General features: G+C 41.1%; 1 protein-coding gene across 1 annotated transcript; it reads left to right on the top strand.

Annotated features, from left to right (window-relative positions):
• Nucleotides 1-19,625: 19,625 nt before the first annotated feature.
• On the top strand, nucleotides 19,626-54,527 carry LOC104470545 (dipeptidyl aminopeptidase-like protein 6; the record flags this gene model as incomplete). Its single annotated transcript, XM_010085507.1, has 4 exons — nucleotides 19,626-19,740; nucleotides 27,510-27,608; nucleotides 50,737-50,831; nucleotides 54,453-54,527. Coding segments are annotated over 4 exons (384 nt in total), but the record flags the coding sequence as incomplete, so codon positions are not given.
• Between the last annotated feature and the right edge of the window lie 3,215 nt (nucleotides 54,528-57,742).

Raw genomic sequence — 57,742 nt, 5'->3', positions numbered from 1 at the left:
TTTCCCTACCCCCTAAGATATCCCTAAAAGCAAAAAAGCAGGGAAAGTAAAGATTAAAATAGCCTGACTAATTTTTATTTGATTGTAATTTAAAATTGTTGTTGCACTGCTATGTTGGATGTCTGCCATTTCCAGAAAGATTAGGTAGCTCTTCAATTTAAAAAAAAAATAAAGGCAAAAAAAACCCAACTCTGATACAGGTATGAAGAGACTGGAAACCTGGATTATTTCCTGAATCTGCCATTGACCTTTTTTACCCATTTTTATTCTGCTTCTCTAAATGTCTGGGGCATGCTCAGCCTGTGTGTAGTGCAGGGCAGAAACCACTAACTTGGGATGTATGGTGCAGAGCTGGGCTGTGTAAATACTCACCAGTTAACAGCGTCGCTTTGTTAGTGAAGGGCTGTGCCTGAGCTAATAAAAGACCCAGAGCTTCTGCCTCCTGAGCTGCTCCAAAAAGTCAGGGTGTTACTTGGCCTCTTGTAGAATGAAGCACACTTGTATGGAAGGGGAATATTTTTTACTCCTTTTATTTAATGTTTGCACCATAATAAGTCACTGAAAACTGGAGTTAAATTTTAACTTCATGCACAAATGAGAAAATAAGCTAGAATGCAGATAATATTTTACAGGAATATGACACAGTATATTGAGTTTCTTTAATCCTGAAATTCACTGGAGTAGCAGTGAGGCTTTGTTCTTAGCTTAGATCTGTTTATCTAAAACTTTTTTTTTTTTTTTGTGAAGCCTAATTGAATTTTACAAACAGGATTAGATCTTTAAACTCTGAAGCATAGCTGGGAATGATTATGGAAGCCCAAACTGAAGCAGTTCTCTGTTATTCGCAGTGACAGCATGGCAAGCTGCTTTCTAAGGCCGTCATGTGCAAACAGCTGCTATCTTAGCATGGATCTGCCTTGTGACTTTATGAGTTTCCCAGCAATTTGGAAATGTGGTGGGTTTTCACCTGAAAGAGTAACTTTGGGGCACAGAGCCTGGTTTCTGTGTGTGAACACACGCTGCTGAGCCAGGGAGGGCTGCGCATCGCTCGCTGCGGGAGGTTGTGCCACCTGCGTGGGTGCTGGTGCTGCTCTCACTGCTACTAACTTCTGCGTCCGTGCAGTAGCTCGCTGCCTGTTTCAAAGGAGATATCCATCACATCTAAGCAATAATCTTATTTTAGCCAGTAAACATATGGTGAACAGAGTTGCTTTTTACTGGGGCCGGAGTACTGCAATTTCAGGTGTGAATCTTCTGCAGGGTATTGTCTTGAGGCAGGATGCTGTAGAATAAGATAGTTTCTGGAAATATATCCTAATTCACATGAATTTGATTCATATTAACAAATTAAATCTCTGACATGGTGTCAGTATGTAGAGGTAGAGGGAGACTCTGAGAACACTTTCTTATGGACAGGGTTGGGAGAAGCACCTTAATTTCAGGGAACGTCATCGGTTTTGGCTGCTGGCTGTCTTGGAGGAACACTAATGATGTTAAAACATTTCAGGTTGCTGACAGTTATTTGCTTAACAGAGGCTTTAGGGTCAACACTGCTTCTTTTAATTAGGCTCTTTTCATGTAATGTTAGGACAATTTCTAGTACAGGGAGGTCATAGTTTTGATGGGAACTTTTAGCATCCACTGTCAAGACTGGTGAGAATTTGAAAATCTGGCTATTAACAGAATGACAACCACCATTGGTAAATTCTCTTTTATTTGTTGTGGATATGTGAGTATGTATATTGCTTGCATTTCACCTTCCCTATGCAATGCCAACCTAAACTTTGTTATCTTCTTTAGAAGCGGCAGCATTTCTTTTGGTAATTGACAATTTATCCAATCATCCCATTGCCTCACTGGCAGTCTGGCTGAATCTAGAGGAGTCTATAAATTAATGATTAGTCTGAGGAGGAGTTGTATCTGAATGGAGTAAGGAAGTGGTGTTAGTATATAAAATCTTATTTTTGAATAGTTGGGGTCATTACGTTTTGTTCCCCATATGTTTGTTGGGTATTGTGGGAATGCTTCTAGTTTTGCACTTAAATCAGGGCATTTTTCAAATCATTTGGTGTGTGCTGGGCTTTCCTTTTTAGCTTGATCTGAAAACATTTCTCAAAGACAAGCAAGGACCTGTCTGGTTATCTCAGAGACTGTATCTCTGATAGTTGCTTTGATGAGTAAGTAACCACCTGTCTTGGAGTAGCTAGAGTTCATGTAGGGAGAAGGACAATTTAGAGCTACAAACCTAAATGAAGCTAATGGTTTTATTGTGCGACATGTTGTAGCATTGTCCAGAAGAGCCTTGTTAGTTAAACTGAATGAGCTGCCTGTTGAAATGCTTAAACCTCTTGGAGAACTCCCTGTTGAGACAGAGGAAACAGTAGAGGATATTGTCCCCCCTGAATAAGAATACATCTAAGAAGGCTGTAGGTATGTGAAACTATAGGTATATAACATGGTTTTGAAATAAGAAAAATATGGTGTGAAACATGATGAAAAAGGCAGTCAGGAGGCAGATGAAGTATGAGATCTATATTTCAGGTTTAATTTTTAATCACTTTCAAGCCCATTAGAGAATTGAAAATAGAGTATTATCAATTGATACCAAAGTATTTTTTCCAAAAATGTTAATGTCTTTATTATAAAGTAGCATCTGCTATTGCATTGGAAGTTATTAGATTGTATGTGCATGAAGTAATACCCATAGAGGAAGTTAGATGAATAACCCATAATAAATCATATACCACAAGGGTATGCAGTTAGGATCAAGATTAATTATGGGCAGATTTGTAAGTCATTTTATCATAGATAGCAATGTTGAGGTTTAATTTTTCTCTAGAAACTGATGAATTCTGATATAGCTGTTTAACTATTTATAAGCACCCTTGAGATGCAGGCTAAAGCACGACAAGAAAACATATCGTTGTTTCGTTGGTTTGCCTTGTATAATGGAGTGGTTCAATCTACAGTGTCAATCATACTGAAGTTTCTGTTTTCTGACTCAACTTTGCAAACACCACTTTGTGTTTTGTCTTCCAAGATGTGTGGTAACAGGCTGTTCTTATTTCTGCACTCCTGATAATCTTCTCTTGTAATGGTTACATTATGGCATCATTTTTATCTAATTTATTAAAATTATTAAAAAGCAGAAAAACACATGATATATTCTGCCATGTTGATGAAGTTTTATGATAGGTTTAATATGTTGTGTCAAATATAATTTATATTCTTGAGTCATTAGCATGTGAAACACCATAATATTTAATTCCCTTTCCTGGTTAAGGGCCAGATCCACTTAGAGGCAGACACCCATGAACTGGGCTCAGATCCCCACACCCTGTACACAGAGGGCTGGGTGCCGTGGGGAGGTGATGCAGGAGTTTCTGCACAGGGCAGGCATCCTCCCCCCAGGCAAAGAATTACCCCTGTTGTAGATACCTACGTTGTATCTAGGGTCTTCCTCTGCAGAACAAGTGTTTACTTTGTTAAGTCATATACCAAAATACCTAAGAAGTGCTTAAGCACTCATATCTGCATGCTATCAAAGTCCATGAGACTTGGGTATAAGTTTAAATGGTTTCCCTAATAGAGTAAGGCACCCTATTAAATGCTTTCCTGAGTTCATCTGCAGCTGAGCAGTCCTATGGGGCATGTGAGGCCAAAGGTAACCATTGCCCTTTTCTGGCAATATTTTCCCTGTGGATGGTGAAGAGCATCTTATTGGAAAGGAGGCAGAAAAGCCATAGTGCAGTATCATGCATTAACCAACAGTGGCATTTCTTAATTGGTATCAAAAGGATTTAATCAAGTGTTAAATACAATCACTGCTTTTAGGAGCTGCTCATAATATACAGTGTTAAATGTATGTTTAGAGGAAGAAATCAACTTTACTCCAAGCATGCTGTGCAGTTACTTAGTAAAACATAGACACCTAAAAAAAACCCAGCTATAATAGAGTCATGTTTTACATTTTTGGAAGTTACCCGTTTTCTGTTCTGTTGCTCAATTTCCCACATTTCCCTTAAAAAAAAAAAAATTGCTTACGGATACACATGGATGACAGTTGCAATTCAGAAGAACTGTACACATTGTCCTGCTACACCACACACCATCCCTCTGAGCTCAGAGCTTAAATGGTGCACAGAGGATGATGAATGCAATCTAGACTAAGGTAAATGTCATCCCTAATGGACATGAGAAGCATTTTTCCGGATACTGATTCCAAGTGCAGCCCCATTATCAGGCAGGCCGAGCATCCCCACCTTTTGCTAATCCTGTGTCCATGGCAGTGTTCTTTGCCGAATCAGACTCCGTGAAAGATGCTCAGGCAGTTTGCCGTGACTGCTACAATCATCCCAGCAGCAGCAGAGGAAAACAGGATTCTTCTTCCCTCTGCAACAAATGCTTTAATAACTGATAATGAAAGTAGCAAGCTGGAACTATATGTGGTATCCATCCATGCAGCGTAACAGGGGCTAATAAAATACATGGAGATTGCATCTACCTGTGCAGAAGAGCAGATAACGAGTAGCACACCTGATGGGATTCTTCAAGCCGTCCTGTCCTGACAAGGCAGTGAAGAAGCGCTGATTGCCAGCCACGGTGACAGTTGATTAGCAGAAACAGCCAGTTCCTCTTCCTTGAAAGGATGCCCTTACCTCCCCCCTTGCTGCTCCCACCGCAAACGTGCTGCCTGTGGGTACGGATGCAAGACCAGCTGCAGCGCAACCGCACGTGTTGTATCCTCTGGCCACGGCTCCAGAGGAGACATCGCTGGCACCCGACAGCAGAGCGGGGAGGCTGGTTTGCTGCGGGTGAGCAGAAATAAGGGGGGGCTGCAGCCTCGCTCTGTGCCCTGGCCAGCAAACTCCTCATGTGATAGTGCTCACCTTCAAAGACTGCTCCTCTGCCTCAAAACCCTCGTGGGAGATTGGGTTTTTCTGCTCTATGAGAGCAATAAGATTAAGAACCATATTCCCATGGGAATATGGCTGTTAAAGGGTGCTATCTCAAATGAAGAGGTGCTGAGGAAGCAGGGCATCTGTTTTTACAGGTGTTCAGAAGCCTCATCTACAGAGAAACTGAGGGCAGTCAGGCATCTAAATGGTTTTTATCAACCTAGCCCTGGTTTGGGTGTGATTGCCCAAATATCTGGTATAAGTGACCTAGTAAACCCTCCATTTTTCCCACAAATCTCTGTTCCAAGAGTGAGGGTGTCCCGTCTCCTCACACTGTGTAAAGGAAAACTATGGGGAAAACAGCAGCAGCAGAAGCTACAAACCAGCAAGGAGGTAGGAAGACGTGGATGAGTGAGTTAGCATCACTACTCAGTGAGGTCAATAAATTGTCAGTTACTGGATCAACAATGGGATCCATACTGTGGGCTCCCACTGTGCACAGTTAGTCACTTCTACCATGGAGCAGCTGAGGAAAAGGATTAGTTAGTTTGAAAGCAGAAAATGGAACTAGTACAAGCGTGGAAAACTACACAAATAAAACTTTTTCAGCCATTTCTCTCATTTGGGCTTTTCCATGTAGTTTTTCTCTGCAACAGATGCATTTGCTGGTTTAGGAATTTGAATTCTTAATATAAGGCTTAATACAAATGGGAAATGAATTGAGTTGTAATTAAGAGGTATGTAAGGTGTGGATGGAATGGGATATAGGAGGCTCTTGGGAAGTTCATGCTCAGTATGAACCCAAGCACAGGGGTTTTGTAGCCTTGTCTTTTGAGAGTGTCTGTATTCCGAAGTCTTGTTGTCAAAGGATCAGAATTATATCAAGACATCTTTCATTCCCATGGGGGATAAAGGCTTCCTGCCTGGATGGCAAATGTTCTCGTTTCCCATGAAAAGTTATAGGACAAAGGTTAAGTACCTCCTGTAATTTCACCAAGAAATTTGATACAAGCCTCTAGCTGTCTTTGTGCCAGACATTTTTTGTTGTTCTGGAAACTGACTGTATGGTACAGACTGTAACATGGGGGCTTGTTAGGACCTTGGAAGATAGATTGATTGTTTTACACTTCGTGTCTTCAGCCTGCAAAGGGGTTGTGATGTGTGACTGCGCTGAGAGTACCTCCTCATGTGGCACTGGCATCTGGAGTCTTGGCATCGCTGGAATTGTGTTACCAGACCCCAGGGTAAAAAAGTAGAATTGGGCTTATTCCCTGCAAGGGAATTTTTTTGTTAATATATTTTTTACAGAAGCACAACAGAAGCAGACAGATTCCAGCTCTTTGTCCTGTTACCCAGGAGAGTTTTTCTCTCTCTCAGGAGGGGAAAAAATACTGAAATCAGAAATAAATAGTGATGAGCCATTAAACAAAATGGAAATTAAAGTGAAAGTGGGAATGAGATACTGTTGATGTGAATTTTAAGAGTCCTTCACAAAGGGTTATGTAAGAGAATGAACTAGATTCTGTGGGTTTTTTTGTTAAATTCATGCCAAGTAAATTATAAAAAGAACAATCTGAGGTTTGTAGTGGCCCATTAGTTTGCTGTGAGGTTTTCTGAAGATAATATGACTTTTTCATTTTACATTATACGGCTGTGATAGAGATATTTTACAAAGGCAAAATACTATGTACAGAAAGCAATGCTTTTTCTTTTCTATTTCGGGACAGCAAAAAAAGTGTTGGGCACTAAGGCACAGCCTTATGTTTCTTGCTAACAAGGAAAGGTCATAAAACATGTTTTTCCTCCATCCTCCTCCTACTAAAAAGTAAATGAGAGTATGTCTGCTTTGCAGTCCCTGTCACAAGTCCTGGCTTTAAGTTAGCTCGCTGGGGTCCGAAGAGCATGTGGCTGCAAGAGCCTGAAGCTTAGCCCAGGCTGATGGCCCCAGCATTAATCCCATCTTCTCGGGCGGGTATTGCAGCGCTAAACTCCATGTTTCAAATGCAGCACAGCTCAAGGTGTGCTGGTGAGCTACTGGGGACAGAGGGCAGATACATCACACCAGCATCCACAGTGCTCCCATCCACCATCCATCCATGGCAATGGGATGTGCTTTCAAATTTAAGGGTCTCTCTTTCCCCGTGAGCCCAAAGAAGCCCATGGAAAAAGAGAAAGAAAAGAAAAAAAAAAAAGCCCATAACACTAGCTTTTACTTCTGCAGTTTCTCTGCTTCTTTTGAACTTCTGATCAGACATATTTTTCATTAATTATTCACTACACTCATAGTCCCTCACCATATGGGGAGGGGATTCGCTGGAACAATGAACCTCTGCTGCAGTTCACCACTGTTGCTCGCTCCTGCCCAACTGGGAAGGGGCTGCAGCAAGGAACTTGTGTTTCCTCAGAGGAGCCAAGGTCCAGCTCCACCCAGCTTACAAAGGGACAGTTTGGTTCACATTTCAAAGGAGATGAAAACTAATGGGCAAAAAAGGACTGACTTCTCATACCGGGCTAAGTAGGGTTGTGTGTGTAGGGGGTGAACCTCTGCTTTCCTGTGCCAAGAAATGGAAAGAAAAAAGAGGGGGGTGTGTGTGTATATTTATGCATATGTGTTTTTCTGCTGTAGCAACATAATGCAGTGAATGAATTTGTGCAAGTCTGATTGTTTTTGTTTTGTTTTTGATCCTGCCTCCCTCATTCCCCTTGTCCAAGTGAGTGTGATAAAAATGACTGCAGATATTTGAGTACCACAGCTTGCTTGTGTGTTTCTTTGCTTTCAATTTTTAGGTGAAGTGGTTGGCTTTGACATTATGTTTTATCCTGGCAACTGAAGGATTAACGTTTGACATTCCCTTCATTAGTAGTTCAAACCAGCTGTAAAAGGAGGGAATAAATGGTCTGTAGCAGTCCAGTCAGGTGTAAAAGACTATAGTCATATATAATCACATACTCTTGTCATTGTTTACCAACAGGTGAGGAATTTCTGGAGAGAGAGGTAGAAAATTTCATGATACAATGATGGGACAGACAGGGCAGCGTGGGGCATGATCAGCAACGTGGGGGACACTGCAGGAGTGAAACATGCTAAGAGCAGAAGAGCCTTGGCTTCTCTTCCTCAAGGCAGCATTTGACAATGGTTGAAGATTCATCTGTCATCATTAAATAACTGACACTCTTTGCATTGACAATTATCTGCTCTCTATAGAGGGAGGCTTCAGTGATGGACCAGATGAGAGGCTGTTGAATGCACAATGGGAGCAACACAGATATTTATGTCAATGAAGTGGAAGGAAAATAAAGCAGCTGATTTATCTTGAGTAGCTCATAGGACCTGTCTGTCCCTTCATTGTGCTGCTGATCTCTTTTGGCAACCAGCACAGCAGCCAACGTATGAGCACAGATCAGCTGTGTCATATTCTTTCTTCACCTCATTGACGCAGAACATGTCACAAAGTCTTGCTGTCCTCAGCGCCACCTTTCAGTTCCTGAGCTTGCTGACAGCAAATGTCACTTGAGAATAGCACAAGGGCTATGACTGGTGATAGTCTGGGAACCATCGTGTGGAGCTGTGTCACCTTGAGGACATGTTCTTATCGTAACTTTGAGTGTGAATGTCACTGTGCTGCTGGGTGTCATCTTCTGTCCAGGTAAAGAGAATACTCAGTGTATAGCTGTTGTGAGGGGGAGAGGAGTCTGTAGTTTGCAGGTCAGATAATGGGGAATTGAAAGCCTGTGGCAATGCTGTGAGGCTATGAAAACTGCTTTAGCCCTCTTGAAAAAGCAGGATTTCAGCTGAGCTTTGCTTTCCTGACAGTTACATTTAGTGGAAACCTGAAAACTTTGCTTCAGATCTTCTGTACAGATACTATGAGTCCAATAGCTTCATCATTTTTGCCCCTAAATTTCTTCATGTCTTCAGCTGCAGCTAGGCCAATGTAAGGTCTTGCTGAATGGAAAGTCTGGAGTTCAGAAGCCAAACTGTGCTTTTCGTGAGTAAACAGAAGCATGTGTGACTGGGGGTAGAGGGGTCACAATCTGGTGAATGTGAGGAGAGCTGACAAATGAGATTTCAGAACAAAATGACTTTATGTTGCATTACAGAAGATCTTGAGCTTTGCAGACTGGTAATAGAGAGAGTCCTGTTTCTAATTATGATGCAACATTACCTTTCACTGATAATAGCCTTTTTGTAATCAAAGAAGGTAAAAATGAAATGCATGTTGCTGATTTTTTTGTGTGCATCAATAAGCAATACAATCACAACGTAGTTTTAAATTAAATTCTTTTGTTCTCTTTGTTAATTTGAGTTTGGTGGTTTTCCCTGGTGCCAGAGCCTAACTTACAGCAGAGAAAATTCTCTTAAATTGATTTTTTAAAATGCACTCACATACACTACATTAACCTTTTCAGTCCCTTATGGTGTGTGTCAAAGAAAATGATCCTGTAACTCTGCTTACTGGAGAGATGCGTACACAGAGTATATTAATTGGTAGAGTTCCCTTTCTGCTCTGGATGGTTTTTCATGTGGTAAATGAAATCTTGGCTGTGCTAATGCTCATCTCTCTCTTTAAAAATACCAGTGCCCCAGAGCCCATCATTTGCCTTCTCCCATTGTTGCATATCTCGTCACTTCTGAACTCTTATTAGTTATGGAAGAGTTTTATCTTTGAATTTAGACAGGGAGAACAGAGACACCAAGGCCCAGGTCCTCAGGAGTGTTGCTGTGTTTGGCTCCTGGTGAAGCCCCAGGGAATTAGGATCTAAACACCTCTGAGGCCACTGGCCTGCCCGTGGTGCAGGGTGGTGTTTGCAGGACTGCATGAGGAACTTGCTAAAGAAGTCCATACTGGAAGGTTTTTTGCTGCATCACATGAGTTTAAGATGTTTTTAAGTCTTGCAAAGTGAGTGAGATGCACTGAGAGGTGAAGACAGGAGACCTTTTTAGGTGTGTTTAGATCAGGAGTTGATCTGAAGCTCAGCTGAGTACTTTAGGGAAATCCGGAGGTGGCTCTTTCTGCCTGCTGGGTGTGTTAACACCTCTTAATTCCTGAAGCCAAACCCTGCTTCTCAAGAGAACAACAGATTGGTGAGGTGCAGAGAAGAAACTCCTTTTTTGGACACTTGCCTTTTTTCTTCCCATCTCTGGAGTGTTTTTTCATGGGATGCAATGAAACTGCCACACACAAGTCATTGTGTCTGCTTGGATGATTTTTCTCTTTTCAAATCCTACAGCATGTTTAAATCAATATGATAACCCTACATTTAACTTCAGTTTCAAATATAAAAGGGACCTTTCTAACCAGCACCCTCTCACTTTTGACAACAGAAGTGAGAGAGTCACAAAACTGAAGGGAGAATTTTTAGTACAGTGGAAATTTTACAGCTTGAAGACAGGGAAAAGCAGATAGACAAACCAGCACCATGATTCAGGAGAAGAGGTGCTTTTGTCAATGCTGTTAAGATGCTAACTTGAATTGTGCAGGGAGATGAAAAATGATCACGATAATGCAGTGGCTTTCCTGCTGGGTGGCAGTGACCTTCGTGAAATAGATCTTCTGGGAGAAAAAAAAATGCAATTTGCGTGTCAGTCAGTTGTACTTTTTTTTTTTTTTTTTTTTTTTTTTTTTTGAGTGGGATCATGGATGTCTCAGTTTCATTCTGTAATTCACTTACTCAGTCTCAGGATTGTATTGAATTAAGGATATTTCTTTCAAATGAAAAATGAGCAAGAAAAGTGTTATTTTGATAGAAGCAGCCATGATCCTGGGGTGTTGTGCCACAGTTAATACAGCCCAGCATAAGAAAGAAAGTTGGCATCTTGCTTTCCCCAGGAAAAATTAGTTACTGTTTGTTGTTTGTGGTTACTGCCGCCCAGAAAGTTTTGAAAATGAAAATAAACGACTTTGGAAAGCTCTTTGTAATGTGTCGTGAGAACCCTAGTAAAAATAGAAATCAATTAAAAGAGGCCAAGCATAAGACTCATAAACCTTTGGAGACCTTGGAGTCACTTTGCCTGATAGCAGCACTGGGTGCTGAGCCAGCCCGCTGGCATCTCACACCGAAAGCCTGAGTAACCTTCAGAGAGTCGTAATTCTTCAAACTGCAGCTTTCCTAAGCTAGAGCTGGGCAAGACTAGGGGGAATTAAGGCTTTTTTTTTTTTTTTTACTTCATGAGCATCAAATCAGGATATCCATGAAGTGGTTTCTGATTCAAGAATATCTGAGAAAAGCCCAAGTAAATCCCATTAGAGACATTACATGGGTCTCCCAGCTTTTTTGAGGAGAGTCTCAAAGCTGTGGGCTCTGCTCCCTGCCTCTGCATCCAAGCCACGCTCACGAAGTCAGCACAGGTTGCTGCTAAGCCAGAAAAAAAATAGTTAGCGTTATAAAAATGGAAAAAAACCCCCATCCTTTTGCTGTTGTGTCCCTTGCTCCTTACTTCTGTGTAACAGTATGAGCTCAAGCAAACAATTTTCCTTAGAAGTAAGTGCTGGAGAACTGGGGGTGAGTTTGGGGCTGTATCTTAGGTTTAGGATTTGGGATTAAGATGGAGTTTAGGGCTGCATTTGTACAGTGAAGTAACCTGGAGTGGTGCAGGGGACCAAGAAAGGTCAGCAACCTCCTCGTCCCTGCAGTGCCATCCCACGCCATCCTCTGGCCACTCGGTCCATCCATGTCCCTTCCGTCCCCGTAACTCCGGGGCTCCGGGAGCCCATCCTGTCTCTGACCTGGTTTGCCCAACTGCTCCCACGGCCACGGGACCTTCAGGAGCTGTCACCTTGCAGCCCTAACTCCAGCCAGGGACCTCATCTGAAATCAAATCATCCTGTAAGAAGTCATGATGAGAGAAACACATTTTGAACAAAAAGCAACTGAGGTATTTCAGAGAGTAATGGCAGATGGTGGTTGGCATGGTCGGTTGTACTGAGGGTGCTTCTCTCTTTCTGTTGGTTTTGTTTGTTGTTTTTTTTTAATTATTTCTCTATATATTCATGAAGCTTTGCTGTGTGTTAATGAGAGTTGCATATGTCGACCAATGGAGGAGCGACCCTTCTCTAGCCCCCAGCTGCTTTAATTCACACATGAATTCATATAATAATTACTGCATCGCAGAAGTGTTTGCAAGTAACCTGGCAAGGTAATTTTTGCTTTCTTAGCACGCAGTGCAATTTCTGCATTCTCAGTTTGATGGACACCTCAGGAGAGTGCAAAATGAAATTGATAAACCCGTTTTCTTCCCCCCTGCTGTGCACACCTTTTTCATATTCCTCTTCCCACTGTCTCTGTAGGACGGCGACCTCAAAACTCAGTTGTCTTCTTGGCTGTTTCTCACATTGTTCCCAAACAAATTATTTAGGAATTTAATTTTGTTCAGCTCGTGTTTTCCTTCCTGTACCATTTAGAAACAAATTATTTACAAACTAGATTACAGAAAAAAAATACCTAGGAGTTAGTAAAATATAATAGTAAACAGAATTTCTAATGCTGTCTTTCTGCCCAGGGAGATTAAACACCTCACGACTTCCCTTATCACAAATTCTTCCTTGGTGTTCAGAGTAATAAATTGAATGATTTTTTTTTTTTTCTGAAATACAGTTTCACTAAAAATTGTAATTGCCTTTTTACAAATGTAAGCAGAATGGCATTTTGTTGGGATTAGGGGAGATGACAAAGCTGAGAGGTGGTTTCTCCAGGCTCTCAAATCTTGCAGAGAAACTTATTTTCCCATTTCCTGAGATCATAATTCTTCATGAAATAGAGTAGAGAAATGTCATCCTGGCATGTCTTGGCAACACCACCTTTTGCAGATGCTTTCTGCATGGGTGTGAGCCCTTTCAAGTCATGTGTGTGTGTTGTGGCTCAGTTTGGAGGGATACAGGCTGTCAGAGAATTCTCATGGAAAAACTGGAGCTAACCAAGTGCTGTGGCATAGAGGGAGATCCTGGGATCTGTGATATAATCTGTGACATTTGGGCTTGGCAAGCCTTTCCATTGATCTGATGATAACACAGCCTCATGGCATAAAATTCTAAGTTTTACTGGTGCCATTGCAGATATTTCACCCGAGGACATGATTTGGTTCTGTTTCAGTGGATGAACGTGTGTGCTTATATCGAGCGCTGAAATAAAATCAAAGAAATGCTGTTGATTTTATGGGCTCTGTCACTATTGGGAATGGATCTTTAATAATGACTTTGAATTACAGTAGCAGCTAACATCCCTGTGAGGATTCGCAGTCCCACTGTGCCAGGTGCTATAAAAACATCCAGGGTACAGCAGATGAATGAACCAAACTGATGGTGGGAAAGTGGAGAAGATTAATAAAATTACATTAAATCAAGACCATCGCAGTTCTTGGCTAAAAGTATCTCTAATCACATATGATGTGTGCCATACACTTGTACAACATTACCATCTCCTTTCTCCTGTCCGTGAGTCAGAAGCTGGCCATGCCCTTGGCTGGAGCCACACTTGGTGCAACAGACCCAGCTGAGCTGGTGTTCACAGCTTGAATATTTTCCACCTTGAGAACAGGCTTCTGGCAGGATTTCAGAGTCCACATTCCCAACTTCTAATTTATTTTGGAAATTCCACATAGCCACTTTGTCTCTAAGTACTAGGAATAATTTGGGAATGCTTCAAATGGCAACACTGTTTATTTATACCTCGTATGGGAATAGGACGGTGTTGCAGTGTGGTTGCTATACTTGGGTGCAAAAGTCAAGTGAAATGCCAGTTCAAAATATAGAGATGCTAAATTAATCTTTTGGTGCTGGTGGGTCTGGAGGGGATCCAAAACTGTTTCATCATAATGCTCGTAGTAAAAATGATGGGAAGTTATTAAATATCCATTTCTGCAATACAGTAGAGCTGGGAATCCTAGAGATTACTGTATTTAGATATTTTTACAGATTTTTTTTTTTTTTAATTTAGAAGTTGCATTGGGTTTTGCTTGTAGCTGACGCAGACTGGCTTTGCTCCAGTGGAGCCAATGATCTGTGTCAGTCAATGCTAGCTGAGGATCTGGTGCCTTCTGCTCTAAAACCGTGGAAGATCCATCATCTGTTAAAGCTAACAGTTAGGTGTAAGATGCAGATGGCATTTTTATCCTATTGACTTTGTAATAGAAACATGTAAGACTGAAAGCTCTATCAAAGCATAAAACATGCGAGGTTTATTTTTACAAAGGATGGAGTGTTACTTTTTCTCGCTGGCTCTCAAACACTCTATTAATGCCCGACCTCAAAGCATTTGCGTTTGTGCATTTTGCAGAAAATTGTGAGAGCAGATGGAGCTGCAGGACCAAAATGTGTGGCTTTAGGGCATTCATAAAAGAGTCTCCCAGAAATGCAGGGCAGGATAGTGGGTTGCATTGTGTGCAGGGTAAAAGATTTTTCTCACAGTGCTAGGGAGTAGACAACAAAGATGCTAACTGTTCCTAAGTCATTGCTCCCTATTAGTACAAACATTTATTATCAACAGAAGATGAAGAAAAACATAACATAGTTGTCTTTCATCACCACAATGGGCAGGATGGTTTTATCCTTCTGAATCTGTCTATTGGGGTTGTGCAGAAAAGTCCACATACATGCCATGCCTCATTTGTAAAAACAGACCAAGTTTTTATTCCTCTCACTCCAAAGCATCACCTTTAGGATCTGAACAACTGGGTTTACTGTAGCCTGAGTCTCAGGCTCTCTGAGTCTCTCTGCAAACCAATTGCTATTCAGCATCACACTGCAGCTGGAGCACAGCTCAGGGTGGTCTGCAGCAGCAGGAGGGAAGGGAGGCAAGTGAGGAGGAGAAGGAAAGGAAAAAAAATAATAATTATAGAAAAAACAAAAAAGTAACTCAGCTTGAATTCAGAGATGAGAAAGATGCAGTTACATGCTTATTATTGTTTACCCTAAGTTCTTTACTTCTTTAGTGATTGAGGTTTCCACTGTGCCAGGCAGGGTACCAAAAAGTGATTCTTGCCCACAAAGAACCTCCATCCTAAATTTAAGGCAGGAGAGCAGCAGCAGATCCAGGCAGGTGGAGGAGTGTGATGAGACAGTAAGGTGGTATCGATCTGCGATATAACCAGTGGCCTCAGCAAACCTCCTGCTGTGACCACTGCAGTGCATCTAGTTTACTGTCGTTATCATTGCAATTAATGTATTTTTTTTGCAATACAAGGTTAATGATCTAACTGTATGGATCATCCACTCTTCATCTCATTTGTTGTACTCTTTAGCAGTTATAATCTGCACCAATTTTGTATTATAAAGAACTAATTAACAGCAAGATTATTTTTCCACTGAATGTCATAGGAGTTTTTGCCAGGGACAACAGCGTTCCCGTACCTTAATTCCTCAGCAAAGTTTTTATTCTGGGCCATGTTCTGAAACTGGTGAGCTGAGACATTGCACTCACAGTGTTATGTCGTCAGGCAAAAGATTTAATTCAGAACAAGGTAGCGTGAGTTGCAGGTAGAATACGTTCTCCATTAACTCTGTGTTGAAAAGCTTGCTAGCGATTTTCATTTCCTGTGTTTATGAGTGTCGTACTTCAGGTTATTTAGAAGCAAATAAAGAAAAGCAAGAAGCAGAGCTTGCAAGAATGGCAGATACAGAAACCGTACAAAACTACTGCTATAAACCTCATCCTGCCATCTCTGAAGCCAATAGAAGAGCTTGCTCCTGCTTTTGTGTCATACTATTAATTTCTTGGGTCTTCTTTTTCTTTTTCTTTTTCTTTTTCTTTTTCTTTTTTTTTCCCCTTTTCTTTCTGATTTATGCTGTTCGTAGCCATAGCCCGGGTGAGCCAGTGTCACCTGCTTCAGCAAGGGCCCTGACGTACAGCATGTGTCTGAAGTGTATGTATTCCAATATTAACCAACTAGGTTTTGTTCTTATTGAGCAAAAGTGGCAACTCTGTATTGAGAAAGACTAAAGGGCCAACCATGACCATCTCTCTATTGATCCTTCAGAGATTTTGGTCCACGATGTATAGCTTTTATTAAATAATATCAATACTTGACAAGTGATGCCTATATTGTCCTCCTTTCATTTAGCAATATAGACATGAGTATTAAAAAAAAAGAATTGTGCTTGATGAGTTTTTGTTTTAAGAAGCTGTTATATTGTTGTAAAATGGCCATGGTGCTGGCAGACTTTTAACAAGTTTCAAATAAACATGCCAGAAATAATTTTGTTGACAGCATCTTGGATTGGAGGACATCCAGCCTTCATCCATAACATGTCAGTACAGTGATTCTTTCACAGGCAGGAAAATATGTCATCACAGATCTGGTTTTTAGAGTCTTAAAATACTGTAGATGTCTGGATTTATGGCTTCAAAGTCAACTTCGCAGGTGGGTAGCATTATTTTTCAATCATAAATGAAGATGAAAGTGATAACATTTACAGTTTTTAATATGCAGCATCAATGAAGTGTGCTTATGTTAAAACCTGCGGTAACATCTGTTTTACTTCCATAATCCAAAAGCAATTAAGGTTTTATGTAAGAGAAAGAAGAGGGTGGAAAAAAACAGCAATGGAAAAAAAAAAAAAAGGAGAAAAACCAGGCTGAAGGGCTTTATCTTTTTGGTGTCCCTGCCCGTGGCAGTGGGGTTGGAACTCAATAATCTTTAAGGTCCTTTCCAATCCAAACCATTCTATGATTCTATGATCTTGCTTGCAGAGGTCATGCGGGCATTGTGTTTGTTCTTCATGAGATGCAGAGAGCAGGTATTATGTTTGCTTTGTTTATTCCCATTTGTGTAATATGCCCAGATTTCAGTATCAGAACCAAAGTGATTTCTTGAGGATTACCAGGCATGGTTCACACGGGGTATCTGCGCGCTGGTTGGTTTACGTCTCTGTTTACATCTGCAAGCTGGGATCTCTCAGGAATGGGCAAGTTACAGCTTTGTGCTGTGCGTTGGAAACAAATGCTTTGAGGTGCCACTTCAAGAACGTTATTTATGTGCTTGAATTTGTACCTGCTTAGGGCTTAATTAAACACTTTCATGGCTTGGGTCCCCAGCACAGAGGCTTTCCTGAGCAATGGGAATGGGCAGCTGATGGCTGCTTGTGGGAGCTCCTGTTGAAGGGGTGGAGGTTTGCTGCCAAGGGCGTGGGGTGTCGTGGACCAGGGGTGAGGCTGTAATCTCTTGTAAGTAAAGCCTGGTCACAGTGACCCAGCAACATCTCTTGGAATGACAGAAATGCAGATAAGAAAGCTCTAAGGCAGCAGTGCTATTGTATGTATGGCACGATGTGTGTGCAGCAGTTTTTACTGTAAGTGATTCCATCGCAAGAGACTTCACGTGACTGAGAAGAACAAAAAACCTGCTTTCCGAACCTGTGCTGAATAGAGCTGTTTACCTTTCTTTGAAATGTCATTTATCTCTTCTTGCTTTTTATCAGAGGAAATTTCCTGATGGAATTTTGCAAACAAGGTGAAAGCATTCCTTTCTGCTTCCTTGCAGTGTATTAAACCCCAAAGTTTTGTTTATTAATAGTGTTCCTCTTCTTGACACACTAGAAATTCCCAGTCTTTTTTGTTGTGATTTTGCTCAAATATTGGTTGGATGACTGAAGAATTAATGATGTGATAATGGATTCAGTGGAAGTATTGATATCCTGAAAGCTTAAGGATGTGTGTGGATTTCTGTCACACTGGGACCCATGAACAGGGGAACCTCACTTAATGCAAGGTTTTATTAAGCTTTTGGATTACATCTGGGTTTGTAGCTCTCTTTGGAGCCTGTGAACTATTTTTTTTTTTTTCAATTTTAAAATTTTGGACTATTCGGAGGGAGAGGATTGTTAGATTATTTTTGGGAATGTGACTGTTGCCATCAGTCCTGTAGTGCTGCCTCTGTCTTACCTCTGTCCTTCAGACACTGTGAGGGCTTGGTTGGATGGAAGCACCGTGGCTTCTCAGCTGCTTCTCCCCAGTTCTGCTGTCATCCCTCTGGGTCTCACTGTGCCCTGCTGTGAAATGAAGAATATTTCTGCCACTTATTAAGAAGTCCTGGATTCTTTTCCTGGCTTTGTTTCTCATTTTGTGTGTGACCCTGGGAAAGACACAGACTCTCTTTTGAGCCTATTTGTATCACCTGAGGAACAGGGACTAACAGTTTCCTAAAAAAAAAGGTGTTAGGAGGCTAAATTAGAACTTGTATTGGTGCTTGGGGTGAAGATGCTATAAAAATGCCAGTATATATATTCTTTCTTTTTGCTTGTTGGCAAAATTGCATTTCTCAAGGCTCCTGACCTACTTTTCCAATTTTTCTCCAGTAAGAATAATAAATTATAAGTTTGTTCCTTGTAATTGTTTTTCATTTCAAATAGAAAGCCAAGTGCAAATGAGGGGAAGGCAAGGAGGGGAGGGGGTGCCAACCTCTAACCCTCTTTGCCAGAAGGAAGAGAACCATCATGTCTTTTCCAGAACTAGAATAAATAACGAAATACAGATACTACTACAGGTGTTTAATGCCTCAAACCTGGCTTTGCATTGCAGATTTGTAGCCCTTGTAACGGATAGATCCCCAAACATATAGGAAGAGAGTCTTAACATTATATTTTTTGTGAAATGGATTCTTGATATGGGAAAAGTTGAAAAATATTTTCCAGCATTTTCCGAGATCAAAACTGTGAGGTTTTCCTGACCTGCCTGTTCAAGTCACTTTGCTGTGTACTAGCAGGTCTGTCTTAGACCTACCATCCCTCATAATGAAGGAAATGAGGCAAAAACTCTAAATTGATGAGATAGACAAGGAGGAGGAGCATCCAGAGTTGTTCTGGCTGTGAGGCCAGATCCCTCAAGTGAGTTCAGCCTTCCAGGAAAGTGGAGTGCACTGATATTTCATACAGTTCATGGGGATGCTTCAGTGCATGCATGAAATCACATTTAATACACAGTGCTGAGGGGAATCCAGCAAAAAGCATAAAAGGGATAAAGTGCAGTAAATATTTAAGATCTTATGAGTGCCAACACAGCACTTCATAAAAACCTCAGTCTCAGGAGCGGGGGTGCTGTATACATCATAGACAGAACATATGGTGCAACCACAATGAAGTCAAAGCTGATCAGTGAATAGTGATAGAGCTTTTTATTCTAAAGTTTTTAGGATGTGATTAAATTTAATGTGTATGCTAGACATTAAGCCTAGGACATCTTCATGTCCTTAGACCTACCAACCTAGGAATGCATGCAAGGTGACCTGAGGACATGTGATGTTTTTCTGGGAAGGCGGAAAAGTTCGCTATGGGGATATCCTTATTGATTTTTACATCCGTACATGCCCATGAGAGTTGTTTATCTTCCTGTATTCCTCTCTGATATCTTATTACAAAAGTCTCTTGAAAGTTACTGTAAAGCTTTTTATTCCCAGACTTAATGAGGGTTGGTAGGAAATGGGGTTTCAATAAGTGAGTTTGGATGAGTACTGGTGTGGGCGGCTGGTGCTTGTATGCAAGGAAGTGATGGGAAATGTAGGTTACACTACTGGGCATCCTATGGGTGCATTGCATTTATTCTTTGCATAATATGGATTCAATTAATACCACAAGGTATTATAATGACATGAATTGTATTAGGCTTACATGTTTCTTCCACCATGGTCACGGGGTGGATGGTGTGGTTCTGTGGACATACTTTGCTGCTTGGATTCTGCTGTTTGTTTCCTTATCTAAGCACTTTCTCTAAATGTTCGCTTTCCTTTGATGTTTCTAGGAGCTGGTGGGGAGTAATCCTCCACAAAGAAACTGGAAAGGAATTGCAATTGCCTTACTTGTTATTCTCGTTATCTGCTCCCTGATTGTCACCTCCGTTATACTCCTGACACCAGGTATTTATAACCTTTAACTCACTTCCATTCTGTTTTTCTTTTGTAATTTTACACTTCCAAGGGTAAAGGGATTGCAATCTGACTGCAAAGTCACCATCAAAGGAATCATCCTTCCTGTTCTTTAACTTGATGTGAGCTGAGTTCAAGGCCGTTACTAGGTAGATTGTTTTAGAGTTTTACATTTCAATTCAAAGCTGAGGGCTGCTGCCTGAAGGTACAAGGGTGAAACTTGGTTGCCTAAACATAGATAGGAAGTGTCATTTTAGATGTGCTGGGATATGAGAGACAGCTACACAGGGCAGTCAGTTAGGACACAGGAACTCCTGAAGTTCATGCCCACTTGGAGCAGCAGCCACCAGTTGGGTGGCATATCTTAGACCATCTAAAATAGATGCCTATGCTAGGAACATAAATCCCATTCTGTTCAGCTATATTGGTTTTTAAATCAGACCATAGTGTTCTGGCTTTACAAAGGAATTTTAAACAACGATGTGCTAGATAGCACTTAATGACAGCAAATAATTAGTAACTTTGCAATAAGGGATTCTCTGTGTTAATCTCCTTACCAAGTTTCAGCAAAGTTCTGTGCACGTAACCTCTGTAAATTACTTTTCTTACAGTAGCTGCTGAGGATGTAGGCTTGAATTTTAATGTGATATCATTATGATTATTGATTATTACATATTTATGCAGCCCTGTAAATTTCCATGACTACTTACAGAGTAGAAATAATGTGCTTTCATGGCTCTGAAAATCTTGTGATCTGAATACGAAAAGACAAACGGATGAGAGACAAGACAGAAAAGATAATTCAGTGTCAGAAAGGATTAGGAGCTACAGAACACCAAAGAAGGCAGAAGGTTGCCTGCAGAGGGACGTAGTGGAGAAGAAAAGGAGCATCTTCTTGGATGAGTACATGCAAGTGATTCTAGGGGACAGCAGGACAGATAGCACAGAGCCGAGGAGAGGAATGAAGACAAGGGAGAAATTAAACCATAGGAAATGGGAGAGCACAGGATGGTGAAGTGGAAAAATGAAATGGAAGTTGTGGGGCAGAAATTTCTAGCTTGTAGCATGTGAACTGACGTACAGTTCAGGACACTTGGGTCATCTTCCCTGACACAATTCTTATTCCACAGTCCTGCTGTATGGTAGACTGGAGACAGTGATAAATCAAGAAATACAGGACTGCACTGGGTTAATCTGAAAATGAGTGAAACAGCATGTTATCCTTTTGTTTATTTATTGTCATGCCACATTCTGTTTATTTCATGCTATACTGAAGTTTTCTATGTAAATGTAAGTAGCACATAGTCATTCCAGAGTAATTAAGTAATTAAATTAATTAAGGTTAAAGATTATTAAAGATCATTTTTTAAATTGCTTTCACTAGGGTTCAGATTTAACACCTTTGGACAGTTCAGTTCATCTGTGAGATGTTTTGAGGCATAGTCTGTGGACTGTGCTCATATCAGGCACCACTTATTTGCCATGATAAATATCGTCCCTCACCCATTAGGTATGGAAATGTCACCATCTATTTTATGAGAGTGCAGTCCAAGACTTTTCAAAAGTGTACATTGAAGCCTAGATACCTAAACCCGTACCTGTGGGCTTCAAGAAGCTGTCAGTTGAAGAGCAGGATTCCATATATAAGGATACATGAGGATGACATGAACATACCTGTACAGCCCTAAATACATTCTAAGTCACAAGTCTTTCCTTTTGTGTGACCACCTGTAATAAGGATTTATTTAATATTTATTTAAATAAGGGTGTCAGAGTTATATCTGGTGAGGACTTGGCAGCTCTGGTTTCGATTCTGGGCTCCACTATAGACCTCATTTAGGGCTTTTCTGAACCCTACTCCCACTTGTCCGTAGAGAAAATTACATGTAAAACCACTAATGACTATTATGACTGCAGTGCTCTTGTACAGGTAGTATGTATGCACACACGTGTATACATTGAAATTATAGTTATTAGTATGTACTTAGCAACAACTCCAAATAGCACCTTGGACAGAGTCTCTGTGCTTAAAATTTAGGAATATGCAAAGCCTATTGTGTGATAAAATTTCCATTCATGTTTTTAGAGATTTCTATTTACCTGATTTGCTGTTAAACTGGGTTTGAGTTGCTTTATTTCCCTGCTGGTGTTTCAGAACTGTGTCCTACATGTAAATCCAACAACTCTGAGCTCAGTACTGCTGCTGTTTTTATCGTGGATCCAGACTGCTTCATGGTGAGACTCTGCCAAGGGTAAAATAGATAGGTTAGGTTGCTGCTGTGGCTTGGCAGCATCTGAGTTTACTCTTCTCTTGGGCCACTGGCCCTGGAGCTTGTTATAAGGACACACTGTGACAGGGGGCTCATTTCACAGGCATTTCCCACCAGCCAGTGCTAAGTGAGACATAGAGGCTGGCTTGACAAACGTAAAAAATATTACATTGCTAATCCTGACTGGGTATAGTATGTCCCAAAAAGGTAGGAGTGGGGAAAATGGAGGAGCCTGTCCAAAAGCAGTAGCAAAGTCTGCATTTACCTGACATAAAATAGTTCACTGGAAGAAGAAATTATTATCCTTTGATAGCCAAACTGAAAATTAAGTGATGGATATTTGAACAAGAAGTGAGGAAAGGACAGGGAAGGGAGGAGGTGAAGCAGTTTTGTGGTTGTTCATAGGGTGGGAAGCTGCTGCCAAGTGGCATCAGAAAAAAACCAACAACTCTTCACTGAAAATATCTTAAGGGGGGATGCAGTCTGGCTTGGACAGAGTACAGCATTTGAGGATGCTTGAATTTTTTTAAGTTTTCCTTCTGATGATAATGCTGGAGGCCAATGCTGGAGTCCAGCCTGACACTGTGCTGCTGGTACAAATGTCCTTCTGAATTTTATCTCTGAATTCCTTACTTGTATCTGTCTATCTTGGCCCTCTCCCTGCCTGGGAAACCATTCTTTGTAAGTATTTTGCTGTTGGTTTGAAGGCCTGTTTTGCAGTGCAACGTCAAGGCATGCAATGCAGAGATGCTCTAAACCCAGTGCTGAACATCGTGCAATACCTGCAGAGAGTTGTTTGGGACATAGTGCAGCACACAGGCTTGTAGTCCATGTTCAGACAAAGAAAAGTGTCTAACTGGACCCTTAACTTGCATCATGATGGTGGTGTTTCCCAATACTGCGAAAGTCAGGGCAGTCTCCTGGGTAGTCTGGAAAACCAAGAGTGGGTGGTAGAGTGGAGGATGAGGAAGGTTTGCTTAGCAGAACAGATAATGATTAAGATATTTAATAACTGAGGAAAAAATTAATATCTATATCTCTTCAAGATTCTTTTGCAAATCAGCCCAAACCTTTAAAGAAAGTTTTAACTCTGGGTTCAGCTTCAGAAAGGCTGAAATCCCCACTGGGAAACTAGGAACAGTGCTCTCTGCATTCAGCAGACACTGCAGTTGCAATAGCAGTGCTTTATTGCTAGCTAACGCTTAGGTCTTATTTTATAAAATCCTAATAAAACTTCAGCATTTCTATGATTTGTATATCCATTTGGTATTCTGGACCAACATTCTCAAAAGAAGCAGTAATTGGTGAAAGCTTGTGTTTAATGACACTAGAGTATACCGCATACGTGCAGCTCCCTATGCTGAAGGGCTCTGATTTCATGTGTGTGTGAGTCCTGCCATTCCACCCACCTTTGAAAAATGTGAAGCTATTTGTACAAATGATAAAAGCGTGGGACAGAGTCTTTCGTAATTAGTGGTTGCTCACTTGTTGCAGCATATGGCACCTGCATGGGTCCTGTCCTAGAAATGTCGTTTGTGTATTTACATAAAGGCATGCAAAAGTTTATAAATATGCATGTGTGCACACACAGACGTGCACATACCAAAGCTGAAGAGAGGACCCAATCCTACAGAAATTTTGATTAAAAAAAACCTCTCCCAAAAGTTCCATTAGACATTTTGCTTAGGAAAAGGCTGCTCTGTAGTCCCCTCTGTTTGGAAATTGAGGCAAACAAGGACTTTTTGCACATCTGTTCCTGATATTTAAAGCTTTCTGGAGATATACATCAAGTTTACTGCTTTCAAATCAGACTTTTAGCTGGGGGGGGGAAAAAAAAAAAAAAAAGTGACCCCAACTCCATATTAAAATTCTTACAAAATTAATAGGAAACATTTTTCAGAGTTGGTACGGAAGCAGTCATTGCATAGCATTAATTCACAGCATGCTGTCAGACAGCCAAATGCGTTGCCTAGTAAACTTTGTCTGATTTTTGCTAGTTGCAAAGAGTGAGGAAATGCCCTGTGACTAGCTGTGCAGGAGTGTAATTTGTTTGTTCACAATTGCTATATATGTAATTGTGTACTATATGCCACTAAAAAAAACCAAAAAAAAACCCGTGGGATTTTACAGAAGGGAGAGAGGCTGTTTGTTTGCCTTGTCTGGCCTCTGTCTTTTGGGTGCATGGAGGTCATCTGGGGGAAAAGGGGCTCAGGTTTGTCCAGGAATGGTCTGCTGAGGAGGGAAGTGAGCTCCTGGTGTGCTGGGTCAGGTCTGCTGAGAGGTGGATGTTCATGGACACACACTTACCCACGTGCTTACAGTGCACAACAGCCCAGGAGATATGTGAGAAAAGCATCTGGCATTGACCTGTAGCTGAGACCCAGGGATGACAGAAAGAAAGGTGACCACCCAAAGGTGACTGAAACCTTCTGACCCATCAAGCAGCCTGTGAGCATTGCTGGAGTTGAGAGGAAGCTTAAAAGAAAAGATTCGTACTGCAGAGGGAAAACAGGCAGGGAGGTCAGCTCATGGCCCTTTCCCGTTTGAGTTTTCTGGGTTTCAGGCAGATCTTTGTTCTGTGTTCTGGTGAGCAAGGTTTTATCAGTTCAGCCTTTTTGGGTGTGCTGACTTCAAGGATGAGGTGCAGGCAGATGAACCCAAAAGGTCTGACCAACGCAGGGTTCCCATCATGCCTTTAACAATTAATAAAAAATAAAAAGGACATGGTTTTCACTTGGTTCTCTCAGCATGTGTCTTTGCTGTTTGGTTGGTGGGTTCCTGATTTGGAACTCAAATCACAATTCCTTGTGCCACCTGTACCACTGCCCACGATGCTGCGCTGCCAGGCCCCGGTTGGCATCTGCCATCTGGGTCTGCGGTGGGCAGGGGACATGAGTGCAGAAAAAGTGGTGGCACATGCTTGATCTTCTCCTTCCTTGAACCCAGGGAGGTGGGACCCAAAGTCTTTGCAGCTGGGTGTGGACACAACTTGTGTCTAAATGTCTCCACGGGGGCCAGAGGAATGGAGCAGGCATTCTTAATGGATGTTCCAACTTGTTGGATGAGAGATCAGTAAATCTGAATTTTTCACTAAAAAGAGTTGATTGGTTGATTATTTATTTGTTTTCTCCCCAGCTCTATGGCTGAAATTAATGTTGTCTGCGGTTCATTATGGAACCTATTGCATCTATTACAGCCCACTGCAGGAGACAGTAGTCAAATCTCAACAAGAAACGTGCCTTAGGGAGGCTCCTGGGTTTGCATGCTTCGGTTGCTACCTCTCCCTCTTCCTGCTGTCCCTTCGAAGGCCTTTGAAGTGCTGTGAAGGTGTAGAGGTGGTGCAGCTTCCAGACTGTCCATCTCCATCCTGCACAGAAAGAGGGCTGTGTGTGGGCTCCAACCTACTGCCTGATCTCCCCTGGTATCCACTGCTGGGACCTTGCTCCATGGTGGGAACTAATTGGAACAGTTTCCTGGAGTTCCTCTGGCCTATATTTTCCATTTTAATAAATAAAATTATGCAGAAGAACTTGGCATCATGCTGTCACACGGAGGGATTTGGCTAAGGACTTGTATTAATTGTGATATTTGGAAGACACATTGAGCAGTGTGATTAAAACCTCAGCCAGACTTGAACAAAATATAAAAATTGAAGAATATCCTTTAATTTGGTCAAAATGATAGTTTATGCTGAAATACTTTTGAGTGGAACAAATCATTGTTCATAGGTAATTTTCAGTGGTCTCACGTAGCTCAAGGGCTTCAATTCAGTGTGGTAGATGACTTTTTCCATCTAATAAATTACTTCAGAGAGTCTGTTTCCACTGTTTCTAGTCATCACCAGTGTGTTCAATGTAACAAGTTTTGTACTAAACAATGTTAAAGATACCTAAGTCTGCATGATACCAATAGACCTCAGGCATGAGGATTCTGTAGTGAAGAGAGATGCTGAAGCACACATCCCTGCTGTGAAATACTCAGAATGTGGCCTCACACGTTCCTTTAAAGAGGAAATATGTTTAAAGCTGACTGAAAGGTTTCCATGAAAATATTTTTTCAGAAAAAAAATTAAAAGTTGGAAAGAAGTTATTCATAGAAAGTGACTGCTTGTCATAACAAAAAGTTACTGTTGGGAGACGAAAAGAAAATGAATATGTTATGAATCAAAATTGTTGGTTTCAGTTTTTCTCTAAAAATTTCAGCTTTGAGAAAATAAACCATTTTCCTACTAAGCACCCAGTATAGGCTTCAGCAATGTAATATATATACTCTTCATCTGTGAGGCCCAAGAACCCATTGTTTCAACATAAACACTTTGGTTACAGGCTCAGGAGCTCCTGTGTTGTGTTTATGAGAATTGTTACATAGCGGAGAGGTGGTGAGAGAAATGAGATGGTATAATTCTGGTACAGGAGAAGATGCTAGCTGCAACAAACTTCAAGTTAAATTTGTGCCTTTGTTTTATTCCGTTGGACTCCCACAAGTTTAGTGTTGGTGACATCCTAGATGAGACAGATTTCCTTGCAACAATAATATACACGCAGAAAGAAATCAGTTCTGCATTTTCTTCAGATTGTGCTTTGCATCACAAATCTGTTGGCAATCTCTGACTGAATCATGAGAAATGTGGAGAGGACTATATGAAGGATAGTGGAGGAAGACATAGAGCAAGAATTTATTTGTGGGGAAAGCAGAGTACTACAGAGTAGACTTAGGAAGAATGAACTAAATAAGGGACATATTATTACAGGTTGATCTTACAACATCTTAAACTGGCAGTCTGGTTCTTCAGTGTAAAAGCTGTCCAGACTTCCACGTTTGCACATGAAACTGTATATGCTTTCACTAAAAATGAAAATTAGTATGGGCCAGCTATGCAACACCTAAGAATTTAAGGTTATGTCTCATAGATTTTTCAAAAATATTTCTGCAGCCAACTGGTTGATTCCCATGGAAAGTCTTCTGTGAATTCCTGAAGTAATCTGTATGAGCCCTTATAAGGCTACATACCTTTCCAACTGTGGTTCTGTGTGACTGCTTTTAAGGAAATAAAAATATAAGCTATAAAAACTGGTCACTTTAAATTATTTTTTAAAAATTTAAGTAATTTCAGAATAGCCTTACTGTTAAGTAGCCTTAATATTCTTCAGAATCGTCTTAATTTTATAGCACTGTGACATTTATGGGTGTGTTTTCATGACTTTTAAAATATTTTTTAATCTTTTTTTGTCCAAAAATATGTGTTTTGGACCCCATCTTGGTCTTTTTGTAGTTGTTGAGTCCAGGCATAGATAACCAGGTTGTTTATGGTGTTGCACCACTATGTGGTCCTTTGGTAACATTGACAATGGGAAGGGGCTTACATGTGACAGAAAGCTGAACGTGAACTGTTTCTGAATGCGATATGACATGGCAGAATTCACAGTTGCAGTTCTTTCAGATACATTTCAAAGTTGAAGTAATGGCAGTTTGGTTTTGAATGTTTTACAGTTGAAGATAACAGCTTGTCTCAGAAAAAGAAGATAACAGTGGAAGATCTCTTCAGTGATGATTTCAAAATCCATGACCCAGAGGCTAAATGGATAACTGGTGAGTGAGGCATGAACGTGTCACAGTGTCTTTGCTTTGCTTCCTCTCTCTCTGGGGGTCTCTTTTTTTATTTCCTTCCTTTAGTTGTCATGGTCTTTATTTTGCTCCTGAAATCACAGAATCAAGAAATGGTTGGGGTGGGAAGGGACCTCAGGAGATCGTCTTGTCCAAATGCTGCTCAAGCAACGTGAGCAAGAGCTGGTTGCCCAGAACCATACCCCAAAATTCAATCCTCAAATTCCTGTTCCAGCTTTCCTCCTGATAAATATGCAAACAGCAGTGCTCTGTTATTGTACTTTTTTATTTAGGGCTCTCCAGTGGGCTCAGGGCTAGGCATTGAAAACTACAGCCTTTGTCCCAAAGAGCTTACAGCATTCAGGAGGTGATGCAGCATGTGTTTGGAAGTAGTGGTTGGAGCATTACCAGTCATTATTTTACCATGAAAAACCTTCAGGTTTTGTATTCCCTCATCAAAACTTCTTCCAGCAGAGAGGTAAAGCATTGCTAAGCAACAGGCAAACAGTGGGCTAGCAGCAGCTGGGCTGGTGCGTGCACACAAACCACGTGTTCTTTTTATCCTCTGCTGCCTTACATTTTCTCGTCAAGGGAAAACCAAATACTACTTGAATTAATGCATGTAGTATTTGCTGGAGCAGAGCTGTTTGGGGGGATGTAGATTCCAGCTCTCACTGGAAATTGCTGCAGTCTGGACAAGCTTTGGTGAGAATGAAATGATTTGTGGTGTGCTGTTCATGTAGGTTCCAATCCAGCTTCTGTTATCATTGAAGATATTAATTTTTCTTTTTAATTTAATGGGGAACTGGGTCAAATCCTTCCTTGTGTTTGGCTTTCCTTGTCTGTTATGCCCATTGGGAACAATTTTAATACTTGTAATGAAAAGAGAAAGTGTTAAAGGGTAGTGCTGAATTAACACGTTCCTCAGCTGCCCCCAGCACAGCTGCCTCTGACTTCTCCCACCAGTTCAACTACAGGGGAAAGCAGTTGCAGACAATACGCACCTTCACAAACACAACTGATGGCCAGGAGCCCTTTTTCAGGTTTCAGTTCAGACGATGGTGCTTCCTATAACCACTGTCAGGGCATAAGGAGAGTAGAAATTTTAGCTGCATTGCAATTCAGAATTATTTGTCTAGCATCCTTTTTTTTTTTTTTTTTTTTAGCACCGATATCTCTAATGGCAATAATGAGGGAAGAGGTGTTTTGTTGAGACCTTTACTGTTATTTTCTTTATTTGCTAGAATATGAGGGAATGATAATGAATTAAATAATCTTTTACAGGAACAGAGAATGAAATATAGCCGTGGAGCTATGTATAACACCTCCCTCAGATGAGTATAGTTTTACATGGATGTAAGGCATATCTTCCACAAAACTGCTTTTTTCTGTGAAAAAGCAATATTTCCCATGCTTTTCCAACTATGATCACATACTGGTTCCATATAAACTTTTATTAACACTTCAGTCTTGAATGTTTTAAAATCCATCTTTGTCCTTCCATGTACTCTCACTGCAATTTAACACCAGTCTTGCCTGATCTGAAATTACAAAAATATTCTTTCTGTAAAGGACAAAGCACAAAGTAGTATTATGCAAACATGCATAGATATTTTAGAAAGGCTTGTTCTGTTGCTGTGCTACCAATACCACTCATACTGATAGAGAAATTTTATGAAGCCAATAGATATTCTGTAGATTTGCCCAAGGGTGACTTCACATTTAAGGGCAAGATGCTAATCTGCAATGTCATTCATCCAAGAACCCAAAGCCATTTTACAACATTAATGACTTTTCTGCATTGTGGTTGCTTTTCACAGCTTTCTCTAGCTGGATAAGTGCTGAAATCTTGATTAAGGACCCTGATAAGCAAGATGAAAGACCAGCAGCCTGATTCCTAAGCACACATTGCTATTGGTCTCTTATTCTCAGTTTTTAGAATGCAAATGAAAGACACTGAAAATGCCAAAACCAAACTAATAAAAGTTAGTATAACAAGAATGCTGGAATGGCTTAGCAGAAAAAAAAAAAAAATTAAAAATTGCATGTTTAAAATTGCATGTCAATTCACAAAATTATTTGACATGGGGTGAGAAATCCACACAATTGTTAAAATGTTAAGTAGTGTTTTCTATCCTTCTTCCATTTCTTCTCCTATTAATTTTGTTGCAAAATGTCAGTCATTCAGAGATCCACAAAATTCAGTCCTCTTGGCTCTTCAAAGTTCTGTTTCCTTCCTTTCCCTCTTCGTTATTGCAGAAGATGGGAGTTTGATAGCCTTGCCAAAGATGAAGCATGTTGCATGCTTAGGAGTATTTGAATCATCTGAGGGATTTGCTTCCAAAATCGTTCAGTAAGTAAAATATCTGTGTTCTTCCTGGGAAGTGAGGATCTGATTCAAACCCTTTGACTTGAAAGAGTCTTGGAGCAAATGTTAAAATAAAATTAAAAAAAAATTATTTCTATTCAGGTTGGCTCTTGAAAATATGCTGAAAGCTCACTGAAACTGATGGAATGAGCTGATGTTTAAGCATTTTCTTGATTCACAGTGGGTGAGTGGAAAAATAACGTACTTCTGATCGATAGCTCTGTCATTCCATTGATTTCAAAGGAGCTAAGGGGAAAAAAAAACAAAGGATGAGAACCAGTCTCAAAGCTGACATAACTACACTTTCAGTGCAAAGATTACAGGCTTCTCTAAGCTTTCAACCACAACTCATGGCTGGTTAGGGGATATGTTTACATCTTTTTTTTGGAATTGCAATTGAATTTACTTGCATGAAGTGAGAGATGTACCAAAGATGGAACTTTAAACCTCTTGCAATTTCTGTAGTGCCACTGTAATTTCAAATTCGAGTTTACATTTTTACCCAGTGGCTTAGGGAGAGTAAAGAATATTTTATTTAATTAGATGCTGTCTTCTTCTGCCCTGACCATTGCTGTCATTGACTCAGTTAAGAGTGCTCTGGAGAGGAACAATGAATTCATAGATTAGAACTGATGCTGCAGAGTTTATTTCTAATTCCACTTCCAGAAACCACTATCACTTAGATTTTCACTGTGGTGTAACTAAATGCTGGATTTATTGTGAACGTTTCACGCTTCAGGACAAGATAGTATGAAATAGTATAGTATATATGGTATAGTATAGTAGGTATATATACAGGAAATCTGAGATTGTGCTGGTGATCAAATGGCACCCCCCTACCTTGCAAACCAAGTGGAAACACCCTGAACTGCATCTCTGTTCTAGCCCCATCCATCCCGTGCCCCCTTCCTGCACTCTTCTGCTCATCACTCGGTACATCGCACCCTGTGTCATTCCGTTACCATCCTCTATTGTGAACTTCCCTTTACTGTGCAACTATAATTATCTTGTCCATATGCTAAGCATGCATACGAGCTCCAGTTAGCAGCTCATTTCATATTGTGTATCTTAAATGTTGTATTTGGACATTTCCTCATTTGCATATCCTCCTCCATACACTGTCAGGAGTGTCCTGTGCCAGCCCTTCGTTAGCCCTCGCGGATGACAGATGGCCCACTCGTTAGTCTGGTCTCTAACTGCTTAGCAGTTCTGCTCTCAAGCTTTACATTACTTTGTAATTAGGCTTCACAATTGCCAGGCTTTTCCTGTAATTTCTCTGACACAGGATTTCAGCTCAGGTTTCTGAAAAGCTTGCTGGGATGCTGCAGTATTCCCGTAATGGAGGACAAAACCAGGATAAAGAGGGGTGCTGGCATTTTGTGCTGAAGAGCAGCTCAGTCAATTGATTTATCCTGAAAACAATAATTCTTAGTCGTTACCTTGACCTGGCCTGAGAATCCCGTTGGGTTGTGAGTGCTGTCTTTATGGCCCTGTGGAGCTGCAGTGCTTCCTACCAGCTGTGGATCTGAGCCCCAGTATCTTGGGAGCACCCCTCCTTTTTCACAAGGAGGAGCATCGTGCCCAATGTCAAAGAAAGCAGCAGAGGCTGAATTGTATACATCACCTGTGGAGACTTATGCTTGTCTTCTGTCTGTACTTAATGGCAAATACATTTTGCCTACACTGAAAGTACTTGGCTGCTGTTGTAGTTAGAAAAACATAATAGCAGCCTATAACATACTGTCTGTGGTTATTGCTATTGATTGGATGCAACATGCCGTCGTTACTTACTTCTTGGAGGATGTTTTTTCAGCCTTACTGTTGGCACCTTGCAATACATAGTGTACGCAGCAGTGACTGTTGCCAGGATTTTTGGCTGTACATTAGCGACTGGAGGTTCCAACTAGGAGCGCATCTTTTTTGTGCTAGACACTGTCCAGACACGGCGAGACAGTCCTTGCAGAGGGGTTGTAGCCAAACAAAAAGAATAAAGGTTGAAATGATGATCACCGTATATTCAAGCAGTGAGGAGCACTGAGGCACAGGACACCAAAGGATGCGCTCAGGGTCATAGGAAGTTGACTAAAAGAAAAATCTGAAAATCAAGCCCTGTTCTCCATAGTCCCTGCCCACTTGCTTCACCTGCAACACTGGCAAAACAGTATCTATTCCTGCCTAAAGAGGAACAGTGGGTAAATTAGCAAATTAGCAAAAGGCTTGAATGGCATTTTCAGAAATGTCTGTTATTTGGAAACCTGCCACTCAGTGAGAGCCAGAACCGCCATGTGCCTAGCTCACATCTGAGAATGGCAGCTAGGCTGATATCTGAGAAGTCCTCCTGAAAAATGCACTAATAACTAATATCTAAATATAATAGAGTAATTATTTGCTCTTTAATACTGAAGCACATATGTTTTATTGCATGTTTTACTGATAACATCATAGAATCTCTAGGCACTTTTAAAGTCTAATATTGAATTAAATGGCCTAGAACTAATAATTTTTATTTACCATGCTGAAAAAAAATCATCATGTAGTCACTGAGGTAATTTATTTCAGTTTACCTTTAGTAATAATGCTCAGATCAACCATACTTGGATAGCCCAAATGCCCCCAAGTCTATTCAGTGCAGTGTAAATCCATTGCTCTGTATTGATAAAAGCATTGATGCATTTCAAATGATGCAGATGCGTGGGGAGTAAATGAATTATTTATAGTTTGCTTTGCATAGATATTAAGAACTTTGTAAGTGCTAATATTTTTCCTTGTGAAAAAGGTTTGCATTAAGGTGCTGCTTTGACAGCCCTTAAGATTAAAATTACCCTGAGAGAAATCTACAATATAGTTAGCGGGAGTGCAGACTTTGGATTGCTCCTCCATGGACCAAAACGTTGACTGCTTCCAAGCAGCCATCCTAATGGGCAGCATAAGGAGCCTTTCCTTTGGCAAGGTTGGGCTGTTGGCATTTGTTATCGGAGGAACAAAGTCATCTTCCTTGGGCAGAGCAGTCTGCAGTTTTGTGGGTTTGGGATCTGTGTTAGGAAGGAGCTACACCTCCTCAAATGCAGGTGCTGCCAGGTGAGGGCACACACTCACCCCAGTTCCTGTCTTATGGTAAATGGATGGAAACTGCTCATAGGTGGTTTTGTTAGTGTAAATCTGGTGAAGGCATAAAGAAAATTGGGTTGCTCTATTTGGATATTTGCTTCCTTGCCCACTTTGCTAAACAGAGATACTAGTTAATTAACTTCAACGTGTTTTAAATATGTGTTAAAAAGGCTTAAGTGAGCAGGTATACTGGTTCAAAGGAAACTTGTCCCACTCCCAGTTCTGGTGTGCCAAACCTCATACCCTACCTCATGGCAGCTTGTTTCTGCAATGTTTTTTGTGAGTAATCTGGCTTTTCAAACATTCTTGAAACATTTTCTAAGACAAAGAGCAAGTCACCTGGAGCACAACACACCGGTTTGCGGTGGTTAAGATTTCAGCAAACTTCCAGCTCCAATTGCAAAGAGCCCCACAACCCTGAGGAGCCCTAAGGGTGACCTTGTGTAAAGACATGGCACTAAAGGAAAACACTGTGTGGGCCTGAGGAGAATGCAGGGGAAGGACTGAAGGAGGCTCTTCTGATCTAACACTTCATGGAAGCGTGCGGCAGTGCTGCTCACACAGCCCAGCATGGAGGTTTTGCTGTGAATGGCCTTCAGAAACCCTCTGTTGTGATTCATGAAGACATGGATGCTAGTTAAATAAGCACACGGTGAACTCTTAGGTAGTGTTGGTGTCAGTGGAAATATCCACATGCTTCAGAGATAGTTGATTACTATTCTTAATCTAAACGACTTCATGAAGTGACATCCTACATTGCCAAAGCAGAATAGATAACAGCTCATCTTCTGTCACAACTGCTGCAAAGAGAAAGAAAAAAAGGAAAATGTTAAACCATTTGAACCATAGTTTTGATTTTAGACCCCATCCTGGATTGTCTTCTTCAGAAATTTCTGTGCATCTGTACTCTGGGAGCACTGAAGAGAAGTTGCCCTGCTCCTGCCTTTCAGCTGCTGGGCAATTGCCGAAGTTCGATAGTGATGGTAACCTACTCACTGAAGACCTGGGAATTAATGGCTTTTTAACATACTGTAATAGGCTGTGGAGGAGAACATTTCTGCCGTGTAGCTGTTTTGTTCATTACTACAAGAGAGAACGAAATGAGAAATCAATTTGGCTCTTTTAAAAATTAATACAGTCTGCAGGAGCAAGCTGGGGAGGAGTTCAGTACCTTGGCTTTACAGCGCCTCAGTGCCCACCTTTTCTGCAGTGCTGGGGTGGTGGAGGGGCACACAGGCTGCTCTTAGACTGACCAAATCATCCTTTGGTGTGTACAGCAACTTCTGTACTGGGGAAAGTCCTGTTTGTGAAACATATCACACCCTAGAAAAGCAGAACACTGTAATTGTCATGTAGGGGTTTTTGTTTGTGGGCTTTCTTGAGTAGCTTGATGTCTTGAGGAGGTCAGGATTTTCATATGTGCCTAACCCAATATTTAGGAGCCTCCACAGGTAACCTAATTTCTCCAAAGCCTGATGAACTCTAACCATTACCCTGTGTGTCGTTGACCGCTGTTGAGCCTGAGTCAGATGTCCTCCTGAGGTACCAAAATAAGTGACCTCAGACATTCAAAAACATAGCTTTATATTTATGATGTCCCTGCATCGTGCCAGGTTGAGTGAAGAATACAGCCCAGGGACTGGCGGCTGCAGAGTCGCTTGGGGGAGAAGCCCAGGCAAGCAGGGATGATCCTGGTGGTGTGGAAGCTGGAGCTGTGCAAAGGGTGGAAATGAGCCTGGGAGTCAGGACTGTGATGCTGCCTGAGAAATGGCTTCGTCACCTAAGATGAAGAGCTGGAAAATACATTCAATTGCTAGCATAGTAACAAAAGGAACAATTAGTGAATCAAAGGTGGTTGGAAGAGGCAAGAGATGTCTTTGGACTTCACTTCTTCTTGACCGGGTTCTACTACTCCCCGTAACTGCCTAATTCTCTTCCCACTGATTTTTTTAAAAAGAACAGGAAAAAATAGATTTCTCCCCCACAGCCAACGAGATGGTCACATTCTCACATGTTGGACCAGCAAGCTAGTTTCCTGTACTTTTTATAGCCATTAGCAACAACAGATTTTCCATTTCCCTTTCAAGCCCAGCTCCACTAAAATTAGTGCTTTTCTCTCAAAGTAACTCAGAAGTGAGATGGTGCTTCCTGCCGTGGCTGTGTCTGCTAGCAAGGAGTGGCTTTGGGGGATAATTTAAAGCTGTAAGAGGTGTGAAAACTAGGACCACATGGGCTCCTTTGTGTGCTGTAGTTGTTTGCAGATTTGAGGTAAAAATCCACAGGAGTTAGGTAGGAGCTGCTCTCTGCCCCTCCCCATCATCGCGCTTTATGTCCCACCGAGGGGCACAGAAGCATTTCCCTGCTCTATATTGCTGGTGGTCAATGCAAAGCTTCTGAATTCAGTGCTGGGTCTTTTTACCCTGCCAGGCATGCACACATAGTGCAACTGCACCCAGTTCACAGGGGGAAGCCTTTTGAATGAAAAAAAAAAAAGAACAGCATGAAATGGGAAGGAAGCCGCATGTTGCCACGGGGAGCGGCTGCATCCATGGGGGACTTTTGAAGATGTGGCTCCCGTCAGTGGAGCTGCTGGAAGAAAAGAAATGCACGCAGCAGCTCTGCCTATGTGTTTAACAGTTTGAAGCCCATTAAAAAAGGATTTATTATTTTTTTTTTTAATCTGGCTCAAAGTAGTTCGAAATCAAAACCCGCTGCTCTCAGAGCTGAAGGCAAGGCACTGGTTTTACAGAGGTTTAACTGGGAGAGGGAATAGGTGTTCTCTCAGTAGGTGTTAGTCAAAAATCGAGGTGAACAACTCGAGGTACAGTGTGACAATGCTAGATGCACATCCCTGGTTCATACCTGCGAGGTGGGTAACAGTGAGCTCCCAGCTGTCCCCAGCCCCTGGGGAAGGGGAACTGCCATGACAGAAATTATCTTCAATAAGCCTTTAACGGGATGGTCATAATTACAGTCCAGCTGGTTGAATTTGTACTAAAATAAAATTGTGCGGGTTTTTTTTTTTTTTTCCTGTTTGCCTCTTCAGAGGAGTATAACACAGGAATGAGAGACACAAGGAAAGCCATGCTCCTGGGTGATGGAGCAAGCTGGACGCAGCAGAGGGTGATAGTCTTCTCTCGTGCCCAGGAGGTTGGCAGTGTCTCACCATGAGGAGGATTGCTTTGGGAGGGAGTAAGAAATATATCTCATTTACGTCCAGAACCACTAAGAAAATCTGGGCAGATAGGTGGAGAACTCAGTTTCAAACTATAGGTAAGGAAGATCAAAAATGAGGGTTTCTATGAACTTGCTCAAGGTTTACCTAACAACCAGACTGTAAGGTGTAAGAGTGGAAAAGTTTCGGGAGATGAGCACCTAGGAAAAAACAGAGGGAAGAAATGAGATGCATAATTGCAGGATATGCTGGGCAAGAAGCAGGACTGTAAAGGGATGATGGAGAAAGGAAAGCCCTTCAGGGTGTCTGAGCCTCTTGTTAAGCAGCTGATCCTGATTACTGCATACTGCCGGTACCTTCAGTAGTGATTTCTGGAAAGGTTTATGTCTGTCAACAGTCCATCTTTAGGTGCCCTCTATTCTGTAGGAGGCAACTTGATTATTTTTTCTATTTTCCATTCCAAGGCATTTTTCTATTTTTCACACTGCCCTGCCCAACTTTGATTTCTTCTTGGAGATTTTTACTTGGTGCAAAGCACATTTTCCTAATTCAGAAGCTTTCCCTGAGCTTGCTCCACTGCTCTTGGATGTTTCTTGAACATGGAGTGATTGCCAGTGATTAATTAGAGCAGTATGTAGTCTTATACTTGTTCCTTTTAATGAACATTAAATAAATATATGCTGAGATACCATAATTTCATAATTTGGAGATGCGAAATATTGTATTTCTGGTGATTAAACTTTACATCAAATATTTGTAACTGGAAATTTAGCAGGCAAAGATTTACTTATCTAAGAAAGTCCCCGGTGAGTTTGTATCTCCTGACTGTATTAAGCTGTTGAACATATAAGAAGCAGTACTTTTTTTTTCTTACAGAAATAGTACTAGACTTATATAATTCATTAAAAGAAATTTAAAATGAGATAATTATCACTGATCAAGGGAATATAATTATATTTTAAAATACAGATATACAAATCTCACACCAGTGAAAATTCAATTAAGAACAGCAGAGACCAAAGTTTGCCCAGCCCCAAATCCTGTCTCCATGGGGGGTGATATGTGTGTGCAGAAGGATGAGTGAGAACATAGAGAACTTCACACACTTTTTAGGTTAGCGAATTACCAGGTCCTCTTGTGGTTTCTCTATTTAGTAACCCCAAATGTATTTCTCTTCCAAGACACTTGCCAAGCATCCTTCACAGCCTCCTGCATCCACCATCTCCTTCATCAAGTAGTTTCACTGGCCTAAGACCTGTTGCATGAGGTTTCCTTTCTTTTACTTGGAAGTTTGCTCTCATATGGTTTGTTTGATGGCCCTTAGATCAGTACTTTGGATTATTCTTCTTGTTTCTCAGATGTTTTCCATCTGTAATGTATCATTTTAGAGAGAAGGACATGGGAACTGTTTACAAGGATTACATGGAAGTGTCAGGGTTGGCTTCTCAAATGTGTTCAAATGATTTGAGTTTCATGACACTTGAAGGCAAGTGCATGTATATAATATAATTTGTTTCACCCCAAAGAAAAGCCAGAAGATTTTGCACTGTGTTAAAATCTGTAGGTCCCGATACCAAATCATACCACACTGAGTCATCACAATGCCATAAAAACATGCAATATAGGTCCCCAACAGGGTTTTCACAGCTTTATGTGAAACCAGTGCTGGGTCTATATGCATGCCCCTAGTGTTAAAACGGATTACTTTGCTGACATCTCTTTCCATTGCCATCTCTGGTAGAAAATAAGGTGATCCTGTAGGTGATCCTGAGACAGAAGTGGCCGTGCATGCTGAGAAATAATCCCTGATTATCGGAGTATAACACCTCTTGAAAACCACTTCTAGTCTCATGCTTAGCAGGAAAAGAACTCAGGGTGTGACAACAAGTATGAAAAGATGAAGGAAGGAAAACAAAGTGCAAAGAAAAGGACACTTGGGAAAAAACTCCCTAGAGTAAATGTTGTTGCAAACTCCCTTCCCAGCCATACACAAACCCGGCTACACGTTCAACTCTTTCTCTTCATCAGGTATTTGGAAGGTAAATGAACGATGTTTAATTTATTTAGAAAAGATATTTTTAAAATGTCTGTTTCTTTTGAAGACTTATACCTGATTTGTCAATGCTTAAGATTTGTTATAATTCACAAAATCTGAGTAATCAACTTCAAAGCTTTTTTACTCTCCACGGAAGGCAGATTACAACAGCATGGATGGAAAAAAGTAAACAAAGTCTAGTAAAAAGGCAATGGGAAATATCAAAGCTCAAGTCAAGAAGAGAAAAGAAGTTTCAGCTTAGAAGAAATTTCCCCACAAAGGGTAAAATTTTGGATCTACTGGATAAATGAAGGTTATTTTGGCATACACAGGACCTTGTAGGAAATCAGCTGTACATAGCAGGGGTAGTAAATCCAGCAGTTCTTTGAGCTCATTGCAGTTAGGTTCAGTGTGGTCATTTATGCAGAGTCAGTCAGTTCCAGTTCTGCTTGGAAGTGTTGGCCTTGCCATGCATGTGCTGTAGGAATATCTGAATACTGTGGTGTCTTCAGGTGTGCTGAGAAGAACCAGCAAGACTTTGACAAACATATGAAATCCACCAATTCTGCCTGGAAAAATGTCCAGAAATTTTTCCAATAGTCTCATTTATTATCACCCTATATAAACACTTATTCTCTGTGCAGCAATTTTCCTATTTCCCACTGGACAAGAGCCTACACCCAAAACCTGCTCCTGCAGCTGGTACTGGTTGCTCAACCCGGTGGCAGCAACAGCAGAGTGGGGCCAGTGGGAACTGAGCTGGCCCACCCGCACTGTAATGGGGTTATTGCACGTATGCTGGGCCATGTGAAGCTGTTTTCACTGCTGTTTATTATTGCTTCAGTTGATGAACTGACTCATTTTACAAGACATATTTCTTGGAAGACTTGTGCATAAGCCAGGAACCTTATTAATAATTTGGAGGTATCTTTTGCTTCCTTATTCTCCTTCCCAATGGGACGGTGGGCTGTGAACTGGGATGTGAAAAATGTCTTAAAACTTTTTTTAAGTGTCACCAGGATTGTATGTGAACATATATTTGTTCCATGTATTCCATATTTTCCTTCTTCCAGGTTTTAATTTTAGGGGCAGCATTTGTGAGAGTTTACTATTACCTTTTGCCTTGAAGCATTTAGCTAATATCAAACTTGGTAGCATGCATAAGATATGACCATAAATTAACTTTTAACATGTAGTCTTTATTTCTGTCCTATTTTTAATGCCTCACAAAGGAAGGTATTTTTATAAGTAGAATTATATACCAATAATTGTAATATTCCTGTTTTTTTTTTTCCTGATGGAGATAGAATGGCTTCTATGGCTAAATTATCAAGCCAGCACAGTATGAGTATGCAAAACATGAGACTATTTATTAGAATTCAATATTTTATATTTACTTTCCTTCTCTTAGGGCAGGAAACTAAGAACATATAATCAATTTTCTGTTGCAATCAACTTTTTTAGGGGAAAAAATATTGGACTATATTCAGGAGAGAACAACACTGAAACCAGCATCTTTTTATCCAGTTTGAGGGACATTATCACCTTGATCTCTACAGTGAGTTTGGGCTGCTCCATCTAAAAAAGACAGATTGTAGTGGGAATAGACACGGTCCAGAGAAGAATAAAGACCATGACAGAAGCATGGAAATGCACAATAAAAAGAAAAATTGCCCTGAGTAACTATGAAATTATGTAAGGATACAAAAAATAAAGAAAAATATGAAGAAATCTAGTTCTTTTCATTGAATAAGGGTGTTCCTTGGTTTTAATGCCATCTGCTGAAAGTTGTTAACCCATTGAGCAGATATTTTTGGATAAAAGGTTGACCAGGATTCAAGAAAGGACCAATCATTCTTTTGGTGTAACAATTTTTCATCCATTGCACTTAAGCCAGGTGTTCATATCTGGCTCTTTTGCTTCAGCACCCGCATCAGCATGTTTTCCCCCTTAGCAGCAAGCCGCTCCTGATTCAGAACCAACATCATGCGAGGCAGTGAACAAGAAAGATGTCGGTTCCTTGGCAGAGAGAGGAATAGGATCAAGAACAAGTGAAATAAGAAATTCAGGAATCATTTCTGAGGTTTGGTATGGGGCTCCACGTGGGGGCTGGCCAAGTCACTGGAGGCAAACTGATTTGAGATGTTAAGGGAAAGCGATGTACTCAGCTGACATTATTTTTTTCATTCCTTCGTCTACTTTGATTTTCTAAAGCCTGAAGTCAGGGTGATGGACATGGCTCTGCCAGACTCTTATTTATGGTTAGACTTCATCAGAGTCATACTTTGCCAGACACATCTGAAATGAGAGAGTAGCATAAAAGGGATTGTGAAATATTGCACACAAAGATCATTAACACTTTATCTAGAGCTGTATACACAGAAAATTAGCTTGTTAATATACAAAGATCTTATTCAGTCTGTACTGAAATTTCAGTACTCTACCCAGCATAATAATAATGAAAAGGAAAAAAGCCATTTTATATATTCTTTCTCTCCATCATGGCCACTAACAAGTGTAATTTGGTTGGGGGCAGAGAGAAGAAGGCAAGGAAATGCACAGAGGAATTACGAAAACAAGCTGTGGGGGTCACATTTTAATGAAAATTTATTCATGGATTCCTTTTTTTCTCGGTGTCAAATATATTATTACATTTACGTGTAACACTTTGGGTTTCACACTCCCCTGGGTGAAGCTGAAATAAATGGGGCAGGTATGACCTGGTGCTTTTGGCAGAGAAGAGGAAGGTCACTGGGCAATGCTGCCCTGGCCCTGGGACAACCCAGGGACAGCTTGGAGCTTGTGTGCCTGCACCGAGCAGGCAAGGTGGGGATTTTTATGGCAGCTTGAGCTCTCATATGAGCTAGCAACTACTATGGCAAAAGCCCTGGAGGTTTTTATACTCCCAGGAAAATCTGTGTCAGTGTATTTGGGGCTGCGCCACCCACACCAGCCACATTGCAGTGCTGGGATAAGCTGATGCTACCTGTTGTTCGCACTTTGTTTTGCTGTTCAGGCACATGGCGAGACCATGAAAAATATGTGGGTGTGGATAAAGGCATCAGGGACTGTTTCCTGGGAAATTAGTTGTTTGGGGTTAAATTGCTTTTAGCGTGTGCTAAATGTGGGAAGTTTCTGGCAGGGAATCAATGAGTGTAATCTGGTATCTCCAGCTGTCCAGACTCAGAGAACCTAGGGACCACCTGCAGTTCTTCTGCTATAACATCTAGGGTTTGAGGAGCACATGGCATGAGCACAACTGAACGGGCAAAGAAGATGGCAGAGAATTTTTGAGGAAGATTTCTGAGTTCTGGTATATGCCAAAGTCAGCTCAGTGTGCTGCAAAGTCCCCAGGCTGCTGTCAGTCGTTACACAGAGATAAACTGAGGGCAGCAAGCATCAAAATGCATGTTTTTACTGTTGTTGTTAGGATTTTGCAGCAGTTTTGTAATAGGGATGATTTCCCTCGGATGGTGTCAAAATGGATTACTCCAGAGGATTTCTCATTCATTTTTTTCCTAATTGCGTTCTCTTTTTTTTTTCTTTTTTTTTCTTTTTTTTTCTTTTTTTTTTTTTTTTTTTCCTCCATGTGTTACAAAAGCAGGTAGGAGCAGGGAAGAGGAATTATTTGAAGTTGAAACAATTTTTCTGTTTCTCACATGGACTTCTGCTTTTCATGCCTATGTCACTAAGCCGTGATCTGAGCCTACGGAGTTCCCAGATTGGGGCTCTTTGAAGCGTAGTTCAGTCTCACAAATGAGAGGCAGCAGCAGAATTGTACCTGGTTTCAAATTTGGGACTGAAATTTCAAAGGTGTGCTCTGCCTGCATGTCAGGCTTGGTGCTGAGGTTTTCTCTCAAGGAGATTGAAAAGCTTTTTTTTTGTGTTTGGATCCTGAAGTTTTGGGATTAGACAAAAAAAGAGAAACAGACTGACATTACTGATTTTTATAGTTTTAAGTTTTCCCAGGACTCAGCCTTCTTATAGCTCTTGACAAGTTAATTTACAAGCCTGTTAGAGATGCACGGCGATATGGGAATTTTCCTGAGCTATAATTGTGTTTTATTTTACTAGTACTACTGTGAAAGCGCTATATTGGTGCACCAACTGCAACTGCATTGAGGTGATGAGCAATTAAAACCACTTCTTGCATAATAAAGCACATTCTATCGTGTTGCACTTACTTAATGTACCAACGCAATGTGTTATACAGCATTTAGCTAAATCACAGTAAATCACCTGTTTAAAGAAGTTTTCCTTTCAGCCTCCGATGTGAAAAAAAATGCTGGAAACAGTAAAAGGATAATGACCCATAATGCCAGAAAGATAAAAATGGGATTTCAGTTGTCTCCTGGAATTAAAGGCTGTAGCAATGTTGTTAAAGGCAAGCTGTTCTCCATCCCCTGTTGCTCTCTTGCATCAGCATCACAAAGTATAACAGACTTTTGCTTATTTCTGCACTGCAGAGTAGCAAGGCTGAAGAAAAAGGAGTTGCTGGTGGAGGGCAGGTGGATTGAAGACAAAAAGCAGGAGGCTGTGATGAGTTACAAGTGCCAAGGTCTATGAGGAGCTAAGGACCAGCTGTCGCTGAGGGTGGGGTGAAGCAGTGGGTATGGAAATGGGGTTTTGTTGTCATTCACCACTCATTCTCTTTCTCTCCCTCCCTTTGTGTTATCTCAGAGCCAGCTTACTGCAGTACCACGGGATAGGGGATGGGAAGCCTTCTGTTGTTTTTGGGCATATGCTATAAGTCTCAAATAGAATCATAGAACCATAGAATCATTAAGGTTGGAAAAGACCTCAAGGATCATCAAGTCCAACCCAACACCACCCAACCCACCAAACCACGTCCCTAAGCACCACATCTACACGTTTCTTGAACACCTCCAGGGATGGTGACTCAACCACCTCCCTGGGTAGCCTGTTCCAATGTCTGACCACTCTTTCAGTGAAGAAATTTTTCCTGTAGATATAATAATGATATAATAGATGCACTGCAGCATGTCTTGAAAGAACAGCAGATCATAGTATTAAATGTATCATCGTAATGATCCTTTTTTCCACCTGAATTTGGGATTGCATCTGCTTGGACACCTGAAGAGGCTTCCAGCAGGGACTGATCGTGCTGTTATTTTGCATTATCTTCTGTGTGGTTAAGTTTTACAGCAGTTAGGGAGCTTGCATAGTCCTACCATTTGTTGAACATGTCTCTCCTGGGCTTTTCTGTGGAGCAAACCATACCTGCCCCAGGGAGTGCAGGTTCTGGAGGGATCACTCTCCTTGTTGTGCAAAGGTGTGTGGCTCCAGTTAGGCAGATATCATCCTAAGTGAGTCAATAATCCTGCAGGCTTACTAAATGAGATATGACTTCCCCTTTCATGAAAGTAAACCAAAATAAATATTTCTCTAAGCCTGTCTGTGCTCATCCTTCTCCCTGCTCATATCATTCTCAACCTTTTTCCTCTTCTTTGGTGCTTCTTGCTAATGTTTGCTGATTTTTATGATGGTTTTTATTTCCTCTGTGAATTTACCTTGTTCTGTCATTTTCCTCCCTGCTTCCATTATTTCCCAAAACCTCAGGCTCTCTCTTTAAAAACCAGTCTCTGAAGGTAGCAGGCATGTGTTTGTGCTACATCTGTCAAGATTAAGGGCTTTTTAAGATCTTGGTCCCATGCACAGCAGCCTGTTAACCTCAGCTTGTCCTATTCTTTCCCCTGTGTCACTCTGAAAACACTTTTTTTACAGGAAACCCTAAGTCCCCCAGATCTGATTTTCCATGCGAGATGCTTATGTGAGAGCTGTGCGGATGACTGCACTGAACATGTACGCCAGGTGCTTTGCCTGGCACGGACAGGCTGCTCGCTCCCCCCAGGGGTCTGCTGTACCTGGGCTGGCTCTCAGGTGCAAATGCCAGTAGCCACAGCGGCAAACAACCCTGCTGCCGAGCCCACAGCTGGCCCTGATACCCAGTTCAGACATGATGCTGTTCCCAGAGACGTGCTGTATTTCAGTGTAAACTTGCAGACTTCCCCAATCCTGCAAATGTGGGTAATCAATACAAGCCCCTATTTTTTTCCCTGCATGTCACAAGGCTGACCCTTCTCTTTGGTTGTGGTACATGGGTGCTGGAGATGAGGGTGTGATATGCCCAAGCCCACCCGAGGAGCACACCCACTCCCCACCTCTGGTCTCCATCCACTGTGCTGGGGCTTACCTGGCCCTTCAGAAGGCTTGTTGGGATGCTAAACAAATGGAAGATTTTTGATTTATTTTAATTCCACTGCCTCATCCTCGTGTATTTTTCCAAATGAATAAGACCATAGTACACACCGTTGCCAGTCTGAAAATACCAACTCTGTCTGAAAAAACATCTGTCCTACTTTGCAACCTTCCTGCCTGCTGTCTTGTTAGATGGTGAGTGCTAACCGGTTGTGTCTGATCAATACGTGCTGGGGGGACCACAAGAAATTCTTGGCTGGGGGAGGTCAGCCTGGCTGAGTGCTGAGTGATGCCTATCACCGTGGAGGGTAGGGCTGCAGGGCTGGTGGAAGGCTCATACTTCAGATGAAAAATAAAATTCTAAAGTCCTGATTGCTTTGAGTCATTAAAAACCCCACAACAGCTTTTGTTTTTTGGAAGAGAGAGGCTGATAACAGACTCTTGAGTTGTTTCCAGCTGCAGTAACTGCCTTCATTGGGTAGAACAGCATGCGGTGTTTTCACTTCTTGTGAAGTGCAGAGGATGCTTTCAGGGTTTCTAACCCCACTGACATCAGATGCAAACTTCCTGCTAGCTGGGTCATGCCCAAGGTTGGGTCTTGCAAAGCCCTTCCTACAGCAGCAGGGATGAGAAATAACCGAAGAGTGCCCAGTCCTCTCTTGGTGGTCCTGTAACTCTGACTGTGCCGGTGCAGAGCTCCATCCCTCAGCACACATGGCCCCGTGCAACGTGACCTCAGTCCCTGGAGAGTGATGTGGGCTCATTCCTGGGGGACATGCTGCCATCTGCTCTCTTGACACAACATAATTTGTTTCCAGCCTTGCTGGTCATGCTGGTATCTGGAGGCTCATTTATCTGAAATGGTTCAGAACAACTTCAGGACTTAAGTTTCTTTTATTCAGCAATCTTCCTTAATCTTAGGGATTGAGAACGATAATTCCCTTGACACTGACTTTCATCAGACTGCGACTCATTCAATTATCTTTCATGTCTGTTGATCTGAAATTACAGGATTTGAGAAGTTGCTTTTTCCTCCACGTCTGTGGCTCTAAGTGACCGGAGCTGTCCTAACAGTCCTGATACTACCTTCTGCCTTTCACTGACTCTGACTTGCTGCATGTGAATTTTATAACTTTTTTTCCTCTGCTTTTCATTTGTCAGTTGCTAAACTGATAGAAAATTACAATTTCATGAAAAATATTTTTTTAGACCTGGATTTAAATTCTTATTCCTTCTCATATTTTATCACATAGTTCTGCTTTCCATAATCTCTGACAAATAATGAAAATTCTCCTCAAAAGCGTGTGGGTCCTGCTATTATTTTATAAACCAGTCTCTCTTCTCTAATAGTGTGTACTTTCTTAGTCTCATCAGGAAAGCTGTACAGCCCTAAATTTGTGAGCACTGATGCTAGTGCAAACCTGCTGGATGTAATTCCTTCAATTCCTGCAGCTGGGTGTAATTCCTTCAGCTTCTTTGTACCACCAGCACTCAAACTTACTCCTAGAAGTAAAATTGTCCCAGATCTTCTTGTCTGCTGTGATGAGCTGTGTAGTCTGGTGCCCAGTCTGACACAATGTAGAAAGAAGTGGTGTTGGCTCAGACAAGTGCTCCTCTAACCACAGCAATAGCTGATGCTGTGTTGCACTTGAGCCTGGCCCCTTTTAGTGGCCCGTAATGAGGCAGCCCTGCATTAGGGATGATCGATGGTGTATCCTGCTTATTTCCTTTAGTATCCATCAGTTTATCAGTTGTCCATGAATTTTTGTACTCCCTTGTTTTATATCATGGCAAATGATACAATGCTGTCTTGCTCTCTTGAGGGTGTCCAGCATTTTGTTGGCTATTTAGGCTGCCTCCAAATATTGAGATGATTATTTGAGGTCCTCAAGTGATACCAATGATGGCCTCGTGGTCTTTCTCCTGATTTTCAACTGCCAGTTCCATGCTCAGCATCGTGGCAGCACCAGTGGGCAAGTTTGCAGAGGCCCTATGCCTTTTCTGATGGGAAAGCCCTGCGAAGGGTTGGCCAGGCAGCATGCCTGAAAATACAAAACGTGCACTGGTGCCATAGTGCGTAATGCATCACTCTCTTGAGAGAAATCCCAATATTTTGCTTCACCCTAAACAAGAGGCCAGCGGGCAAGGCTGCCAGGCAAAGCAAACCCATGTGTGTCCTGCTCCTGGCAAGGGCTCGGCAACTGCAAGGGATGCAAGCTCCCTGTCACTAAATCTGAATTTAAGAAAGATGTGTACAAAGAAGCTGGGAAACTCTGACACTGCAAATGCAACACTGGTCTTGGGTTTCCTGATTTCGCCCGTTCTGCTTAGCAGGTTTTTAAAAATCTCTGCCAAGGCTCCCCCATTCTTCTACACTGACTCTGTACAGCATCAGGGCTGCTCTATTATTTCTAGTAATCATTGCTTTTTGTAATCAGTCACTTTTGTAAGCGTGACTACATATCTCTGTCTGTACTCACTGACACATAATATATTCCACCAAGCAGACAATTTCCTGGAAGTTGAAAGAGGGGGAGGAGTTGGCAAAGTGAACTCTGCTCTTGAAGAAATCCATTATATAATGGAATAAATGGCTTTATGCCTGAAAGTTACAATTTTCATCATCATTTACACTGAACAGCAGCCTCAAAGAAAGGCAGGTATAAAAAATGAGATGCAGTGATGACCTTTATCAGCTGTGGTGACAGCTATAAATCAGGTTGCAAATTCTCATCAGCTCGCTGGACAGAATTCATTACAGACAGCGGTCGCTGCGTTGCTTTTTGTCTTTGACTGAGGTATGTCCCATTTAAATAAATGCTCTTCTACTGGAACAAATCACACATTTCAAAACAGAAGTCCAAGAATATTGTTCATTGATTCGTTTGAGGACTAAGATAATACAACTTACAGACAAGCTAAACCTCACGGTGGTTTGCTTGGAATATAATGCAGATCAATTTGTTCTTCTCTTAAGCAGACCAATTTTCTGTTCATTAATTCAGATGCTGCGTTGATGGCTTGTATTGAATATAATAGGAAAATTTACAGCCCTAACAAATCAGCGCTGCTTCTTTTATTCTTCCTTATTCATATGCAGCAGATTAGCACCTGATTTTAAACTCGTTACACTTTAACAAATAATGGGAATCTCTTTCATCTCCTGCTTCCAACTAAGGAGCAACTTTTCTGTAATCATCTTGAAATTTCACCGTTTCTTAAAGTGTTATGGTTTTTTGGAGCATAGGGAGCAATAAAAGTTTAGTAGCAATGTCATTATAGGCAGTAATGTAACTTCCATCAGTTCAGGCAATGCTCAGGAAACAGCCACGAAGTATTAACAGCCCCACAGACTCATTAGATTAATAAGCTACTTTACCTGTGTGCTGAACTTTGAGCTGAGTTTCATCACTAGTTTTTTCTGTAATTAGGAAGTATCCTGAGAGGCTTACAATTATCCAAATGCTTTGCTAGCCACATTTAAAATGTGATTTTTCTGTCTAGAACTTGGTATGTAATTTGAAAATATTCTGTGTTGTTGACATAGGGTGATTATTAAAGCAGTAATCTTTCTCAAAATGTCTGATAATTAGGTAATATTCTAACTCTCAGCTTAGTTATTCCTGTTATTTCTGGAATACCTGAAAACAAGAATTTGGAATGTATACTTTCCTCTTATAAAAAGTGATGCTTCAACCTTATCAGCCTAAGGATATAAAGGCAAGGTGTGTAGGGACCATTAACAGCTTTTATGGTATCACTTCCTAAATTGTTGGTGTAAAAGTATTTCTTAAGGATCTGGACCCAGAAGCTGGAAGCTAAAGCTGTAAGTCGGTGCTGGATCAGGCCCCAGAGATTGTCTCTTCTGGTGTCTGACCCAGGACAAGAGCAAATGCTGAGGGAAGATTTTAAGAAGTAGGTAAATTTCTCTGGATGATAGTTCAGGATATGCGTCTAGTCCCTCACAATATCAAGTTCAAGGGCTTTCCGAAAACCATCTCCCCTCAAAACCCATAATCATTGATGGATTTTTCTTCCATTTTTCTAATTCGTGTTTGGACCCATCTGCAGTCCTGGCACCCACTCTGCTCTGGAGACTGTGACTTCCACAGCTTGTTTACCTTCTGCTTGAAGAAATAATCCCTTTTATTTGTGTTGAACCTGTCATTCACTGGCATCATTTAATGCCTCCTAATACTTATTTTGGAAAAGTCAGGGAACAAGCATTCATTATTTATCTTCTCTGTGCTGCATACGACTTTTTTGACTTCTGTCGTAGTTCTGTTCAATCAGTTCTTTCCCAGGTTGAAGTATCTTGGTTTGTTCAGGCATAAATCGTATGAAGCAATATTTTAAAGTCCTGAATATAATCAGGCATGCTTATGAAAATGCCATGCCCTTGGACAACACTCCAGAACTAATGACAAAATTTTAATACTGTCAAATCCAAACAGGAACTCTCTTCATTATTCTGGTCTCAAATGCAAGACTTAATCTAATTCAGATCCTGCATTTTTTATTCAGGACTGAAGGTGTTGAGAAGATTTATTCCATAATTAGAAGAGATGGTTTGAGAACTTTGCCCATGTTTCTGAAGGGCTGCTGCTGTGATTTGGACACTGAGAGTCTTAAGTCTCTAAAATCTTGTCTGGAGAGGATCATCTGTACTGCAGCAACAATTTGTCCTCACATAATATGATTCAACACAATCTCAGAAGATATTCTTTCTTCCTACACTTACACATAAAACTGTGATATGTAGGAGATGACTCTTTTTATTGATAGTAAGAAGTAGAGCGTAGAAGCTGTTCACCTGCACTTTCAGAGCATTTTACAAAGATGGTTAGTGACTGTGATGAGGATTGTCATCACCAGCTTAGAAACAAAAGAAGCCTGAAACATGGATAAGGACGCAGTGTGCTAGGTCTGTACACCAGAGGTTTGAAAGAACTGGGTCTCTGGATGCGGCGTTGTCTTTAGCAGGTCACCTCGAGCTGGGCAGCATGCACCTGTTTGCGGTTACAATGAGTTGGGTCTGTGCTTTTATGAATCCAGTAGGATTTAAACTCACTTTTGACTCATCCCAGGACAACCCATGGATAATGTTTAACCATTCCTGTGTCCCTGACACTTCTGGGACGTACCGTGGAGCGACCCTGGGGTAATCACAGTGAAGACAGGCAATGAGGAATTATTTCCTTGGCTGACACTGGAAGCAGAAGTTTGATAGGATACATCTGTTCTCAACCTTAGTTTAGCCAGGTTGCAAAAAACCAGTAACCCTACTCCTGTGTCAAGAAAAGCTGATGAATCTTTTAATGGCAGAGTGCTTGGGACTTGTGTGTCGTGTTTTATCTGTCGAGCAGTGCACATAAGCACTGATCAGACTTGAACTTCAATTTATAACATCTGACAAGATGACAACTCTTTATTCTTGTAATGTTTTTTCATCCTGAACCTTTGACCTGCCTCACAACCCTCATTTGGAGTTTCTTTCATATGTCTACCCCAGCCTTTCTGTCAAGTACAGTTTGAGCTTTGAGGGCTGGAGACTATCTCCTGCCTGTGCAGCAGCTACCAGAGGGGGTTCTTGTCCTTGTCCACATGTCCTGACTGCTGGAGTAGTCCCAAGGTGCAATGATGACAACCTGATTTGTCCTGTTCCATGTGAAAATGGGAGTTTCTTTTCATGCATCTTCTTCTGGTGTAAGTTTACAGGACAAGTGTCAGAGTTGGAAGATCTGCACAGTATTATGTTCCAGAATCTGTTTTGTTAAAGGATGATTTGCTTTTAACTTTCCAAGGCTTTCTAGGCATCTGGCCTTAAACTCCTACAGAGACTGAGCATCTTGGAAACCTTTAAGCATAAGAATATTTTTTGACTTTTTTTTTCCCCTGCACTAACAGTAGAGCAAGCTGTGTATGTACATTCAAACAGGGCACCCTCCTGCCTTCAGCTTTGGGAAAGTATGGCAGAACGAACATGTAACAAACATCAACCATGTTGTTTAATGACTAACTTGGAAGCCACTTTAACATAATAGCAATGGATGCATGAAAAACAAACAAACAAGCAAACAGAACAAAAACCAAACCAACTGTGTTCTTTAGAGGAAAGTTCTCAGCAATCCTTTCGGTTCAAGCCCATATTCTACACAAACAGACAATTTCAGATTTCCTTAATGTTCTTTTCTTTTCCTCCTTGCAGACAATGAATTCATTTACAGAAACCAGAATGGCACAGTGATTCTGAGGAATGTTGAAACTAACAGTTCAACAATATTAATAGAAAACAAAAAAATTGTAAGTATTTTCTGTAATGAGTAGCAGAATTTAACACTTCTCTTGCAGTTGGATCAGTAAAGCAGAAAATGACTTAGGTTTCAACTTCTTGTATTGTCAAGGAGAAGCAATACACTGGTAATACTATGGGCTACACAATGACTGATAATGTGAAATTTAACTCCAGCTTTTGTTATTATTCTGCAAGCTTAGTTTCTTTCATACTACAGGAAAGTATCATATAGATATTTGAAGTTAGTCTTGCATGTCGTATATAATTGAAAGATGCATAATTCTCATCTTTGCATGCTTAATAGAAGAGACAATTGATACAACTTACTGTCTGTTGGTAGCATTCTCCACATTCCTCCATGCAAATACTGATTTTTTAATTTGTGGATTTGCTGATTTTTCCTGCCTAATGGTTGAAATGTAATTTCAGTGTTGTTAATGAATAGTGTTGATGAATGGAAATGGGTTGCATATGAGAGAAACCCTAAGAAATTACTGGGAAAATAAGTTAGTAGGTGGCTATTAAAATGAATGAAAAGAAAATAAATTCATAGCTGATACAGAGTATCATTTATAATGATGAAAGTGTTTTGTGGCATTTTTTTTATATTAGATGAAGCCAACATTATGTCAGGATTTAGTACATTAAATGTTAGAGTGTTTTCAGTATTTCCTGTAAGAAGTTAATGTCCAAAGTAAAATATACTTTTCCAAAGTAAAAAAAATTGCTCTGACAATGACATATGAATTGTGTTGTCCTGGTAAAATTGTCACTTATGCAGCACCTACCTAATGTTTTGGTTAACTTAGAATCATAGAAACATAGAATCATTAAGGTTGGAAAAGACCTCAAGGATCATCAAGTCCAACCCAACACCACCTAACTCACTAAACCATGTCCCTAAGCACCACATCTACACGTTTCTTGAACCCCTCCAGGGATGGTGCCTCCACCACTGCCCTGGGCAGCCTGTTCCAATGCCTGATCACTCTTTCAGTGAAGAAATTTTTTCTAATATCTAGCCTAAACCTCCCCTGGCGCAACTTGAGGCCATTTCCTCTTGTCCTATCACTTGTTACTTTAGAGAAGAGGCCAGCACCCACCTCACTACACCCTCCTTTCAGGCAGTTGTAGAGAGTGATAAGGTCTCCTCTCAGCCTCCCGTCCTCTAAACTAAACAACCCCAGTTCCCTCATCTGCTCCTCATCAGACCTGTGCTCCAGACCCTTCACCAGCTTCGTTGCCCTTCTCTGGACCTGCTCCAGCACCTCAATGTCCTTCTTGTGGTGAGGGGCCCAAAACTGAACACAGGATTCAAGGTGCAGCCTCACCAGTGCTGACTACAGGGGCACAATCACTGCCCTAGTCCTGCTGGCCACACTATTGCTGATGCAGGCCAGGATGCTGTTGGCCTTCTTGGCCACCTGGGCACACTGCTGGCTCCTGTTCAGCCGGCTGTCGACCAGCACCCCCAGGTCCCTCTCTGCTGGGCAGCTTTCCAGCCACTCTGCCCCGAGCCTGTAGCGTTGCAGGGGGTTGTTGTGACCAAAGTGCAGGAGCCGGCACTTGGCTTTATTGAACTTCATACAATTGGCCTCAGCCCATAGGTCCAGCCTGTCCAGATCCCTCTGCAAAGCCTCCCTACCCTCAAGCAGGTCAACACACCCACTCAATTTGGTATCATCTGCAGCCTGCAGTGGTTTTGTTGTACTGTATCATTGCAAAACTACAAAAGCAGAGGATGGCTAACAGGCATATCTTCATGACCCAAGATCTCAGAAAACCAGTTTAGAAACTCAAAAAGAAAAGTAAATGTACAAGAAAACTATAAAACCACATTCCAGGTTTACTTTATTTTGCAGTGTGAGTATACAACTCATACAAAGCTAGACTACAGTATTAATTCTTTTTCAATGAGACAAAGAACTCATCACTGAATTATTATTGCAGGACCCAACCTTAAATTTTACATGCTGCCATTTAACCTTCAACCTTTGCTACATCACATAAACAACCCTCTTTTACCAGAGTGTAACCCCTTTCTTTACAATTCTGCTAAGGGGAAAAAATAATGGGCTGGCTTCCTTTAATGTCAAGGTCTGTTGAAGTCAAACTGCTTCCATTTGGCCTCTAATTATGCTCCTGGATTTTAATTTTGCCATTGTAAGAAAAGTACAGTGTTACAAGATAATCCTACTTTTTCATGCCATGGCCTCCCTGCTGCCTGGATCATCAAGTTCCCCTTGCTCCTCTGCTCCTTGCTTGGTAAATAAATCTGCAGAACACTACCTCCACATTAATCCAGAAAATCCCGATAAAAAGCCACTGTTCCACCTCGTCCAGGAACTTTGTACACTACCTCCACATTAATCCAGAAAATCCTGATAAAAGAGCCACTGTTCCACCTCATCCAGGAACTTTGTCCTTTTCCTTCCCAGCCCTGGGTCAGAACAACTTTTGCTACCTTGTCGTGTTTTCTTTTCTCAGTAAATAACATCTTTCTTTATGCTGACACTGCAGGCTCTCCCGCTCCCCTGGCACTTTCCATCCTGATCCATGCTGGCCCATCAACCCATTAGGTTGCCCAGGGAAGTGGTACATGCCCCAACCCTGGAAACATTCTGGGTTGGGTTGGACAGGGCTCTGAGTAACCTGGTCTCGTTGAAGATGTCTGGGCTCATTGCCAGGGGGTTGGACTAAAGGTCCCCTCCAGCAGGAACCAGTCTATGGCTCTGTGATCAGTCCCTTCTGCCTTTGGCTGTCCCCTGGGTTCCCCACGCACCCCCTCCAGCCTCGCTTGCCCTGGGATGCTGAGCTTTTCCCTGGAGCCCAAATTCCATCTTCCAGTTTTGTTCTTGGGAACCTCTCAAGGACTTGCATCTAATCTGTTAGGTGAGAGGATGACACTTCCAAGGCAGCGGATGAGCGGTGTGTTAGTGGCACCTCTCTTTGACCTTGGTGCACCAGCAATGTGTTATATGGAAATGCACTGGAAAAGAGAACAGATGCCTGCACTAGTGGAGCGGGAAAAAGGTAATTTCTGACAAGTCTGAGATATTTTGCCATCTCTTCTTGTTAGTAAGAGTTGTAGCACAGCTTTTTGCAGAACCCAGGTCAGGGTGCACCTGAAAAGCTGTATCACCACAGCATCCCAAAGGCTTATTTTATTGTAAAAAATGGGATAGTATTGCCTTAATTGGGACAGGTACTGGTGTCTCTTTAGAATGGTTTGCTCCAGCAGATGTTTACTGTTTGTTATCTCCAGCATTTTGGCCGGTGACTGCAGGGAATGAGAGGGAATTGATAAATTGTCATTTGTCAGGGTTTTCTACCACCTGCTGTCCACAAGTGCCCCGCCAGCCACTGTGCAGTAGGTTTGTAAGGAAAATTCTGATTTTTTGAGATAGCTGCCTGCTCTGAGTCACAATGTAGTTATGCTTTCCTTGTGGGAGCACATAAGTGACCACATAACATTTCTTTGTTTTGAAAAGGGAGGTAACATTGTTTTTCAAAACACTTAGTCTGGCAGTATTCTTTATCATTAAAAAGTTGATCATAGCAATTAGTTCTAAATGTTATTAGATTGAAATCTGAAAAATATTAATTTCAGTGTTTGATTTATTTTCTAGGTCTCCTTAAAAGCTATTCGATACGAAGTGTCACCTGACCGGGAATACGCACTTTTTGCTTTTAATGTTGAACCAGTAAGTAAATGGATTTTATTTCAAAATACACAGCCAGTAGCGAGCTTTTTACCCCCACTTCTATGCCAGTAAGATGATATTTTAAATTAATTGTTTCCTATGAAACAAAGAAAGAAAACCCCTCACTTAGGTGTTCTGAGAGCATGTCATACTGCCATCTAGTAGGGGAGAAAGGTATAAATTACACCATAGAGGAAACACTGTCTGCCAGGAGTTTATAGTTTTTGGGAGGGGGACTGAAAGGACTTGTCTTTGCTATAAGGATTTCTATTCCTCTTCTGTGGTTTTTTTTTTTTCCCATGTCACACTATAAATTTCTTCCCCAGAACAAAAAGCGACTGTCAGTGTCTCCCACAACTGAAATAATACATTAATTATGGTGTCACTGTTCCCAGTGCTGCAGTTAGGGTTGAGCTATCACTTTCATTACAAATCCTTTTCTCAGAGGGTTAGGTATAAATCATTCATAAGAAATCACCGTTGGGTTACTACTAAGTTTTAGATTAGGGTGAATTTTCTACCAAACATCAAAAGAGAAAAGTGTAATGAGTCATTTTTAAATGATGACTAAGGAATCAGAGACATGGGAAGCAGTTCTTGGTCATGAATAATATTTATTTTCTTTTTAAATTCTGCTGGTATAAGACCTGAAATGTTTGAATGATAGCTATGCTGTACTGCTTGGATAAACTATAAGCCCCATACATTTTGTTTCCATAATCTAGAATTGCACCAATTCCTCAAAATGACAATAATTCATTCAACAGCAACTGTAATTCCTCTTCCATAAAATAAATCTAGTTTCATCTGCTAACCAAAGGAAATTTGTTTGTCCTTTAGGTAGCAGAGATTGTGGCTCTGTTATTCATCTGGTTTCTCTGCTGTCATCTTTGGAGTTATCCCTGACTCACAGTGGTATAAAAGTCAGGAGGACTATGGCTGGTGTTAGAAAAAGTTCAAATAAAACTGTATCAGAAACTTTAGGGGTAATTCATAAAGGTTTTTACTGGGAAATAATTGTTGGTGCAACTTCACTTGCCCAAAGCTTGGCAGAGTTCTAGACTGAAATGGATGTGCAAGTGTTAAGTTAGATCTAAGTGTGAGGAAGACAGCCTAATGGCCACTGCCCAAGCGAAGCCTTCTCCTGAAAGCCCCCCTGCCATGTGTGCGAGAGGTGTTTTGTAAAATTCAGTTCTTTTAGCAGAGATTGGCCTTTGGCTTCTCTGTTCCTCTGAGAAGGAGAGAAAAATTTCTGTCATGAGAAAAATTATAATGAGAGAAAAAATTTCATTTCTAAAAAGCTTTTTAGTATCAACCTTTATCCACCAAAAGAGCTTCACACTGGGAAGATCCGCAAGAAGCAAAGTTACAGCTTTGCATTCAGCCTGCAGAGGAATGCTTGATGCAGGCAAATGGAGGAAGAGGATGGGGATGGAAAGGGGTGGGCTGGATGTGTTTCCTCTGCATCCTCCCCTCTGCATTTCTGTGCTTGCAGATCTGTGGTTTTGAGGTGCAGGCAGAACATTGGGGTTTTGGTGCTTTAGATGCCTGGTTGGAGAAGAGAGAGCAGCACACAGCAAGTGCTCCCTTCCTCACACCATGTCTTCTTCCAGAAAGGAAGATCCGAGGTGGCAAGCTGTGAATACAACCTTTGGGAAGATTTCAGGATGTGACTAGATGTGTACTTGGTGTAAGAGAGCATTGCAAATTGTTCAAATATTCATATATGAGAATATGATAGCAAGAGTTCGTGAAATGGTTTTCTGAAACAAAAGTAGAGCCCCTCCTTTTTTTATTTAAGATCCATGATACAACAATATATTTTTAAGAAGCAGCATACTAACAAAGGGATAATAAGATTTGCTCTTGAATATTGCATCCTTAAGCCAAGATGGGTGGCTCTTTGTTTATTAAAGTTGCAGTAACTGTTAAATTACTTACTCAGCTTTCTTCTCAATTCGTGTGCAGACTGTGGCTACAGATAATTGCAGGTTAGTTAGCTTTTCACGTTTTCTGCATTTCAAGCTGTATTCTTGGACAAAATTCAACTTACGCTGTTTTCTGCAACACAAGAAATTGATTAGCAAAGCTTTGGGCAGTTGTCCTTGTTGCAAAGTCAAAAGGAAATTTCAGGAAATGTGTTGGCAAAGGACATTTGTTTGAAGTTTAATTCTACAAATACTTACATAAGAGAAACTTCTTGAAACTGCTGTACACTTATTTTATAGGTGTGACAAAGTGTTGCTTCATTTTTTGCCATTTAAAAGTGTTACGTGCTGCCTTTTGTTTGCAAGTATAGATGTTTTCATTTCTTTTTACACAATACAGTTGTGCTGTACTTATGTGTATAATATCTTAATATACATCATATGAATTATTCCTTTATCCAAATTCTAATATGAATGGATTCAGCCTCTTTTTTTAATACCAGCTAGGAATAAACATCAGAATAGAAGAGCATAGTGCGTCACTCCGATGAAGTGAAAGATTTTTAAGAAAAATGCTACAAAGTAATTTCCTGCTGGTAATAGCTTCCTTCTAAGGTTTTTCTATTTATTTGCACAGAAGCATCTCTGCTCAGTGTTGGGTCTGGCTAAGAGCACTGACACCCACATTGGAATAACACAGCCCCGAACTGGCAGACACGTATTTTGCGAAGATATTGAGGCAGCTAATGTGTGTTTTCCTGTTGTATCACTTCATCATCTTAGAGGATGATGAATTAAAGCATGTTCCTTAAGCTATATTTATCCCAGAAAGCTTGGCAGGCAGTGGTGAGACTGGCGTGGGTACATTGTGGCTAGCCAGGCTGTCAGGTTTCATTCTAAATGCTTTTTTGCAGTGCTTATATTTACAGAAGTTTCATCTTTCAGGCAGCAATATTTGAGGTAAGCCTTGTGCTAATAGGGAGGTTTTCTAACCTTGAACGCAGAAGATTTGTTCTTTTTCTGGAAAGGTCATAGGGAAGGCGCCAGGCTTCTTTGTCTTTGAAATAATCTTACCATTTTTCTGTTTGGGTTTTTTTCCTTTACTCTAGAGCAAGGTCCAACCTGAGGCTGAAAGCACAGGGTGAAGTTTTGGGAAAGTGTTTGGGAATAAATACACCCACAGAGAAATTTTTATTTCAAACCATCCTTCCCCAAAACAAGTGTGCAGGGCTCTGGCTCTAGAGTTGGGTAACCCCAAAATGCATAGGCAAATCAGAGTTAAGCCAC

The sequence above is a fragment of the Pterocles gutturalis genome, unplaced genomic scaffold, assembly GCF_000699245.1.
Source record: "Pterocles gutturalis isolate BGI_N339 unplaced genomic scaffold, ASM69924v1 scaffold8550, whole genome shotgun sequence".
Classification (NCBI taxonomy): Eukaryota; Metazoa; Chordata; class Aves; order Pterocliformes; family Pteroclidae; genus Pterocles; species Pterocles gutturalis.
The sequence above is the reverse complement of the archived record's forward strand: the minus strand, read 5'-3'. Positions and strand labels throughout refer to the sequence as shown.